Source organism: Psittacula echo (assembly GCF_963264785.1).
Source record: "Psittacula echo genome assembly, contig: SCAFFOLD_152, whole genome shotgun sequence".
NCBI lineage: Eukaryota > Metazoa > Chordata > Aves > Psittaciformes > Psittacidae > Psittacula > Psittacula echo.
In genome coordinates this window covers 1-55,806 of record NW_027664275.1, presented here as the reverse complement: position 1 = coordinate 55,806, position 55,806 = coordinate 1, and the positions used below count along the sequence as shown (strand labels likewise).

The 55,806-nt window shown below is 55.0% G+C and overlaps 1 protein-coding gene across 2 annotated transcripts; it reads right to left on the bottom strand.

Annotated features, from left to right (window-relative positions):
* Positions 1-15,084: 15,084 nt before the first annotated feature.
* Positions 15,085-54,033, bottom strand: ARHGEF1 (Rho guanine nucleotide exchange factor 1). Of its 2 annotated transcripts, XM_080639737.1 has the most exons (23): positions 53,901-54,033; positions 52,010-52,039; positions 50,955-51,057; positions 49,049-49,142; positions 48,068-48,106; positions 46,868-47,025; positions 46,013-46,116; positions 44,017-44,179; positions 41,859-42,005; positions 36,182-36,307; positions 33,196-33,310; positions 32,156-32,256; positions 29,688-29,765; positions 28,488-28,563; positions 26,537-26,704; positions 24,476-24,563; positions 23,048-23,149; positions 22,903-22,952; positions 20,655-20,726; positions 17,870-17,959; positions 17,693-17,772; positions 16,856-16,937; positions 15,085-15,258 (listed from the first exon to the last, which is right to left on the bottom strand). In XM_080639737.1, exons 1-22 carry the CDS (start codon positions 54,017-54,019, stop codon positions 16,863-16,865), a joined length of 2,178 nt encoding a protein of 725 aa, XP_080495863.1. In that variant the 5' UTR covers positions 54,020-54,033; the 3' UTR covers positions 15,085-15,258; positions 16,856-16,862. The 2 variants fall into 2 exon arrangements, with proteins under 2 accessions (XP_080495863.1, XP_080495864.1); XM_080639738.1 differs by lacking the exon at positions 17,870-17,959.
* Between the last annotated feature and the right edge of the window lie 1,773 nt (positions 54,034-55,806).

Genomic DNA, 55,806 nt, shown 5'->3' with positions numbered 1-55,806 from the left:
TCTCCATAGCTCTCTATAGGTGTCCATAGGCTCTCCATAGCTCTCCATAGGTGTCCACAGGCTCTCCATAGCTCTCTATAGGTGTCCATAGGCTCTCCATAGCTCTCTATAGGTGTCCATAGGCTCTCCATAGCTCTCTATAGGTGTCCATAGGCTCTCCATAGCTCTCCTATAGGTGTACATAGGCTCTCTATAGCTCTCTATAGGTGTCCATAGGCTCTCCATAGCTCTCTATAGGTGTCCATAGGCTCTCCATAGCTCTCTATAGGTGTCCATAGGCTCTCCATAGCTCTCTATAGGTGTCCGTAGGCTCTCTATAGCTCTCTATAGGTGTCCATAGGCTCTCCATAGCTCTCTATAGGTGTCCATAGGCTCTCCATAGCTCTCTATAGGTGTCCATAGGCTCTCCATAGCTCTCTATAGGTGTCCATAGGCTCTCCATAGCTCTCTATAGGTGTCCATAGGCTCTCCATAGCTCTCTATAGGTGTCCATAGGCTCTCCATAGCTCTCTATAGGTGTCCATAGCTCTCCATAGCTCTCTATAGGTGTCCATAGGCTCTCCATAGCTCTCTATAGGTGTCCATAGGCTCTCCATAGCTCTCTATAGGTGTCCATAGGCTCTCCATAGCTCTCTATAGGTGTCCATAGGCTCTCCATAGCTCTCTATAGGTGTCCACAGGCTCTCTATAGCTCTCTATAGGTGTCCATAGGCTCTCCATAGCTCTCTATAGGTGTCCATAGGCTCTCCATAGCTCTCTATAGGTGTCCATAGGCTCTCCATAGCTCTCTATAGGTGTCCATAGGCTCTCCATAGCTCTCTATAGGTGTCCATAGGCTCTCCATAGCTCTCCATAGGTGTCCATAGCTCTCTATAGGTGTCCATAGGCTCTCCATAGCTCTCTATAGGTGTCCATAGGCTCTCCATAGCTCTCTATAGGTGTCCATAGGCTCTCCATAGCTCTCTATAGGTGTCCACAGGCTCTCCATAGCTCTCTATAGGTGTCCATAGGCTCTCCATAGCTCTCTATAGGTGTCCATAGGCTCTCCGCTCTCTATAGGTGTCCATTGGCTCTCTATAGCTCTCTATAGGTGTCCACAGGCTCTCCATAGCTCTCTATAGGTGTCCATAGGCTCTCCATAGCTCTCTATAGGTGTCCATAGGCTCTCTATAGCTCTCTATAGGTGTCCATAGGCTCTCCATAGCTCTCTATAGGTGTCCATAGGCTCTCCATAGGTGTCCATAGGCTCTCTATAGCTCTCTATAGGTGTCCATAGGCTCTGCATAGCTCTCTATAGGTGTCCATAGGCTCTCTATAGGTGTCCATAGGCTCTCTATAGCTCTCTATAGGTGTCCATAGGCTCTCCATAGCTCTCTAAAGGTGTCCATAGGCTCTCCATAGGTGTCCATAGGCTCTCTATAGCTCTCTATAGGTGTCCATAGGCTCTCCATAGCTCTCTATAGGTGTCCATAGGCTCTCTATAGGTGTCCATAGGCTCTCCATAGCTCTCTATAGGTGTCCATAGCTCTCCATAGGTGTCCGCGGGCCGCCCAGGCTCCATTCGCTTCGCTCCGGGGCGCCCGCGGGGCCGCGGCTCCGCAATTCCCAGCGCTGCTCGTTAACGGCGCCAGATCCCGGCCGTAAACTGAACCGGGGGGGGGGGGGGATGGGGATGGGAATGGGGGGGGGATGGGGATGGGGGGGGGATGGGGGGGGGATGGGGGGGGATGGGGATGGGGGGGGGATGGGGGGGATGGGGATGGGAGGGGGATGGGGGGGGGATGGGGATGGGGGGGGGATGCTCCCCGTGCCTTACAGAGCCCCGAAATCACGCCAAGAGCGCCCCCAAATGCACCCCAACCACCCCCAAAGTCACCCCAATTTACCCCGGTCCCCCCCCCCAATCCCCAGCCCCCCAAATTGCCCCCTAAAATCACTCGAATTCACCCAAATTACCCCAAATGACCCCCAAATGACCCCAAATTCACCCAAATTCACCCAAATTCACCCAAATTACCCCAAATTCACCCAAATTCACCCAAATTACCCCCAAATTCACCCAAATTACCCCAAATTACCCCAAATTCACCCAAATTCAGCCAAATTCACCCAAATTACCCCAAATTCACCCAAATTACCCCAAATTACCCCAAATTCACCCAAATTCAACCAAATTACCCCAAATTCACCCAAAATTCAGCCAAATTCACCCAAATTACCCCAAATTCACCCAAATTCACCCAAATTACCCCAAATTACCCCAAATTCACCCAAATTACCCCAAATTCACCCAAATTACCCAAAATTACCCAAATTCACCCAAATTCACCCAAATTCACCCAAATTACCCCCAAATTCACCCAAATTCAGCCAAATTTCACCCAAATTCACCCAAATTCACCCAAATTACCCCAAATTCACCCAAATTCACCCAAATTACCCCAAATTCAGCCAAATTCACCCAAATTACCCCAAATTCACCCAAATTCACCCAAATTACCCCAAATTACCCCAAATTCACCCAAATTACCCCCAAATTCACCCAATTCACCCAAATTACCCCAAATTCACCCAAATTCACCCAAATTACCCCAAATGACCCCCAAATGACCCCAAATTCACCCAAATTCACCCAAATTCACCCAAATTCACCCAAATTACCCCCAAATTCAGCCAAAATTACCCCAAATTCACCCAAATTCACCCAAATTACCCCAATTCACCCAAATTACCCCAAATTCACCCAAATTCACCCAAATTACCCCAAATTCACCCAAATTACCCCAAATTCACCCAAATTCACCCAAATTACCCCAAATTCACCCAAATTACCCCCAAATTCACCCAAATTACCCCAAATTACCCAAATTCACCCAAATTACCCCAAATTCAGCCAAATTACCCCAAATCACCCCACTTTCCCCCCCAGCTCTGACCCATGGACTGCAGCTGCGCCTCCGACCTGCTCCTCACCGCCCCCGTGCCGGCGCTTTGGACCCCAGGTACCCCCCTCCTGCATCCCTGCATCCCTGCATCCCTGCATCCCTGCATCCCTGTATCCCTATCTCTGCATCCCTGCATCCCTGTATCCCTATCCCTGCATCCCTGTATCCCTGCATCCCTGCATCCCTGCATCCCTGTATCCCTATCCCTGCATCCCTGTATCCCTGCATCCCTGCATCCCTGCATCCCTGCATCCCTGCATCCCTGTATCCCTATCCCTGCATCCCTGCATCCCTGTATCCCTATCCCTGCATCACTGTATCCCTGCATCCCTGCATCCCTGCATCCCTGTATCCCTATCCCTGCATCCCTGTATCCCTGCATCCCTGCATCCTGCATCCCTGCATCCCTATCCCTGCATCCCTGCATCCCTGCATCCCTGCATCCCTGTATCCCTGCATCCCTGCATCCCTGCATCCCTGCATCCCTATCCCTGCATCCCTGTATCCCTGCATCCCTGCATCCCTGCATCCCTGCATCCCTGCATCCCTGCATCCCTATCCCTGCATCCCTGTATCCCTGCATCCCTGCATCCCTGCATCCCTGCATCCCTGTATCCCTGTATCCCTATCCCTGCATCCCTGTATCCCTGCATCCCTGCATCCCTGCATCCCTGCATCCCTGTATCCCTATCCCTGCATCCCTGCATCCCTGTATCCCTATCCCTGCATCCCTGTATCCCTGCATCCCTGCATCCCTGCACCCTGCATCCCTGTATCCCTATCCCTGCATCCCTGTATCCCTGCATCCCTGCATCCTGCATCCCTGTATCCCTATCCCTGCATCCCTGCATCCCTGCATCCCTGCATCCCTGCATCCCTATCCTGCATCCCTGTATCCCTGCATCCCTGCATCCCTGCATCCCTGTATCCCTATCCCTGCATCCCTGCATCCCTGCATCCCTATCCCTGCATCCCTGTATCCCTGTATCCCTGCATCCCTGCATCCCTGCATCCCTGCATCCCTATCCCTGCATCCCTGTATCCCTGCATCCCTGCATCCCTATCCCTGCATCTCTGCATCCCTGCATCCCTGCATCCCTGCATCCCTATCCCTGCATCCCTGTATCCCTGCATCCCTGCATCCCTGCATCCCTGCATCCCTGCATCCCTGCATCCCTGTATCCCTGCATCCCTGCATCCCTGCATCCCTGCATCCCTGCATCCCTGTATCCCTGCATCCCTGTATCCCTGCATCCCTCCATCCCTGCATCCCTGTATCCCTGCATCCCTGCATCCCTGCATCCCTGTATCACCTGCATCCCTGTATCCCTGCATCCCTGCATCCCTGTATCCCTGCATCCCTGTATCCCTGCATCCCTGCATCCCTGCATCCCTGTATCCCTGTATCCCTGCATCCCTGTATCCCTGTATCCCTGTATCCCTGCATCCCTGTATCCCTGCATCCCTGCATCCCTGCATCCCTGTATCCCTGTATCCCTGCATCCCTGTATCCCTGCATCCCTGTATCCCTGTATCCCTGCATCCCTGTATCCCTGCATCCCTGCATCCCTGCATCCTGTATCCCTGTATCCCTGCATCCCTGTATCCCTGTATCCCTGTATCCCTGCATCCCTGCATCCCTGCACCCCTATCCCTGTATCCCTGTATCCCTGTATCCCTGCATCCCTGCATCCCTGCACCCCTATCCCTGTATCCCTGCATCCCTGTATCCCTGCATCCCTGTATCCCTGCATCCCTGTATCCCTGTATCCCTGCATCCCTGTATCCCTGCATCCCTGCATCCCTGTATCCCTGTATCCCTGTATCCCTGCATCCCTGCATCCCTGCACCCCTATCCCTGTATCCCTGCATCCCTGTATCCCTGTATCCCTGTATCCCTGCATCCCTGCATCCCTGCATCCCTATCCCTGTATCCCTGTATCCTATCCCTGTATCCCTGTATCCCTGCATCCTGCATCCCTGTATCCCTGCATCCCTGTATCCCTGCATCCCTGCATCCCTATCCCTGTATCCCTGTATCCCTATCCTGTATCCCTGTATCCCTATCCCTGCATCCCTGCATCCCTGCATCCCTGCATCCCTATCCCTGTATCCCTGTATCCCTGCATCCCTGCATCCCCTGTATCCCTGCATCCCTGTATCCCTGCATCCCTGCATCCCTATCCCTGTATCCCTGTATCCCTATCCCTGTATCCCTGTATCCCTATCCCTGCATCCCTGTATCCCTGCATCCCTGCATCCCTATCCCTGTATCCCTGCATCCCTGCATCCCTGCATCCCTATCCCTGCATCCCTGCATCCCTGTATCCCTGTATCCCTGTATCCCTGCATCCCTGTATCCTGTATCCCTGCATCCCTGTATCCCTATCCCTGTATCCCTGCATCCCTGCATCTCTATCCCTGCATCCCTATCCCTGTATCCCTGTATCCCTGCATCCCTGTATCCCTGCATCCCTGTATCCCTATCCCTGTATCCCTGCATCCCTGCATCCCTATCCCTGCATCCCTATCCCTGTATCCCCGTATCCCTATCCCTGTATCCCTGTATCCCTGCATCCTATCCTTGTATCCCTGCATCCTGTATCCCTGCATCCCTGTATCCCTGCATCCCTGCATCCCTGTATCCCTGCATCCCTGTATCCCTATCCCTGTATCCCTGCATCCCTGCATCCCTATCCCTGTATCCCTGCATCCCTGCATCCCCATCCCTGTATCCCTGTATCCCTGTATCCCTGCATCCCTGCATCCCTGTATCCCTGCATCCCTGCATCCCTATCCCTGTATCCCTGTATCCCTGCATCCCTATCCCTGTATCCCTGTATCCTTACCCCTGCATCCCTGCATCCCTCCATCCTGTATCCCTGCATCCCTATCCCTGTATCCCTGTATCCTTATCCCTGCATCCCTGCATCCCTCCATCGCTGTATCCCTGCATCCTTATCCCTGTATCCCTGTATCCCTGAGCATCCCTGTCCATGTATCCCTGTATCACTTCACTCCACTGCATCCCAGTGTCCCTGCATCCCTGGACATGAGTCCCTGTATCCCTGTATCCCAGTGCCCCTGTACCCCTGTGCATCCCTCTCTATGCGTCCCTGTATCCCTGTATCCCTACATCCCTATATATCCCTATATCCCTATACACCCCTATATATCCCTATCCACCCGCATAAATCCCTATTAATCCCTATCCATCCCTATCCACCCCATCCATCCCTATCCATCCCTACCCATCCCTATCCATCCCTATCCACCCCTGTCCACCCCATGCATCCCATCCATCCCTATCCACCCCTATCCACCCCTATCCATCCCTATCCATCCCTATCCACCCCATCCATCCCTATCCATCCCTATCCATCCCTATCCATCCATCCATCCCTATCCATCCCTATCCATCCCATCCATCCCTATCCATCCCCATCCATCCCTATCCACCCCATCCATCCCTATCCATCCCTATCCATCCCTATCCACCCCTATCCACCCCATCCATCCCTATCCATCCCTATCCACCCCATCCATCCCTATCCATCCTATCCATCCCTATCCATCCCATCCATCCCTATCCATCCCTATCCATCCCTATCCATCCCTATCCACCCCATCCATCCCTATCCATCCCTATTCATCCCTATCCACCCCTATCCATCCCTATCCATCCCTACCCATCCCTATCCATCCCATCCATCCCTATCCACCCCATCCATCCCTATCCACCCCATCCATCCCTATCCATCCCTATCCATCCCTATCCATCCCATCCATCCCTATCCACCCCTATCCATCCCTATCCATCCCTATCCACCCCATCCATCCTTATCCATCCCATCCATCCCTATCCATCCCTATCCACCCCTATCCACTCCATCCATCCCTATTCATCCCTATCCATCCCTATCCACCCCTGTCCACCCCTATCCACCCATCCATCCCTATCCATCCCTATCCATCCCATCCATCCCTATCCACCCCTATCCATCCCATCCATCCCTATCCATCCCTATCCACCCCATCCATCCTTATCCATCCATCCATCCCTATCCATCCCTATCCACCCCTATCCACCCCATCCATCCCTATCCACCCCATCCATCCCTATCCATCCCTATCCATCCCATCCATCCCTATCCACCCCATCCATCCCTATCCACCCATCCATCCCTATCCATCCCTATCCATCCCTATCCATCCCATCCATCCCTATCCACCCCCATCCATCCCTATCCACCCCTATCCATCCCTATCCACCCCTATCCATCCCTATCCACCCCTATCCATCCCTATCCACCCCATCCATCCCTATCCATCCCTATCCACCCCTATCCATCCCTATCCACCCCTATCCATCCCTATCCATCCCTATCCATACCTATCCACCCCATCCATCCCTATCCATCCCTATCCATCCCTATCCATCCCATCCATCCCTATCCACCCCTATCCATCCCTATCCACTTCATCCATCCCTATCCATCCCTATCCACCCCTATCCACCCCTATCCACCCCATCCATCCCTATCCATCCCTATCCACCCATCCATCCCTATCCACCCCATCCATCCCTATCCACCCCATCCATCCCTATCCACCCCATCCATCCCTATCCACCCCATCCATCCCTATCCACCCCTATCCATCCCTATCCATCCATCCATCCCTATCCACCCCATCCATCCCTATCCACCCCATCCATCCCTATCCATCCCTTCATCCCTATCCACTCCATCCATCCCTATCCATCCCTATCCACCCCTATCCACCCCTATCCACCCCATCCATCCCTATCCATCCCTATCCACCCCATCCACCCCTATCCACCCCATCCATCCCTATCCACCCCATCCATCCCTATCCATCCCTATCCATCCCATCCATCCCTATCCACCCCATCCATCCCTATCCACCCCATCCATCCCTATCCATCCTATCCATCCCTATCATCCCATCCATCCCTATCCATCCCTATCCATCCCTATCCACCCCTATCCATCCCTATCCACCCCTATCCATCCCTATCCACCCCTATCCACCCCTATCCACCCCCATCCATCCCATCCATCCCTATCCATTCCTATCCATCCCTATCCATCCCTATCCACCGCTATCCATCCCTATCCATCCATCCATCCCTATCCATCCCTATCCATCCCTATCCATCCCTATCCACCCCATCCATCCCTATCCACCCCATCCATCCCTATCCATCCCTATCCACCCCTATCCATCCCATCCATCCCTATCCATCCCTATCCATCCCATCCATCCCTATCCATCCCTATCCATCCCTATCCATACCTATCCACCCCATCCATCCCTATCCATCCCTATCCATCCCATCCATCCCTATCCACCCCTATCCATCCCTATCCACTCCATCCATCCCTATCCAACCCTATCCACCCCTATCCACCCCTAACCACCCCATCCATCCCTATCCATCCCTATCCACCCCTATCCACCCCTATCCACCCCATCCATCCCTATCCATCCCTATCCATCCCATCCATCCCTATCCACCCCTATCCATCCCTATCCACTTCATCCATCCCTATCCATCCCTATCCACCCCTATCCACTTCCATTCATCCTTTATTTCACTTTCATTCATTTTATGCACTTTGCATTCATTTCATTCACTTTCAGTTTCACTTTTGCACCCACTCCCCCCCCGGCGTGCGGCGCCCCGAGCACCGCGCGACACCACACCATCCCACCCCTCCCACCACCCTCACCCCACCATCTCCACCATCATCCATCCAACCATCCATTCCCATCCACACCCCACCATCCCTATCCACCCCTATCCATCCCTATCCACCCCTATCCATCCCTATCCACCCCATCCATCCCTATCCACCCCATCCATCCCTATCCATCCCCATCCATCCCTATCCATCCCTATCCATCCCCATCCATCCCTATCCATCCCTATCCATCCCTATCCACCCCATCCATCCCTATCCATCCCTATCCATCCCTATCCACCCCTATCCACCCCATCCATCCCTATCCATCCCTATCCATCCCTATCCATCCCATCCATCCCTATCCACCCCTATCCACCCCATCCATCCCTATCCATCCCTATCCACCCCATCCATCCCTATCCATCCCTATCCACCCCATCCATCCCTATCCATCCCTATCCATCCCTATCCATCCCTATCCACCCCATCCATCCCTATCCATCCCTATCCATCCCTATCCACCCCTATCCATCCCTATCCATCCCTACCCATCCCTATCCATCCCATCCATCCCTATCCACCCCATCCATCCCTATCCACCCCATCCATCCCTATCCATCCCTATCCATCCCATCCATCCCTATCCACCCCTATCCATCCCTATCCATCCCTATCCATCCCTATCCACCCCATCCATCCTTATCCATCCCATCCATCCCTATCCATCCCTATCCATCCCATCCATCCCTATCCATCCCTATCCATCCCTATCCATCCCTATCCACCCCTATCCATCCCTATCCATCCCTATCCATCCCTATCCACCCCATCCATCCTTATCCATCCCATCCATCCCTATCCATCCCTATCCATCCCTATCCACCCCTATCCACCCCATCCACCCCTATCCATCCCTATCCATCCCTATCCACCCCTATCCACCCCTATCCACCCCTCTCCATCCCTGTCTCCCTGTGCAGGCTTCGCCTTCCCGGACTGGGCCTACAAGGCGGAGTCGAGCCCCGGCTCCCGGCAGATCCAGCTCTGGCACTTCATCCTGGAGCTGCTGCGGCAGGAGCGGTACCGGGAGCTCATCGCCTGGCAGGGCGAGTACGGCGAGTTCGTCATCAAGGACCCGGACGAGGTGGCGCGGCTCTGGGGGGTGCGCAAGTGCAAGCCCCACATGAACTACGACAAGCTGAGCCGGGCGCTCAGGTGGGCCGGGAATGCCGGGAATGCCGAGGGAAAGCCGTGGGATGCGGCCGGGATGCGGCCGGGATGCGGCCGGGAGGGGGCGCTCGCGGGTGGTACCCAGGGAGAGGCGAGCGGAAGCCGAGCGCATCCGGATGCAGCCGAGCGCACCCGAAGGCGTTCGGGTGCACCCGAAGCCATTGGGATGCATCCCAGTGTCCCGGAGTGCGGCCGAGGGGAGCCCCGCTGCGGGGATATGGAGGGAATGGGGGGATGGGGGGAATGGGGGGAATGGGGGAATGGAGGGAATGGGGGGAATGGGGGAATGGGGGGAATGGGGGAATGGGGGGAATGGAGGGAATGGGGGGAATGGGGGAATGGGGGGAATGGGGGCAATGGGGGGAATGGAGGGAATGGGGGAATGGGGGGAATGGGGGGAATGGGGGGAATGGGGGGAATGGGGGCAATGGGGGGGAATGGGGGCAATGGGGGGAATGGGGGGAATGGGGGAATGGGGGGAATGGGGGGAATGGGGGGATGGGGGAATGGGGGAATGGGGGGAATGGGGGGATGGGGGAATGGGGGAATGGGGGGAATGGAGGGAATGGGGGGAATGGGGGGAAAGGGGGGAATGGAGGAATGGGGTCAATGGGGGGCAGTAGGGTGCAATGGTGGTCAATGGAGTCAATGGTGATCAATGGGTGTCAGTGGGTGTCAATGGGTGTCAATGGAGTCAATGGTGGTCAATGGGTGTCAATGGGGTCAATGAGGGTCAATGGTGGCCAATGGGTGTCAATGGTGATCAATGGAGTCAATGGAGTCAATGGTGGTCAATGGGTGTCAGTGGGGTCAATGAGGGTCAATGGTGGTCAGTGGTGGCCAATGGGTGTCAATGGGGTCAATGGTGATCAATGGAGATCAATGGAGTCAATGGTGGCCAATGGGTGTCAATGGAGTCAATGGTGGCCAATGGGTGTCAATGGAGTCAATGGTGGTCAATGGGTGTCAGTGGGGTCAATGAGGGTCAATGGTGGTCAATGGTGGCCAATGGGTGTCAATGGGGTCAATGGTGATCAATGGAGGTCAATGGAGTCAATGGTGGCCAATGGGTGTCAATGGAGTCAATGGTGGTCAATGGGTGTCAGTGGGGTCAATGAGGGTCAATGGTGGTCAATGGTGGCCAATGGGTGTCAATGGGGTCAATGGTGATCAATGGAGATCAATGGAGTCAATGGTGGCCAATGGGTGTCAATGGGGTCAATGGTGATCAATGGAGATCAATGGAGTCAATGGTGGCCAATGGGTGTCAATGGAGTCAATGGAGTTCAGTCGTGGTCACTGGAGTCAAGGGGGTGCACTGGAGTCAACGGGTGTCAATGGGGCTCACTGGGGGGGCCCCCCCGCTGCCCCCCCCCCCCCATAGGTACTACTACAACAAGCGCATCCTGCACAAGACCAAGGGCAAACGCTTCACCTACAAGTTCAACTTCAGCAAAGTGGTGCTGGTCAATTACCCCCTGCTCGAGCTGGGGGGGGGGCCCCCCCTGCTGCTCAGCACCGCCCCCTTCCCCGGGGGGGGCCCCGCACCTGACTGCGCCCCATTGACCCCCGAGGTAACGGGGGACAATGGGGGGCAATGGGGGCAATGGGATCAATGAGATCAATGGAGTCAATGGGATCAATGGGGGCAATGGAGTCAATGGGATCAATGGGGGCAATGGGGGCAATGGGATCAATGGGGTCAATGGAGTCAATGGGATCAAGGGGGTCAATGGGATCAATGGGGGCAATGGAGTCAATGGGATCAATGGGGGCAATGGGGGCAATGGGATCAATGGGATCAATGGGGTCAATGGAGTCAATGGGATCAAGGGGGGCAATGGAGTCAATGGGATCAATGGGGGCAATGGGGGCAATGGGATCAAGGGGGGCAATGGAGTCAATGGGATCAATGGGATCAAGGGGGGCAATGGAGTCAATGGGATCAATGGGGGCAACGGGATCAATGGGATCAATGGGGGCAATGGAGTCAATGGGATCAAGGGGGGCAATGGAGTCAGTGGGATCAATGGGGGCAATGGGATCAATGGGGGCAATGGAGTCAGTGGGATCAATGGGGGCAATGGGGGCAATGGGATCAATGGGATCAATGGGATCAATGGGATCAATGGGATCAATGGGGTCAATGGAGTCAATGGGATCAATGGGGTCAATGGGGTCAATGGAGTCAATGGGATCAATGGGGGCAATGGGATCAATGGGATCAATGGGGTCAATGGAGTCAATGGGATCAAGGGGGGCAATGGAGTCAATGGGATCAATGGGGATCAATGGGATCAACAGGGATCAATGGGGGCAATGGGATCAATGGGATTAATGGGGTCAATGGAGTCAATGGGATCAATGGGGATCAGTGGGGGCAATGGAGTCAATGGGATCAATGGGATCAACAGGGATCAATGGGGGCAATGAGATCAACGGGGTCAATACAGTCAATGGCATCAATGGGATCAGTGGGGATCAATGGGGTCAATGGGGATCAGTGGGGGCAACGGGGATCAATGGGGATGAACGGAGGTGAATGGGGGGCAATGGGGGCCAATGGGGTCAATGGGGACACTCCAGCCCCCTCCCCCCATTGCCCCCCCCAAAGGCGCTCCAGTCGCTGCTGTGCAACCCCCGCCCCGCAGACCTCCCGCCCGCTGGGGGGCGCGCTCCCCTTTTCGAGCGGGACAAGCTGCGGCTGGAGGCGGCGCTGCCCGCGCTGGCACCCGGTAAGGGGCGGGGACGGGGAGGCACCCTGGCGCCCCCTGCTGCCTTGGAGGGGCATTAGGGGAGGGGGGGGGGGGTCGGGGGTGGTTTCAAGCTGGGTTTTGGGGCTATTTCTGTCTATTTTGGGGCTATTTTGGGGCTATTCCTGTCTATTTTGGGGCTATTTCGGTTTATTTCTGTCTATTTTGGGGCTATTTGGGGCTATTCCTGTCTATTTTGGGGCTATTTCGGTTTATTTCTGTCTATTTTGGGGCTATTTGGGGCTATTCCTGTCTATTTTGGGGCTATTTCGGTTTATTTCTGTCTATTTTGGGGCTATTTGGGGCTATTCCTGTCTATTTTGGGGCTATTTCGGTTTATTTCTGTCTATTTTGGGGCTATTTCAGTCTATTTCGGGGCTACCTCTGTCTATTTGTGTCTATTTTGGGGCTATTTTGGTCTATTTCTGTCTATTTTGGGGCTACTTTGGGGCTATTTCGGGCTATTTTGGGGCTACTTTGGGGCTATTTCTGTCTATTTTGGGGCTATTTTGGTCTATTTCTGTCTATTTTGGGGCTACTTTGGGGCTATTTCGGGCTATTTTGGGGCTACTTTGGGGCTATTTCTGTCTATTTTGGGGCTATTTTGGTCTATTTCTGTCTATTTTTGGGGCTATTTCTGTCTATTTTGGGGCTATTTTGGTCTATTTCTGTCTATTTTTGGGGCTATTTCTGTCTATTTTGGTCAATTTCCGTCTATTTCGGGCCATTTTGGGCTACTTTAGTCTATTTCGGGCTATTTCAGTTTATTTTTGGCTCTTTCGGGGTATTTCAGTCTATTTCGCGGCTATTCCTGTCTATTTTGGGCTATTTCTGTCTATTTTCGGCCTATTTCTGTCTATTTTGGGCTATTTCTGGGCTATTTCTGTCTATTTTGGGCTATTTCTGTCTATTTTCGGCCTATTTCTGTCTATTTTGGGCTATTTCTGTCTATTTCGGGGCTATTTCTGTCTATTTTGGGCTATTTCTGTCTATTTCGGGGCTATTTCTGTCTATTTGGGGGCTATTTCGGGCTATTTCTGTCTATTTTGGGCTATTTCTGTCTATTTTCGGCCTATTTCTGTCTATTTTGGGCTATTTCTGTCTATTTCGGGGCTATTTCTGTCTATTTCGGGGCTATTTCGGGCTATTTCTGTCTATTTTGGGCTATTTCTGTCGATTTTCGGCCTATTTCTGTCTATTTCGGGCTATTTCTGTCTATTTCGGGGCTATTTTGGGCTATGTCGGGCTATTTCTGTCTATTTGGGGCTACTTTGGGCTATTCCTGCCTATTTCGGGGCTATTTCTGTCTATTTTAATCTATCCCGGGTTGTTTTGGGGCTGTTTCGGGCACTTTCGGGGCTGCTTTGGGGCTATTCCCGCTCCCTTCGGCTCTTTCCGGACACTCTCGGGTCCTTCCGGCCCCGCGGCTGTTCCGGCTGTTCCAACAACCTCCCCCCCCCCCCCCCCCCCCAGGCCTTCCCAAGGCTCCGGCGCTGCTCGGGGGGGGCTTCGCCCGCTCCCCTCTGCCCGAGTACCCGTGGGGCTGGGCCGGACCATTCGTGCCGGGGGCGCTGGGGGTGCCCAAGCTGCCCCCTCCTCTTTACACCCCCCCTCCACCGCCTCCCCCCCCCCATTTCTTCCCCACTTTGGTCCCTCCCGGACCGCCCCCCCCACCCCCCCCGGACTCGGACTCGGAGCTGGAGGTCACGGACGGAACCGCGGGGGGGGGAGGAGGAGGGGACGACGCCGCCACCCCCCCCCCCGCGCCCTGACTTGGTGCGGTCCGAACGGGGCCGCGCAGCGGGGTTATGGCGCCCCCTGGCGCGTACCACTTTATACGGTGGGGGGGGGGGAAGGGGCGTCCACCCCATAACCCCCCCCCTTTTCCTCCCTCCTCCCCCCACCATTTTAACCCCCCCCAAGTGCAATATGGTTGGTGCCCCCCCCCCCCCCCGCTTCTGTGTTGGTGTGGTCCTGCCCCTCCCCCACTGTAAATACCCCCCCCTTTTGTGTGTCCCCCCCCCCTCCCCCCCCCCAAATGCGCCGCCCCCCCCCCCCCCGGCGGCTGCTGAAGCAATAAAGTGACCTCGTGTGACCCCGCGTGGGGGGGGTGGAATGGTCCAAGTGGGGGGGGGGGGGAAAGGGGGGACCCCAACGTATAGGGGGGTCCCATGAACGGGGACCCCAATATATGGGGGGGACCCCATTATAGAGGGGGTGGACCCCAATATATAGGGAGGAAACCCATTATATGGGGGGGGGACCCCATTATATGGGGGGGAGCCTCAATATATGGGGGGGATGGAATGGTCCAAGTATGGGGGGGGGATAGGGGGAGCCCATTATATAGGGGGGGGACCCCAATATAGGGGGGTCCCATAAATGGGGGCTCCGTGGGGCAAAAGCATCAATTTTTATTGGGGTTTTTCCCAATTCTTGGGGTTTTCCACCCAAACTCCTCCCCCCCATATGGGGGGGGTCCCTAAAGCTGCCCCATAGCTCTGGGGGGGGACCCCCCCCCAGCCCCATAGATTGGGGGGGTCCCTATATAAGGCACAAGCGTGGGGGGGGCTGAACCACTGCGATGGGGAGGGGGGGTCCGGGTGCACTGGAAAGGGCCTAGGGGAGAGAGGGGGTGATGGGACCCATAGAGCCCCATAGAGACCCCACAGAGCCCCATAGAGACCCATAGAGACCCCATAGAGACTCCATAGAGCCCCATAGAGACCCATAGAGACCCATAGAGACCCCATAGAGACTCCATAGAGCCCCATAGAGACCCATAGAGACCCATAGAGACCCCATAGAGACTCCATAGAGCCCCATAGAGACCCATAGAGCCCCATAGAGACCCCATAGAGACCCACAGAGACCCCATAGAGACCCCATAGACCCCATAGAGCCCCATAGAGACCCCATAGAGCCCCATAGAGACCCCATAGAGACCCCATAGAGACCCATAGAGACCCATAGAGCCCCATAGAGACCCCATAGAGACCCACAGAGACCCCATAGAGCCCCATAGAGCCCCATAGAGCCCCATAGAACCCATAGAGCCCCATAGAGCCCCATAGAGACCCATAGAGACCCCATAGAGACCCACAGAGACCCCATAGAGCCCCATAGAGACCCTATAGAGACCCCATAGAGCCCCACAGAGACCCCATAGAGTCCCCATAGAGCCTCATAGAGACCCCATAGAGCCCCATAGAGACCCCATAGAGCCCCATAGAGCCCCATAGAGACCCCATAGAGACCCATAGAGACCCCATAGACCCCATAGAGCCCCATAGAGACCCATAGAGCCCCATAGAGCCCCATAGAGACCCCATAGAGCCCCATAGAGCCCCATAGAGACCCCATAGGGACCCCATAGAGACCCCATAGAGACCCATAGAGACCCATAGGGACCCCATAGAGACCCCATAGAGGCCCACAGAGACCCCATAGAGCCCATAGAGCCCCATAGAGCCCCATAGAGACCCATAGAGACCTCATAGAGACCCATAGAGCCCCATAGAGCCCATAGAGCCCCATAGAGCCCCATAGAGACCCTATAGAGACCCCATAGAGCCCCACAGAGACCCCATAGAGCCCCCATGGAGCCCCATAGAGACCCATAGACCTCATAGAGACCCATAGAGACCCCATAGAGCCCCATAGAGACCCCATAGAGACCCCATAGAGCCCCATAGAGACCCCATAGGCCCCATAGAGCCCCATAGAGACCCCATAGACCCCATAGAGCCCCATAGAGACCCATAGAGCCCCATAGAGCCCCATAGAGACCCCATAGAGCCCCATAGAGCCCCATAGAGACCCCATAGGGACCCCATAGAGACCCCATAGAGACCCATAGAGACCCATAGGGACCCCATAGAGACCCCATAGAGACCCATAGAGCCCCATAGAGACCCATAGAGACCTCATAGAGACCCATAGAGCCCATAGAGCCCCATAGAGACCCATAGAGACCCATAGAGACCCATAGAGACCTCATAGAGACCCATAGAGCCCATAGAGACCCATAGAGCCCCATAGAGACCCATAGAGACCTCATAGAGACCCATAGAGCCCATAGAGCCCCATAGAGCCCCATAGAGACCCATAGAGACCCATAGAGCCCATAGAGCCCCATAGAGACCCATAGAGACCTCATAGAGACCCATAGAGCCCCATAGAGCCCCATAGAGACGAGCCCCACAGCGCCCCCTACCTGCCCCTCACGTGTACCCGGCTCCCGTGGGGCCGCGCTTGCCCAGCGCCTGTTGGAGCTGCCAGAAGCTCTCCTCCAGCTCCTGCAGCGCCCCATAGCGGGGGGGCGGACCCATAGCGGGTCATGGGCAGCCCCATAGCGGGTCCCAGCCTCACACTTATGGGTCCCAGCCCCACACTTATGGGTCCCAGCCCCTCTCTATGGCTCCCAGCCCCTCTCAATGGCTCCCAGCCCCACACTTATGGGTCCCAGCCCCTCTCTATGGCTCCCAGCCCCACACTTATGGGTCCCAGCCCCTCTCTATGGCTCCCAGCCCCACACTTATGGGTCCCAGCCCCACACTTATGGGTCCCGCCCCACACTTATGGCTCCCAGCCCCACACTTATGGGTCCCAGCCCCACACTTATGGGTCCCAGCCCCTCTCTATGGCTCCCAGCCCCACACTTATGGGTCCCAGCCCCACACTTATGGGTCCCGCCCCACACTTATGGCTCCCAGCCCCACACTTATGGCTCCCAGCCCCACACTTATGGGTCCCAGCCCCACACTTATGGGTCCCAGCCCCTCTCTATGGCTCCCAGCCCCACACTTATGGCTCCCAGCCCCACACTTATGGGTCCCAGCCCCACACTTATGGGTCCCAGCCCCTCTCTATGGGTCCCAGCCCCACACTTATGGGTCCCAGCCCCACACTTATGGCTCCCAGCCCCACACTTATGGGTCCCAGCCCCTCTCTATGGCTCCCAGCCCCACACTTATGGCTCCCAGCCCCTCTCTATGGCTCCCAGCCCCACACTTATGGCTCCCAGCCCCACACTTATGGGTCCCAGCCCCACCTTCAGCCTCAGCAGCGCCTCCTCCAGGCCCTGCAGCTCCTCCCCCACCCCGGCCGCATGGGGGGGGGCCTCCGTGACCCCTAAGTGGGGAGCGGGGGGGGGGGAGGGGGGAGGGGCAATGAGCGATGGGGGGAGGGGCCCCTCCCCCTTCCCGCCCCTCCCCCCCCCGCTCCGTACCTGCCCCTCCCCCATCGGGAGCCTCGCTCTGGTCCCGCGGCGGCGCCGGGGCGGGGAGGGGGGAGGGGAGGAGCCGCTTCAGAGCCGCCACTGGGGGGGGAGGGGTCATACAGGGGTCAAAGAGGGGTCAAACAGGGGTCATATAGGGGTCATACAGGGGTCAAACAGGGGTCATACAGGGGTCATATAGGGGTTATATAGGGGTCATGTAGGGGTTATATAGGGGTCATACAGGGGTCAAAGAGGGGTCAAACAGGGGTCATATAGGGGTCATACAGGGGTCAAACAGGGGTCATACAGGGGTCATATAGGGGTTATATAGGGGTCATGTAGGGGTTATATAGGGGTCATACAGGGGTCAAAGAGGGGTCAAACAGGGGTCATATAGGGGTCATACAGGGGTCAAACAGAGGTCATATAGGGGTTATATAGGGGTCATATAGGGGTCAAACGGGTCATATAGGGGTTATATAGGGGTCATACAGAGGTCATATAGGGGTCATATAGGGGTCATACAGGGGTCAAACAGGGGTCATATAGGGGTTATATAGGGGTCATACAGGGGTCAAACGGGTCATATAGGGGTTATATAGGGGTCATACAGAGGTCATATAGGGGTCATATAGGGGTCATACAGGGGTCAAACAGGGGTCATATAGGGGTTATATAGGGGTCATACAGGGGTCAAACAGGGGTCAAACAGAGGTCATATAGGGGTTATATAGGGGTCATACAGGGGTCAAACGGGTCAAACAGGGGTCATATAGGGGTCATTCAGGGGTTATATAGGGGTCATACAGGGGTCAAACAGGGGTCAAACAGGGGTCATATAGGGGTCATTTAGGGGTTATATAGGGGTCATACAGGGGTCAAACAAGGGTCAAACAGAGGTCATATAGGGGTTATATAGGGGTTATATAGGGGTCATACAGGGGTCAAACAGAGGTCATATAGGGGTTATACAGGGGTCATATAGGGGTCATACAGGGGTCAAACAGGGGTCAAACAGGGGTCATATAGGAGTCATTTAGGGGTTATATGGGGTCATATAGGGGTTATATAGGGGTCATACAGAGGTCATATAGGGATTATATAGGAGTTATATAGGGGTCATATAGGGGTCACATAGGGGTTCTATAGCGGTCATACGGGGTCATTTAGAGGTTATATAGGGGTCATATGGGGTCATATAACAGTTATATAAGGGTTATATAGGGGTCATATAGGGGTTATATAAGGGTCATATAGGGTTATATAGGGGTTATATAGGGGGGATATACAGGGTGAATAGGGGAGATATGGCAGGATATGGGGTCTATAGGGAGATACGGGAGTTTATGGGGGGATATGGAGAGTATATAGGGGGTATATAGGGATAAAGATGGGTTGCACAGGGGTCTAGAGGGGGGATATGGGGGTATATAGGGGTATATGGGGGTATATGTGGAGTATGTAGGGCGTATATGGGGGTATATAGGGGGATATAGGAGGAAAGGGGGGATATATCAGGTATATGGGGGCATATATAGTGGAGATATGGGGGAATATAAGGTGTATATAAGGGGTATATAGGGGTATATGGGGGTATATGGGAGTCCATAATGGTATATAGGGTGCATATAAAGGTATGTAAGAGTACGTAAAGGTCCTACACAAGTACATAGGAGTATATAGTGGGTATACAGCAGCTATATAGGGCTATATAAGGCTATACAGTGGGTATACAGGAGTACATATGGGTATATAAGGGTGTATAGTAGGTATATATGGGGTATAGAGCAGTATACAACGGTATATAAGGGTATATACGGGGTATATAGCAGTATACTAATATAGTATATAAGTATATAGTATATATACGTTATACTATATATTATACATATTATAGATTGTATATATTATACTATATATTATATATATTATACTATATATTATATATAGTATATATTATATATATTACACTATATATTATATATATTATATATTATATATTACACTATATATTATATATAGTATATATTATATATATTACACTATATATTATATATATTATATATTATATATATTACACTATATATTATATATAGTATATATTATATATATTACACTATATATTATATATAGTATATATTATATATATTACACTATATATTATATATAGTATATTTTATATATATTACACTATATATTATATATATTATATATTATATATATTACACTATATATTATATATAGTATATATTATATATATTACACTATATATTATATATATTATATATTATATATATTACACTATATATTATATATAGTATATATTATATATATTACACTATATATTATATATATTATATATTATATATATTACACTATATATTATATATAGTATATATTATTATATATTATATATACTATATTATATATAGTATATAAGGGTATACAGTGGGTATATACGGAGTATATAAGTGCATATAGAACAAAACATAGAGATACATAGGAGTATATAGACTGTATTTAGAGATCTATATAGGGATATAGGAGCTATATAGAGAATACAGAGGGTATATACTGATATATAAGGGATACAGTGGGTATAGAACTGTATGTATAGAGGGCGGATATGGGGCAATACAGGCACACATAGGGCTATATAGGGGCCGTATAGGGCACACATAGGGGATCCATAGGGGGATATGGGGTGTATGGGGTCTGCATAGGGAGCTCAGCCTGGGTCTGGGGGGGTCTGGGGCTGGTTTGGGGCAGTTCCAGGCGGTTTCGGGGCTCTCACCTCTCTGCAGCGCAGCAGCCGCCAGCCCCCCCTCCCCGGGCAAGGGGGGGGCTCTGCCCAGCACCGGCACCTCTGGGGGGGCAGAGACCCATAGGGACCCATAGGGACCCCATAGAGCCCCATAGAGACCCCATAGAGACCCATAGGGACCCCATAGAGACCCATAGGGACACCATAGAGACCCCATAGAGACCCATAGGGACCCATAGGGACCCCATAGAGACCCATAGGGACCCATAGGGACCTCATAGGGACCCATAGAGACCCCATAGAGACCCATAGAGACCCATAGAGACCCATAGGGACCCCATAGGGACCCATAGGGACCCATAGAGACCCCATAGAGACCCATAGAGACCCATAGAGACACCATAGGGACCCATAGAGACCCCATAGAGACCCATAGGGACCCATAGGAACCCAGAGAGACCCATAGGGAATCATAGAGACCCCAAAGGGACCCATAGGGACCCATAGAGACCCGATAGAGACACCATAGGGACCCATAGAGACCCATAGGGACCCATAGAGACCCATAGAGACACCATAGGGACCCATAGAGACCCCATAGAGACCCATAGGGACCCCATAGAGACCCATAGAGACCCCATACAGACCCATAGGGACCCCATAGAGACCCCATAGAGACACCATAGGGACCCATAGGGACCCATAGAGAACCATAGAGACCCCATAGAGACCCCATAGAGACACCATAGGGACCCATAAGGACCCATAGAGACCCCATAGAGACCCCATAGAGACCCCATAGAGACCCATAGAGACCCCATAGAGACCCATAGGGACCCACAGAGACCCATAGGGACCCCATAGAGACGCCATAGAGACCCATAGAGACCCCATAGAGACCCATAGAGACCCATAGGGACCCATAGAGCCCCATAGAGACACCATAGGGACCCCATAGAGAACCATAGAGACCCCATAGAGACCCATAGGGACCCATAGAGACCCATAGAGACCCATAGGGACCCCATAGGGACCCATAGAGACCCCATAGAGACACCATAGGGACCCATAGAGACCCATAGGGACCCCATAGGGACCCATAGAGACCCATAGAGACCCCATAGAGACCCATAGGGACCCATAGAGACCCATAGAGACCCGATAGAGACACCATAGGGACCCATAGAGACCCATAGACACACAATAGGGACCCATAGAGACCCCATAGAGACCCATAGAGACCCATAGAGACACCATAGAGACCCCATAGAGACCCATAGAGACACCATAGAGACCCATAGAGACCCCATACAGACCCATAGGGACCCCATAGAGACCCCATAGAGACACCATAGGGACCCATAGGGACCCATAGAGAACCATAGAGACACCATAGAGACCCATAGAGACACCATAGGGACCCATAAGGACCCATAGAGACCCCATAGAGACCCCATAGAGACCCATAGAGACCCCATAGAGACCCATAGGGACCCACAGAGACCCATAGGGACCCCATAGAGACGCCATAGAGACCCATAGAGACCCCATAGAGACCCATAGAGACCCATAGGGACCCATAGAGCCCCATAGAGACCCCATAGGGACCCATAGGGACCCATAGAGACCCCATAGAGACCCATAGGGACCCATAGAGACCCATAGGGACCCCATAGGGACCCAGAGGGACCCATAGAGACCCCATAGAGACCCATAGGGACATATAGAGACCCATAGAGACACCATAGGGACCCATAGAGACCCATAGAGACCCATAGAGACCCCATAGGGACCCATAGGGACCCATAGAGACCCCATAGAAACCCATAGAGACCCCATAGAGACCCATAGAGACCCATAGAGACCCCATAGGGACCCATAGGGACCCATAGAGACCCCATAGAGACCCATAGGGACCCATAGAGACCGATAGGGACCCCATAGGGACCCATAGGGACCCATAGAGACCCCATAGAGACCCATAGGGACACATAGAGACCCATAGAGACACCATAGGGACCCATAGAGACCCATAGAGACCCATAGAGACCCCATAGGGACCCATAGGGACCCATAGAGACCCCATAGAGACCCATAGAGACCCCATAGGGACCCATAGGGACCCATAGAGACCCCGTAGAGACCCATAGAGACCCCATAGAGACCCCATAGAGACCCATAGAGACCCCATAGAGACCCCATAGAGACCCCATAGAGACCCCATAGAGACCCATAGAGACCTCATAGAGCCCCATAGAGCCCCATAGACCCCACTCACCCTCCATTGCCTCCTTTGGGCTGCCCCCATTCTCTGCCTCCCTGTAACTGCTGGGCGGGGGGAGAAAGGGGGGGGTCAAAGAAGAAACCCCCCCCCCCGGACCCCAAAATCCCCCTTTTTTACCCCAAAATCCCCCCAGACTCACTCGAGCGGGGTGGGGGTGGGGCCCCCCCCCCTCCCCCCTTTCCCACGGTGGGTGCCGGGGAGGGGGAGGGCTCCGGCGGTCTCATTGATGAGGTCACACCAGCTGGGGGGGGGCAGAGGGTGAGACCCCCCCCCATAGGAGACAATGGAACAGCCCAACCCCCCCATAGGAGACAATGGAAAAGCCCAACCCCCCCATAGGAGACAATGGAAAAGCCCAACCCCCCCATAGGAGACAATGGAAAAGCCCAACCCCCCCATAGGAGACAATGGAACAGCCCAACCCCCCCATAGGAGACAATGGAAAAGCCCAACCCCCCCATAGGAGACAATGGAAAAGCCCAACCCCCCCATAGGAGACAATGGAACAGCCCAACCCCCCCCATAGGAGACAATGGAACAGCCCAACCCCCCCATAGGAGACAATGGAACAGCCCAACCCCCCCATAGGAGACAATGGAAAAGCCCAACCCCCCCATAGGAGACAATGGAACAGCCCAACCCCCCCCATAGGAGACAATGGAACAGCCAAACCCCCCATAGGAGACAATGGAACAGCCCAAACCCCCCATAGGAGACAATGGAACAGCCCAACCCCCCCATAGGAGACAATGGAAAAGCCCAACCCCCCCATAGGAGACAATGGAACAGCCCAACCCCCCCATAGGAGACAATGGAACAGCCCAACCCCCCCATAGGAGACAATGGAAAAGCCCAACCCCCCCATAGGAGACAATGGAACAGCCCAAACCCCCCATAGGAGACAATGGAACAGCCCAACCCCCCCATAGGAGACAATGGAAAAGCCCAACCCCCCCATAGGAGACAATGGAACAGCCCAACCCCCCCATAGGAGACAATGGAACAGCCCAGCCCCCCATAGGAGAAAATGGAACAGCCCAACCCCCCCCATAGGACACAATGGACCCTTCATAGACCACAATGGACCAGCCCAAACCCCCCCATAAACCACAATGGACCAGCCCAAACCCCCTCATAGGACACAATGGACCCCCCATAAACCACAATGGACCAGCCCAAACCCCCCCATAGACCACAATGGACCAGCCCAAACCCACTCATAGGACACAATGGACCCCCCATAGACCACAATGGACCAGCCCAAACCCCCCCATAGACCACAATGGACCAGCCCAAACCCACTCATAGGACACAATGGACCCCCCATAAACCACAATGGACCAGCCCAAACCCACTCATAGGACACAATGGACCCCCCATAGACCACAATGGACCAGCCCAAACCCACTCATAGGACACAATGGACCCCCCATAAACCACAATGGACCAGCCCAAACCCCCCATAGACCACAATGGACCAGCCCAAACCCCCCCATAGACCACAATGGACCAGCCCAAACCCCCCCATAGACTGCAATGGAGCCCCCCGGCCCCCCCCCAGCCCCACTTCTTCCTCTCGGCCACCGTCTGTGCCCCCAGCTCGTAGATCTGAGCCCCATTGTCCCAGCTGATGATGACGTAAAACGCCTTGGGGTCTGGGGGGGCAAAATCACCCTTTTTACCCCAAAATCGCCCCTTTTGACCCCCAAATCATCCCTTTGGACCCCCAAATAACCCTTTTTCCCCCCCAAATAACCGATTTTCACCCCGAAACCACCACTTTTACCCCAAAATCACCATTTTTTACCCCAAAATCACCCACTTTTACACCAAAATCACCCACTTTTACCCCAAAATCACCATTTTTACCCCAAAATCACCCACTTTTACCCCAAAATCTCCCACTTTTACCCCCAAATCACTATTTTTTACCCCAAAATCACCTTTTTTTACCCCAAAATCACCCACATTTACCCCAAATCACCATTTTTTACCCCAAAATCACCCACTTTTACCCCAAAATCACCATTTTTTACCCCAAAATCACCCACTTTTACCCCAAAATCACCCACTTTTACCCCAAAATCACCATTTTTTACCCCAAAATCACCCACTTTTACCCCAAAATCACCATTTTTTACCCCCAAATCACCCACTTTTACCCCAAAATCACCATTTTTTACCCCAAAATCACCCACTTTTACCCCAAAATCTCCCACTTTTACCCCCAAATCACTATTTTTACCCCCAAATCACCATTTTTTACCCCAAAATCACCTTTTACCCCCAAATCACCCACATTTACCCCCAAATCACCATTTTTTATCCCAAAATCACCCACTTTTACCCCAAAATCACCCACTTTTACCCCAAAATCACCATTTTTTACCCCAAAATCACCCACTTTTACACCAAAATCACCATTTTTTACCCCCAAATCACCCACTTTTACCCCAAAACCACCATTTTTTACCCCAAAATCACCCACTTTTACCCCCAAATCACCATTTTTTACCCCAAAATCACCCACTTTTACCCCAAAATCTCCCACTTTTACCCCCAAATCACTATTTTTTACCCCAAAATCACCTTTTTTTACCCCAAAATCACCCACATTTACCCCCAAATCCCCATTTTTTAACCCCAAATCACCCACTTTTACACCAAAATCACCATTTTTTACCCCAAAATCACAATTTTTTACCCCAAAATCACCCACTTTTACCCCAAAAACACCATTTTTTACCCCAAAATCACCCACTTTTACCCCAAAATCACCATTTTTTACCCCAAAATCACCCACTTTTACCCCAAAAACACCATTTTTTACCCCAAAATCACCCACTTTTACCCCCAAAGCACCATTTTTTACCCCCAAATCACCCACTTTTACCCCAAAATCACAATTTTTTACCCCCAAATCACCTACTTTTACCCCCAAATCACCATTTTTTACCCCAAAATCACCATTTTTTACCCCAAAATCACCCACTTTTACCCCAAAATCACCATTTTTTACCCCAAAATCACCCACTTTTACCCCAAAATCACCATTTTTTACCCCCAAATCACCTACTTTTACCCCAAAATCACCATTTTTTACCCCAAAATCACCATTTTTTACCCCAAAATCACCCACTTTTACCCCAAAATCACCATTTTTTACCCCAAAATCACCCACTTTTACCCCAAAATCACCATTTTTTACCCCAAAATCACCCACTTTTACCCCAAAATCACCATTTTTTACCCCAAAATCACCCACTTTTACACCAAAATCACCATTTTTTACCCTCAAATCACCCACTTTTACCCCAAAATCCCCATTTTTTGCCCCAAAAATCACCATTTTTTACCCCAAAATCACCCACGTTTACCCCAAAATCACCATTTTCTACCCCAAAATCCCCATTTTTTACCCCAAAATCACCCACGTTTACCCCAAAATCACCCACTTTTACCCCAAAATCACCATTTTTTACCCCCAAATCACCCACTTTTACCCCAAAATCCCCATTTTTTACCCCAAAATCACCCACGTTTACCCCAAACCCCCCCCTTTCCACCCCACCCCGTCCCCGCTCGCCCCTATTGGCCCCGCCGCAGCCGCTGCTTTACCGCCCCCTACCGGTGGCCACGAGCCGCGTCATGGCCGCGCGCAGCCGGATCACGGGGCTCAGGAGCCGCTTCCCGTCGGGGGCCGGCGCCAGGCTCCGGCTGTGGCAGCGCAGGAGGAAGCGCTCGTCCTGGCGCTGGAGCAGCACCAGGAGGTCATCGAGCAGCAGCACCTGCACCTCTGGGCGGGGACGGGGCAGGAAATGGGTAAAAACACCCCGGAAATGGGTAAAAACACCCCGGAAATGGGTAAAAACACCCCGGAAATGGGTAAAAACACCCCAAAAATGGGTAAAAACACCCCGGAAATGGGCGAAAACACCCCGGAAATGGGTAAAAACACCCCAAAAATGGGCGAAAACACCCCGGAAATGGGTAAAAACACCCCAAAAATGGGTAAAAACACCTCGGAAATGGGTAAAAACACCCCGGAAATGGGTAAAAACAACCCAAAAATGGGCGAAAACACCCCGGAAATGGGTAAAAACACCTCGGAAATGGGTAAAAACACCCCGGAAATGGGTAAAAACAACCCAAAAATGGGCGAAAACACCCCGGAAATGGGTAAAAACACCCCAAAAATGGGCGAAAACACCCCGGAAATGGGTAAAAACACCCCGGAAATGGGCGAAAACACCTCGGAAATGGGTAAAAACACCCCAAAAATGGGCGAAAACACCCCAAAAACGGGTAAAAACACCCCCAAAACCGGCGAAAACACCCCGGAAATGGGTAAAAACACCTCGGAAATGGGTAAAAACACCCCAAAAATGGCGAAAACACCCCGGAAATGGGCGAAAACACTCCAAAAATGGGCGAAAACACCCCGGAAATGGGCGAAAACACTCCAAAAATGGGCGAAAACACCCCGGAAATGGGTAAAAACACCTCGGAAATGGGTAAAAACACCCCAAAAATGGCGAAAACACCCCGGAAATGGGTAAAAACACCCCCAAAATGGGCGAAAACACCCCAAAAATGGGCGAAAACACCCCAAAAATGGGTAAAAACACCCCCAAAAACGGCGAAAACACCCCGGAAATGGGTTAAAACACCCCAAAAATGGGTGAAAACACCCCGGAAATGGGCGAAAACACCCCAAAAATGGGCGAAAACACCGCGGAAATGGGTAAAAACACCTCGGAAATGGGCGAAAACACCCCGGAAATGGGTAAAAACACCCCAAAAATGGGCGAAAACACCCCGGAAATGGGTAAAAACACCCCGGAAATGGGTAAAAACACCTCGGAAATGGGTAAAAACACCTCGGAAATGGGCGAAAACACCCCGGAAATGGGTAAAAACACCCCAAAAATGGGCGAAAACACCCCGGAAATGGGTAAAAACACCCCGGAAATGGGTAAAAACACCTCGGAAATGGGTAAAAACACCCGGAAATGGGTAAAAACACCCCGGAAATGGGTAAAAACACCCCAAAAATGGGCGAAAACACCCCGGAAATGGGTAAAAACACCTCGGAAATGGGTAAAAACACCCCAAAAATGGGCGAAAACACCCCAAAAATGGGTAAAAACACCCCCAAAAACGGCGAAAACACCCCGGAAATGGGTTAAAACACCCCGGAAATGGGCGAAAACACCGCGGAAATGGGTAAAAACACCCCGGAAATGGGCGAAAACACCGCGGAAATGGGTAAAAACACCTCGGAAATGGGCGGAAACACCCCGGAAATGGGCGGAAACACACCAGAAATAGGCGGAAACACCCCAAAACTGACCCAGAAACGCCCCCAAACCCCCCCAAAAGTGCCCCAAAATGCCCCAACCCCCCCCAAATGACCCAAACCACCCTGACAATGACCCAGAAACAGCCTCACAACACCCCTAAACCACCCAAAAACCGCCCCCCAAACGCCCCTAAACCCCCCCAAAACGCCCCTAAAACCCCCCAAAATGCCCCAAACCCCCCAAAATGCCCCAAACCCCCCCAAAACCCCCCCTTACCCACGGCCTTGTCCCTGCTCAGGCGCCAGCTCAGGGGCCCCTCGTGCACCAGGTTCCGCTTGGTGAGGTCGGTGCCCTGGGGGGGGCTCACGTTGGGGGGGTTTGGGGGGCGTTTGGGGGGCGTTTGGGGGCGTTTGGGGGCGTTTGGGGGCGTTTGGGGGCATTTGGGGGCGTTTGGGGGCGTTCGGGGGGCGTTTGGGGGCGTTTGGGGGCGTTTGGGGGGGTTTGGGGTTGTTTGGGGGGCATTTGGGGGCGTTTGGGGGGGTTTGGGGGGCGTTTGGGGGCGTTTGGGGGGCGTTTGGGGGGCGTTTGGGGGCATTTGGGGGGCGTTTGGGGGGCATTTGGGGGCGTTTGGGGGCGTTTGGCGGGCGTTTGGGGGCGTTTGGGGGGCGTTTGGGGGGCATTTTGGGGGCATTTGGGGGGCGTTTGGCGGCGTTTGGGGGGGTTTGGGGGGCGTTTGGGGGGGCGTTTGGGGGCATTTGGGGGGCGTTTGGGGGGCGTTTGGGGGCGTTTGGGGGGCGTTTGGGGGCATTTGGGGGGCGTTTGGGGGGCGTTTGGGGGCGTTTGGGGGCGTTTGGGGGGGTTTGGGGGGCGTTTGGGGGGCGTTTGGGGGGCGTTTGGGGTGGGTTTGGGAGGCGTTTGGGGGGCGTTTGGGGGGCGTTTGGGGGGCGTTTGGCGGCATTTGGGGGGCGTTTGGCGGCGTTTGGGGGGGTTTGGGGGGCGTTTGGGGGGCGTTTGGGGGGGTTTGGGGGGCGTTTGGGGGGCGTTTGGGGGGGTTTGGGGAGCGTTTGGGGGCGTTTGGGGGGGTTTGGGGAGCGTTTGGGGGGCGTTTGGGGGGGTTTGGGGGGCGTTTGGGGGGCGTTTGGGGGGGTTTGGGGGGCGTTTGGGGGCGTTTGGGGGGGTTTGGGGAGCGTTTGGGGGGCGTTTGGGGGGCGTTTGGGCTGGTTTGGGGGCGTTTGGGGGCGTTCGGGGGGCGTTTGGGGGGCGTTTGGGGGGCGTTTGGGGGGCGTTTGGGGGGCGTTTGGCGGCGTTTGGGGGGCGTTTGGGGGGTGTTTGGGGGGGTTTGGGGGAGTTTGGGTGGGTTTGGGCTGGTTTGGGCTGGGTTTGGGCTGGTTTGGGCTGGTTTGGGCTGGTTTGGGGTGATTTTGGGCTGGTTTGGGCTGGTTTGGGCTGGTTTGGGCTGGTTTGGGCTGTTCTTACCTTGAACTCGCTCAGCAATGGGTCCGAGCTCTGCTTGAGGCCGGAGAGATCGAGGCGGCGCTGGTAATCCTTGAGCTTCTGATGGGGCAATGGGATGGGATTGGGATGGATTGGGATGGATGGGATGGATAGGGATGGATGGGGATGGATGGGATGGATGGGGATGGATGGGGATGGATGGGATGGATGGGATGGATGGGATGGATGGGATGGATGGGGATGGATGGGGATGGATGGGATGGGATGGATGGGGATGGATGGGGATGGATGGGGATGGATGGGATGGATGGGGATGGATGGGATGGATGGGGATGGATGGGATGGATGGGGATGGATGGGGATGGATGGGGATGGATGGGATGGATGGGGATGGATGGGATGGATGGGATGGGATTGGGATGGATTGGGATGGATTGGGATGGATGGGGATGGATGGGATGGATGGGATGGATGGGATGGATTGGGATGGATGGGATGGATGGGGATGGATGGGATGGATGGGGATGGATGGGGATGGATGGGGATGGATGGGATGGATGGGGATGGATGGGATGGGATTGGGATGGATTGGGATGGATGGGATGGATGGGGATGGATGGGGATGGATTGGGATGGATGGGGATGGATGGGATGGGATTGGGATGGATTGGGATGGATGGGATGGATGGGGATGGATGGGATGGATGGGATGGATGGGATGGATGGGGATGGATGGGATGGATGGGATGGATGGGGATGGATGGGGATGGATGGGGATGGATTGGGATGGATGGGGATGGATGGGATGGATGGGGATGGATGGGATGGATGGGATGGATGGGATGGATGGGGATGGATGGGGATGGATGGGGATGGATTGGGATGGATGGGGATGGATGGGATGGATGGGATGGATGGGATGGATGGGGATGGATGGGGATGGATGGGGATGGATGGGGATGGATTGGGATGGATGGGGATGGATGGGATGGATGGGATGGATGGGGATGGATGGGGATGGATTGGGATGGATGGGGATGGATGGGATGGATAGGGATGGATGGGGATGGATGGGGATGGATTGGGATGGATGGGGATGGATGGGATGGATGGGGATGGATGGGATGGATGGGGATGGATGGGGATGGATGGGGATGGATGGGATGGATGGGGATGGATGGGGATGGATGGGGATGGATGGGGATGGATTGGGATGGATGGGGATGGATGGGATGGATGGGATGGATGGGGATGGATGGGGATGGATTGGGATGGATGGGGATGGATGGGATGGATAGGGATGGATGGGGATGGATGGGGATGGATTGGGATGGATGGGGATGGATGGGATGGATGGGGATGGATGGGATGGATGGGGATGGATGGGGATGGATGGGGATGGATGGGATGGATGGGGATGGATGGGGATGGATGGGGATGGATGGGGATGGATTGGGATGGATTGGGATGGATGGGGATGGATGGGATGGATGGGGATGGATTGGGATGGATGGGATGGATGGGGATGGATGGGGATGGATTGGGATGGATGGGGATGGATTAGGATGGATGGGATGGATGGGGATGGATGGGGATGGATGGGGATGGATGGGGGATGGATGGGATGGATGGGGATGGATGAGGATGGATTGGGATGGATTGGGATGGATTGGGATGGATGGGGATGGATTGGGATGGATTGGGATGGATTGGGATGGATGGGGATGGATGGGATGGATTGGGATGGATGGGGATGGATGGCATGGATGGGGATGGATGGGGATGGATTGAGATGGATGGGATGGATGGGGATGGATGGGATGGATGGGGATGGATGGGGATGGATGGGGATGGATGGGATGGATTGGGATGGATTGGGATGGATGGGGATGGATGGGGATGGATGGGATGGATTGGGATGGATGGGGATGGATGGGATGGATGGGATGGATGGGGATGGATGGGGATGGATGGGATGGATGGGGATGGATTGGGATGGATTGGGATGGGATTGGGATGGGATTGGGATGGATGGGGATGGATGGGGATGGATGGGATGGATGGGGATGGATGGGGATGGATGGGGATGGATGGGGATGGATTGGGATGGATTGGGAATGGATGGGGATGGATGGGGATGGATTGGGATGGATTGGGATGGATTGGGATGGATTGGGATGGATGGGGATGGATGGGGATGGATTGGGATGGATGGGGATGGATGGGGATGGATGGGATGGATTGGGATGGATTGGGATGGATTGGGATGGACAGGGATGCACTGGGGTGCACTGGGATGCACTGGCAGTATACTGGGGGTAACAGGGAGCACTAGGGATGCACTGGACCCATACTGGGATGCACTGGGGGTCACTACAGGGATACTGAGGCCCACAAGGGATGCACTAGGAAGGTGCTAGGAAATAAAGGGGGACATTAGGGATGCACTGGGCCCATACTGGTCCATACTGGTCCATACTGGTCCATACCATGAAGTTCTCCATGTCCCGCACCTCCCGGTTCACGTGGTCGAGGATGCGGCGGCAGCACTCGGCCGCCTGCTCCACGCGGGCCCGATCCTGGGGCTCCTCTGGGGGGCAATGGGGGCAATGGGGGCAATGGGGGAATGGGGGCAATGGGGGCAATGGGGGGCAATGGGGCAATGGGGGGCAATGGGGGCAATGGGGGGTAATGGGGTAATGGGGGCAATGGGGGCAATGGGGGTAATGGGGGGCAATGGGAGGCAATGGGGGCAATGGGGGCAATGGGAGCAATGGGGGCAATGGGGGCAATGGGGGTAATGGGGTCAATGGGGGCAATGGGGAGCAATGGGGGCAATGGGGGCAATGGGGGGCAATGGGGAGCAATGGGGGCAATGGGGGAATGGGAGCAATGGGGGCAATGGGGGTAATGGGGGCAATGGGGGCAATGGGGGCAATGGGAGCAATGGGGGCAATGGGGGCAATGGGGGTAATGGGGTCAATGGGGGCAATGGGGAGCAATGGGGGCAATGGGGGCAATGGGGGGCAATGGGGAGCAATGGGGGCAATGGGGGGAATGGGAGCAATGGGGGCAATGGGGGTAATGGGGGCAATGGGGGCAATGGGGGCAATGGGAGCAATGGGGGCAATGGGGGGAATGGGGGAATGGGGGCAATGGGGGGAATGGGAGCAATGGGGGCAATGGGGGGAATGGGAGCAATGGGGGCAATGGGGGGAATGGGGGTCAATGGGGGGCAATGGGGGGCAATGGGGGGCAATGGGGTTGCAGAGGGGGGTTTGGGCTGCTTTTGGGCTGAATAGGGGCCGGTTTGGGTCAGTCGGGGCTGGATCTCAGCGGTACAAGCACCGATGCTCTGCAGGAGCAGGGGATTGGGGGGGGGGGGGGGGTGCGGTTTGAGGCTCCGTTTCGGGTTGAATTCTGCCCGGTTTGGGTCATTTTGGGGGGCCGGATGTCAGCGGTGGGGCTGGGGGCTTCGGTTTGGGGGCCGAATGGGGGCCGGTTTGGGTCAGTCGGGGCTGGATCGCACCGGTACAAGCACTGATGCTCTGCAGGAGCAGCGGGTACTTGGTCAGCCGCTGCATCTCGCTGGGGATGATGTCCCGGAGCTGCAGGCGCCGGCAGCGGGGATGGCTCTCGGCCTCCTGCAAAAGGGGGGCAGATTCGGGTGAATTGGGGCCGGTTGGGGGTCATTTCGGGTGAATTTGGGTCATTTTGGGTCATTTTGGGTCATTTTGGGGGATTTTGGGTTATTTTGGGGTGATTTGGGGGGGGGGGTTTGGGGGTTTTGGGGGGATTTTGGTACCCGGATGATGGGGCTGAAGCGCGCATCCCTGGGATGCTTTGGGGGTCCCAGGCTGGGTTTGGGGTTGGGTTTGGGCCATTTTGGGTCGTTTTGGGCCATTTTGGGTCATTTTTGGGTGATTTGGGTCATTTTGGGTGATTTTGGGTTATTTTGGGTGATTTGGGGGGGATTTTGGGTGTTTGGGGGGGATTTTGGTACCCGGATGATGGGGCTGAAGCGCGCATCCCTGGGATGCTTTGGGGGACCCAGGCTGGGTTTGGGGTTGGGTTTGGGGCCATTTTGGGTCATTTTTGGGTGATTTGGGGTCATTTTGGGTGATTTTGGGTTATTTTGGGTGATTTGGGGGGGATTTTGGGTGGTTTGGGGGGATTTTGGTACCCGGATGATGGGGCTGAAGCGCGCATCCCTGGGATGCTTTGGGGGACCCAGGCTGGGTTTGGGGCTGGGTTTGGGCCATTTTGGGTCGTTTTGGGCCATTTTGGGTCATTTTTGGGTGATTTGGGGTCATTTTGGGTCATTTTGGGTGATTTTGGGTTATTTTGGGGGATTTGGGGGGGGGGGTTTGGGGTTTTGGGGGGATTTTGGTACCCGGATGATGGGGCTGAAGCGCGCATCCCTGGGATGCTTTGGGGGACCCAGGCTGGGTTTGGGGTTGGGTTTGGGCCATTTTGGGTCGTTTTGGGCCATTTTGGGTCATTTTTGGGTGATTTGGGGTCATTTTGGGTTATTTTGGGTGATTTTGGGTCATTTTGGGGGATTTGGGGGGATTTTGGGTGGTTTTGGGGGATTTTGGTACCCGGATGATGGGGCTGAAGCGCGCATCCCTGGGATGCTTTGGGCGTCCCAGGCTGGGTTTGGGGCTGTTTTGGGTCATTTTTGGGCCATTTTGGGTCATTTTTGGGTGATTTGGGGTCATTTTGGTGTATTTTGGGTTATTTTGGGTGGTTATTTTGGGTGATTTGGGGGGGATTTTGGGTGGTTTTGGGGGGATTTTGGTACCCGGATGATGGGGCTGAAGCGCGCATCCCTGGGATGCTTTGGGGGACCCAGGCTGGGTTTGGGGCTGGGTTTGGGCCATTTTGGGTCGTTTTGGGCCATTTTGGGTCATTTTTGGGTGATTTGGGGTCATTTTGGGTCATTTTGGGTGATTTTGGGTTATTTTGGGGGATTTGGGGGGGATTTTGGGTGGTTTTGGGGGGATTTTGGTACCCGGATGATGGGGCTGAAGCGCGCATCCCTGGGATGCTTTGGGGGTCCCAGGCTGGGTTTGGGGCTGGTTTGGGCCATTTTGGGTCATTTTTGGGTGATTTGGGGTCATTTTGGTGTATTTTGGGTGATTTTGGGTGATTTTGGGTTTATTTTGGGTGATTTGGGGTCATTTTGGTGTATTTTGGGTCATTTTGGGTGATTTTGGGTTATTTTGGGTGATTTGGGGGGGGGTTTGGGGGTTTTGGGGGGATTTTGGCACCCGGATGATGGGGCTGAAGCGCGCATCCCTGGGATGCTTTGGGGGACCCAGGCTGGGTTTGGGGTTGGGTTTGGGCCATTTTGGGTCATTTTTGGGTGATTTGGGGTCATTTTGGGGGGATTTTGGGTTATTTTGGGTCATTTTGGGTTATTTTGGGGTGATTTGGGGGGATTTTGGGTGTTTTGGGGGGATTCTGGTACCCGGATGATGGGGCTGAAGCGCGCATCCCTGGGATGCTTTGGGGGTCCCAGGCTGGGTTTGGGGTTGGGTTTGGGCCATTTTGGGTCGTTCTGGGCCATTTTGGGTCATTTTTGGGTGATTTGGGGTCATTTTGGGTCATTTTGGGTCATTTTTGGGTGATTTTGGGTTATTTTGGGTGATTTGGGGTCATTTTGGGGGATTTTGGGTGGTTTTGGGGGGATTTTGGTACCCGGATGATGGGGCTGAAGCGCGCATCCCTGGGATGCTTTGGGGGACCCAGGCTGGGTTTGGGGTTGGGTTTGGGCCATTTTGGGTCATTTTTGGGTGATTTGGGGTCATTTTGGGGGGATTTTGGGTCATTTTGGGGGGATTTTGGGTTATTTTGGGTGATTTTGGGTTATTTTGGGGGATTTGGGGGGGATTTTGGGTGGTTTGGGGGGATTCTGGTACCCGGATGATGGGGCTGAAGCGCGCATCCCTGGGATGCTTTGAGCGTCCCAGGCTGGGTTTGGGGCTGGTTTGGGCCATTTTGGGTCATTTTTGAGTGATTTGGGGTCATTTTGGGTTATTTTGGGTGATTTTGGGTCATTTTGGGGGATTTGGGGGGGATTTTGGGTGGTTTTGGGGGGATTCTGGTACCTGGATGATGGGGCTGAAACGCGCATCCCTGGGATGCTTTGGGGGACCCAGGCTGGGTTTGGGGCTGGTTTGGGCCATTTTGGGTCCTTTTTGGTGTATTTTGGGCCTTTTTGGGGTGATTTTTGGGGAGATTTTGGACGATATTTTGGCCATTTTGGGCCATTTTGGGGTGATTTTTGGGGAGATTTTGGACGATTTTGGCCATTTTGGGCGGTTTTGGGGTGATTGCGGTACCTACATGAGGTGGTTGAAGAGCGCATCCTTGCGCTGCTTTGGGGGTCAGGGGCTGTTTAGGGCTCTTTTGGGCCATTTGGGGTCATTTTTGGGCCGTTTGGGGTCATTTTTGGGCGGTTTGGGGGTGATTTGGGGCCGTTTTGGGGTGATTTTGGGGGTTTTGGGTACCTGGATGAGGTGGTTGAAGCGCGCGTCCTTGCGCTGCTTGGCCTTGAGCTGCTCGAGGGCAAAGGGCTGGCGGCTGCAGAACCGCGCCGAGATCTTCTGGAACCAGTGGCCCTCGGCGCCCTCGAACTGAGCACGGAACACGCTAAGCACACGCTAAGGACACGCTAAGGACATGTGACAACACAGCATGCGATAACCTGCTTAAAACATGCTTAGAACACGCGATAACCCGCTTAGGACAGGTGGCAACACGCTTGGAACATGTGACAACACCCTTGGGACACATCCCAACATGCTTGGAACATACGATAACCCACTTAGAACACGGGATAACACGTGATCACGTGCTTAGGACACATAGTAACGCACTTGGACCATGTGATAACACATGGTAACACACTTAGAACATGCGTACAACATGCTTAGGACATGCTTAGGAGACAACATAACGCACTTGGAACGTGTGATAACACTTGATAACACATGATAACATGCTTAGAACCGCGAGAACAGGCTTGAAACGTGTGAAACACGCTTAGAACAGATACAAAAGCATAGTAACATGCTTGGAACATGGGATAACACGCTTGGAATATGGGATAACATGCTTCGTGCACGTGACAGCACTTAGAACACGCGATAACATGCTTGGAACATGTTTAGGACACACTTAAGACATGCTTATGACACACTTAGGACACGTTTCAAACATGCTTAGAACACGGTAAGGACACACAACACTCTACTGACACAGAACACGCTAAGGACAGGCTTAGAACATGCTAAGAAGAAGCTAAGGACATTCTAAGAACACATTTAGGACACAGAACATGCTAAGGGCACACTAACGGAACCCTAAGGCCAGGCGAAGGACACGCTAAGCACACGCTAAGCACACGCTAAGCACACGCTAAGGGCGGGCTCTGACCCGCGCCAGCAGCAGGTCCCCGATGGCCCCGATGACGAAGCCGCTTTCCTCCTGCCGCCGCCTGAGGCTGCCCAGGAACAGAGCTGGGGGGGGCAATGGGTGAGCCCCATCCCCATCATCCTCATCTTCATCCCCATTGACCCCATCCCCATCATCCTCATCTTCATCCCCATTGACCCCATCCCCTTCATCCTCATCTTCATCCCCATTGACCCCATCCCCATCATCCTCATCTTCATCCCCATTGAGCCCATCCTCATCATCCTCATCTTCATCCCCATTGACCCCATCCCCTTCATCCCCATCCCCATCATCCTCATCTTCATCCCCATTGACCCCATCCCCTTCATCCCCATCCCCATCATCCTCATCTTCATCCCCATTGACCCCATCCCCTTCATCCCCATCCCCATCATCCTCATCTTCATCCTCATTGACCCCATCCCCTTCATCCCCATCCCCATCATCCTCATCTTCATCCCCATTGACCCCATCCCCTTCATCCTCATCTTCATCCCCATTGACCCCATCCCCTTCATCCCCATCCCCATCATCCTCATCTTCATCCCCATTGACCCCATCCCCTTCATCCCCATCCCCATCATCCTCATCTTCATCCCCATTGACCCCATCCCCTTCATCCCCATCCCCATCATCCTCATCTTCATCCTCATTGACCCCATCCCCTTCATCCCCATCCCCATCATCCTCATCTTCATCCCCATTGACCCCATCCCCATCATCCTCATCTTCATCCCCATTGACCCCATCCCCATCATCCTCATCTTCATCCCCATTGACCCCATCCCCTTCATCCCCATCCCCATCATCCTCATCTTCATCCCCATTGACCCCATCCCCTTCATCCCCATCCCCTTCATCCTCATCTTCATCCCCATTGACCCCATCCCCTTCATCCTCATCTTCATCCCCATTGACCCCATCCCCATCATCCTCATCTTCATCCCCATTGACCCCATCCCCTTCATCCCCATCCCCATCATCCTCATCTTCATCCCCATTGACCCCATCCCCTTCATCCCCATCCCCATCATCCTCATCTTCATCCCCATTGACCCCATCCCCATCATCCCCATCCCCTTCATCCTCATCTTCATCCCCATTGACCCCATCCCCTTCATCCCCATCCCCTTCATCCTCATCTTCATCCCCATTGACCCCATCCCCTTCATCCCCATCCCCTTCATCCTCATCTTCATCCCCATTGACCCCATCCCCATCATCCCCATCCCCTTCATCCTCATCTTCATCCCCATTGACCCCATCCCCTTCATCCCCATCCCCTTCATCCTCATCCCCATTGACCCCATCCTCATCCCCTTCATCCCCATCCCCTTCATCCTCATCTTCATCCCCATTGACCCCATCCCCATCATCCCCATCCCCTTCATCCTCATCTTCATCCCCATTGACCCCATCCCCTTCATCCCCATCCCCTTCATCCTCATCTTCATCCCCATTGACCCCATCCCCTTCATCCCCATCCCCTTCATCCTCATCTTCATCCCCATTGACCCCATCCCCTTCATCCCCATCATCTTCATCCCCATTGACCCCATCCCCTTCATCCCCATCCCCTTCATCCTCATCCCCATTGACCCCATCCTCATCCCCTTCATCCCCATCCCCTTCATCCTCATCTTCATCTCCATTGACCCCATCCCCTTCATCCCCATCCCCATCATCCTCATCTTCATCCCCATTGACCCCATCCCCTTCATCCTCATCTTCATCCCCATTGACCCCATCCCCATCATCCTCATCTTCATCCCCATTGACCCCATCCCCTTCATCCCCATCCCCATCATCCTCATCTTCATCCCCATTGACCCCATCCCCTTCATCCCCATCCCCATCATCCTCATCTTCATCCCCATTGACCCCATCCCCATCATCCCCATCCCCTTCATCCTCATCTTCATCCCCATTGACCCCATCCCCTTCATCCCCATCCCCTTCATCCTCATCTTCATCCCCATTGACCCCATCCCCTTCATCCCCATCCCCTTCATCCTCATCTTCATCCCCATTGACCCCATCCCCATCATCCCCATCCCCTTCATCCTCATCTTCATCCCCATTGACCCCATCCCCTTCATCCCCATCCCCTTCATCCTCATCCCCATTGACCCCATCCTCATCCCCTTCATCCCCATCCCCTTCATCCTCATCTTCATCCCCATTGACCCCATCCCCATCATCCCCATCCCCTTCATCCTCATCTTCATCCCCATTGACCCCATCCCCTTCATCCCCATCCCCTTCATCCTCATCTTCATCCCCATTGACCCCATCCCCTTCATCCCCATCCCCTTCATCCTCATCTTCATCCCCATTGACCCCATCCCCTTCATCCCCATCATCTTCATCCCCATTGACCCCATTCCCTTCATCCCCATCCCCTTCATCCTCATCCCCATTGACCCCATCCTCATCCCCTTCATCCCCATCCCCTTCATCCTCATCTTCATCCCCATTGACCCCATCCCCATCATCCCCATCCCCATCATCCTCATCTCCATTGACCCCATCCCCATCATCCCCATCCCCATCATCCCCATCTCCATTGACCCCATCCTCATCCCCTTCATCCCCATCCCCTTCATCCTCATCCCCATTGACCCCATCCTCATCCCCTTCATCCCCATCCCCTTCATCCTCATCTTCATCTCCATTGACCCCATCCCCTTCATCCCCATCCCCATCATCCTCATCTCCATTGACCCCATCCCCATCATCCCCATCCCCATCATCCTCATCCCCATTGACCCCATCCCCATCATCCCCATCCCCATCCCCATCATCCCCATCTCCATTGACCCCATCCTCATCCTCTTCATCCCCATCCCCATCATCCTCATCTTCATTCCCTTCATCCTCATCCCCATTGACCCCATCCTCATCCCCTTCATCCTCATCTCCATTGACCCCATCCCCATCCCCTTCATCCTCATCTTCATCCCCATCCCCTTCATCCCCATCCTCATCCTCTTCATCCCCATCCCCATCCCCTTCATCCCCATCCTCATCCTCTTCATCCCCACCTTCATCATCCTCAGCCCCATCAACCCCATCCCCTTCATCCCCATCCTCACCCCGGTCCCCATGCACTGGGGGTGCATTTGGGTGCATTTTGGCTGATTTTGGGTGTATTTCTGCTGATTTTGGGTGTGTTTTGGCTGATTTTGGCTGATTTTGAGTGATTTTGGGTGTATTTCTGCTGACTTTGGGTGTGTTTTGGTTGATTTTGGGTGTATTTTGGTTGATTTTGGCTGATTTTGAGTGATTTTGGGTGTGTTTTGGCTGATTTTGGGTGTATTTCTGCTGATTTTGGGTGTATTTTGGTTGATTTTGGGTGTATTTTGGCTGATTTTGGGGTGTTTTAGGCTGGTTTGGGTGTATTTCTGCTGATTTTGGGTGTGTTTTGGTTGATTTTGGGTGTATGTTGGTTGATTTTGGCTGATTTTGAGTGATTTTGGGTGTATTTCTGCTGATTTTGGGTGTATTTTGGTTGATTTTGGCTGATTTTGAGTGATTTTGGGTGTATTTCTGCTGATTTTGGGTGTATTTTGGTTGATTTTGGGTGTATTTTGGCTGATTTTGGGGTGTTTTAGGCTGGTTTGGGTGTATTTCGGGTGTATTTGGGGTGTTTCGGCTGGTTTGGGTGTATTTTGGCTGATTTTGGCTGGATTTGGGTCTATTTTGAGTGTTTAGATGTTCCCGTGTATTTTGGCCATTTTTGGGGCTATTTTGGCCATTTTTGGGGCCACTTTTGGCCATTTTTGGGCCGTTTTTGGGCTGGGTTTGGCCGGTTTGGGGCCAATTTTGGCCATTTTTGGGCCGTTTTTGGCTGTTTTGGGGCCATTTTTGGCAGGTTTTGGGCCGGTTTTGGCCATTTTTGGGCCGGTTTTGGGCCGGTTTTGGCCATTTTTGGGCCATTTTTGGCCGGTTTTGGCCATTTTTGGGCCATTTTTGGCCGGTTTTGGCCATTTTGGGGCCGTTTTTGGCCAGTTTTGGCCGGTTTTGGGCCGGTTTTGGCCGGTTTTGGGCTATTTTGGCCATTTTTGGGCCGTTTTTGGCCGTTTTGGGGCCGGTTTTGGCCGGTTTTGGGCTATTTTGGCCATTTTTGGGCCGTTTTTGGGCCGCTTTGGGGCCGGTTTTGGCCGGTTTTGGGCTATTTTGGCCATTTTTGGGCCGTTTTTGGCCGTTTTGGGGCCAGTTTTGGCCGGTTTGGGGCCGGTTTTGGCCATTTTTGGGCTATTTTGGCCATTTTTGGGCCATTTTTGGCCATTTTGGGGCCGGTTTTGGCCAGTTTTGGCCGGTTTTGGGCCGGTTTTGGCCATTTTTGGGCCATTTTTGGCCGGTTTTGGCCATTTTTGGGCCGGTTTTGGGCTATTTTGGCCATTTTGGGGCCGTTTTTGGCCAGTTTTGGCCGGTTTTGGGCCGGTTTTGGCCGGTTTTGGGCTATTTTGGCCATTTTTGGGCCGTTTTTGGCCGTTTTGGGGCCATTTTTGGCCGGTTTTGGCCAGTTTTGGCCGGTTTTGGGCCGGTTTTGGCCATTTTTGGGCCGTTTTTGGCCGGTTTTGGGGCCGTTTTTGGCCATTTTGGGGCCGTTTTTGGCCGGTTTTGGGGCCGTTTTGGGGCCGTTTTGGGCCGTTTTTGGGGCCGTTTTTGGGCCGTTTTTGGGGCCGTTTTGGGGCCGTTTTGGGGGTCTTTTGGGTCTCTCACCGTGCGCCTCCACCAGGTCCTCGAGGCTGGGGAAGATGTTGTGCAGGTCGGGGGGGGGGAAGAAGCCCCCCCGCAGCGTGGGGCCGTAGAAGAGCTCCAGCAGCACCCGCAGCACCCGCACGTGCGCCCGCTCCGTCTGCACCAGCTCTGCGGCCACACGGGGGCGCCATAGTGCCGGGCCCGGGGGGGGCTATGGGGGGTAATGGGGGGCTATGGGGGGGGTAATGGGGGGGTTAGGGGGGTAATGGGGGGGCTATGGGGGACTATGGGGGGTAATGGAGGGGTTAGGGGGGTAATGGGGGGCTATGAGGGGTATTGGGGGGGAATGGGGGGTGTATGGGGGGGGCTATGGGGGGGTAATGGGGGGGTTAGGGGGTGTATGGGGGGGCTATGGGGGGGTAATGGGGGGCTATGGGGGGGTAATGGGGGGGTTAGGGGGGTAATGGGGGGGCTATGGGGGACTATGGGGGGTAATGGAGGGGTTAGGGGGGTAATGGGGGGGCTGGGGGGGGCTATGGAGGGTAATGGAGGGGTTAGGGGGGTAATGAGGGGGCTATGGGGGGGGTATGGGGGGGGTAATGGGGGGGTTAGGGGGGTAATGGGGGGGCTATGGGGGGTTATGGGGGGCTATGAGGGGTATTGGGGGGGAATGGGGGGCAATGGGGGGTGTATGGGGGGGCTATGGGGGGTAATGAGGGGGAATGGGGGGTTAGGGGGTGTATGGGGGGGCTATGGGGGGGGTAATGGGGGGGTTAGGGGGTGTATGGGAGGGGCTATGGGGGGTTATGGGGGGGCTATGGGGGGTATTGGGGGGGTAATGGGGGGGAATGGGGGGTTAGGGGGTGTATGGGGGGCTATGGGGGGGCTATGGGGGGTTATGGGGGGGCTATGGGAGGTTATGGGGGGGCTATGGGGGGCTATGGGGGGTATTGGGGGGGGCTATGGGTGGGTCTATGGGGGGTCTATTAGGGGTAATGGGGGGGCTATGGGGGGCTATGGGGGGAATGGGGGGTTTAGGGGTGTATGGGGGGTTATGGGGGGGCTATGGGGGGTAATGGGGAGCTATGGGGAGGGTCCATAGGGGGTTATGGGGGCCACGGGGGGTAATGGGGGGCCATGGGGGGCTATGGGGGGCTATGGGGGGTCTATGGGGGTAATAGGAGGGCTATGGGGGTGTATGGGGGGTAATGGGGGGTTATAAGGAGTTTATAGGAGGATGTATGGGGTGCCTATGGGGGGTAATGGGGGGGCTATGGGGGTCTATGGGGGGTAATGGGGGGCTATAGGGGGTGAATGGGGGGATATGGCAGACTCTATGTGGGGCCTATAGGTGGCATCCAGGAGATCTATGGGGGGTAATGGGGGGCTATGGGGGGGCTATAGGAGGTTTATGGCGGTGTATGGGGGGGTCCATAGGGATGAATGGGGGTCTATTGGGGGATCTATGGGGTACCTATAGGGATCTATGGGAGGGTCTAGGCGGGTCCATAGGGGTCTATGAGAAGCTCTATGGGGACCTATGGGAGGCATAGGAGTCTATGGGCGGCCTATGGGGGGCTATGGGGGGCCTGGAGAGCATTTGGGGGTCCCAGGGGGTGATTTGGGGCTGGTTTGGGGTGATTTGGGGTGGTTTTGGGGTGATTTGGGGCAGTTTGGGGTGATTTGGGGCTGTTTTGGGGTGATTTGGGGCGGTTTTGGGGTGATTTGGGGCAGTTTGGGGTGATTTGGGGCGGTTTTGGGGTGATTTGGGGCAGGTTTGGGGTGATTTGGGGCAGGTTTGGGGTGATTTGGGGCTGGTTTGGGGTGATTTGGGGCTGTTTTGGGGCGATTTGGGGCAGTTTGGGGTGATTTGGGGCTGTTTTGGGGTGATTTGGGGCTGTTTTGGGGTGATTTGGGGCTGTTTTGGGGCGATTTGGGGCAGTTTGGGGTGATTTGGGGCTGTTTTGGGGTGATTTGGGCTGTTTTGGGGTGTTTTGGGGTGATTTGGGGCTGTTTTGGGGCGATTTTGGGGCTGTTTTGGGGTGATTTGGGGCTGTTTTGGGGTGTTTTGGGGTGATTTGGGGCTGTTTTGGGGTGATTTGGGGCTGTTTTGGGGTGTTTTGGGGTGATTTGGGGCTGTTTTGGGGCGATTTGGGGTGGTTTTGGGTCGGGTGCTCACCATTGATGACCTCCTGGCGCCGCAGCTCGCTCTTGCTGAGCCCCTGCAGCACGGGGGGGGGGACCAGGTCCCGCCACGGCTCCGGCTCCGGCTCCGCCTCCTCCTCATCCCATGCCGGGGGGGGCAGGAAGGAGCCGGGGGGGGGCTCCCCCCTGCATCCAGGCTGGGGTGGGGGGGGTGTTAAAAGCGGGGGGGGGGGGGTCACAAAGCAGCACCCCCAGAGACCCAACCCCCACCAACCCCCCATTGAGAACTATAGGGGGGACATGGGGTTGGGGTGATCGGGGGGGGGGGGTGATTTGCAGTGATTTGGGGTGGTTCTGGAGTGATTTGCAGTGATTTGGGGTGGATTTGGAGTGATTTGCAGTGATTTGGGGTGGTTCTGGAGTGATTTGCAGTGATTTGGGGTGGTTCTGGAGTGATTTGCAGTGATTTGGGATGGTTCTGGAGTGATTTGCAGTGATTTGGGGTGGTTCTGGAGTGATTTGCAGTGATTTGGGGTGGATTTGGAGTGATTTGCAGTGATTTGGGGTGGTTCTGGAGTGATTTGCAGTGATTTGGGGTGGATTTGGACTGATTTGCAGTGATTTGGGGTGGTTCTGGAGTGATTTGCAGTGATTTTGGGGTGGTTTGGAGTGATTTGCAGTGATTTGGGATGGTTCTGGAGTGATTTGCAGTGATTTGGGATGGTTCTGGAGTGATTTGCAGTGATTTGGGGTGGATTTGGAGTGATTTGCAGTGATTTGGGATGGTTCTGGAGTGATTTGCAGTGATTTGGGTGGATTTGGAGCGATTTGCAGTGATTTGGGATGGTTCTGGAGTGATTTGCAGTGATTTGGGGTGGATTTGGAGTGATTTGCAGTGATTTGGGATGGTTCTGGAGTGATTTGCAGTGATTTGGGGATGGTTCTGGAGTGATTTGCAGTGATTTGGGGTGGATTTGGAGTGATTTGCAGTGATTTGGGGTGGATTTGGAGTGATTTGCAGTGATTTGGGATAGTTCTGGAGTGATTTGCAGTGATTTGGGGTGGATTTGGACTGATTTGCAGTGATTTGGGATGGTTCTGGAGTGATTTGCAGTGATTTGGGGTGGTTCTGGAGTGATTTGCAGTGATTTGGGGTGGATTTGGAGTGATTTGCAGTGATTTGGGATGGTTCTGGAGTGATTTGCAGTGATTTGGGATGGTTCTGGAGTGATTTGCAGTGATTTGGGGTGGTTCTGGAGTGATTTGCAGTGATTTGGGGTGGTTCTGGAGTGATTTGCAGTGATTTGGGATGGTTCTGGAGTGATTTGCAGTGATTTGGGGTGGATTTGGACTGATTTGCAGTGATTTGGGATGGTTCTGGAGTGATTTGCAGTGATTTGGTGTGGATTTGGAGTGATTTGCAGTGATTTGGGATGGTTCTGGAGTGATTTGCAGTGATTTGGGATGGTTCTGGAGTGATTTGCAGTGATTTGGGGTGGTTCTGGAGTGATTTGCAGTGATTTGGGATGGTTCTGGAGTGATTTGCAGTGATTTGGGGTGGTTCTGGAGTGATTTGCAGTGATTTGGGATGGTTCTGGAGTGATTTGCAGTGATTTGGGGTGGTTCTGGAGTGATTTCCAGTGATTTGGGATGGTTCTGGAGTGATTTGCAGTGATTTGGGATGGTTCTGGAGTGATTTGCAGTGATTTGGGGTGGTTCTGGAGTGATTTGCAGTGATTTGGGATGGTTCTGGAGTGATTTGCAGTGATTTGGGGTGGTTCTGGAGTGATTTCCAGTGATTTGGGATGGTTCTGGAGTGATTTGCAGTGATTTGGGGTGGATTTGGAGTGATTTGCAGTGATTTGGGATGGTTCTGGAGTGATTTGCAGTGATTTGGGGTGGATTCGGAGTGATTTGCAGTGATTTGGGAGTGGTTTTGGGGTGATTTAGGGGGGATTTGGGTCAATGTGGGGTGGACTGGGATAGGGTTAAGGTAGATTGGGACTGATCTGGGGGGGTCCCGCTCTCACCTCTCATTCCCAGCCCCCTCCTCAGGGTGCTGCTCGCTGGGGGGGGTCGGAGGGGCCGAGGCCTTGTGGGGTCGGGGGGTCTCCTGGCTCCTGGGGGTCCGAGGCTGGGGGGGAGGGGGGCGTTAAAATGGGAGTCAATGGGGGTGAACGGGGTCAATGGGGCTCAATGGCGTTCAATGGGGCTCAATGGAGGTCAATGGGGTTCAATGGGGTTGAACGGGATTCAATGGGGTTCAATGGGTCTCAATGGAGGTCAATGGGGTTCAATGGCGTTCAATGGGCCTCAATAGGGTTCAATGGGGCTCAATGGAGGTCAATGGGGTTCAATGGGGGTCAATGGGGTTCAATGGGGATCAATGGGGTTCAATGGGGCTCAATGGGGTTCAATGGGGTTCAATGGGGCTCAATGGGGCTCAATGGAGGTCAATGGGGTTCAATGGCGTTCAATGGGGCTCAATGGGGTTCAATGGGGTTCAATGGGGTTCAATGGGGCTCAATGGAGGTCAAAGGGGCTCAATGGCGTTCAATGGGGCTCAATGGCGTTCAATGGGGCTCAATGGATCTCAATGGGGTTCAATGGGGCTCAATGGAGGTCAATGGGGTTCAATGGGATTCAATGGGGTTGAACGGGGTTCAATGGGGCTCAATGGGGCTCAATGGGACTCAATGGAGGTCAATGGGGCTCAATGGGGCTCAATGGGGCTCAATGGAGGTCAATGGGGCTCAATGGGGCTCAATGGGGCTCAATGGAGGTCAATGGGGCTCAATGGGGCTCAATGGGGCTCAATGGAGGTCAATGGGGCTCAATGGGGCTCAATGGGGCTCAATGGAGGTCAATGGGGTGCCCCCCCTTACCTGTGTCCCCCTCGGAGCCATCCCCCGGGGGGGGGCTGACGCTGACGTTGGGGGGGACTCAGGGGGCGCTGCCCCCCCCCTCGCCCGGGCCCCCCCCCCCGGCTCCGGCCTCTCCGTCCCCTTTGGGCCCTTCTTCTCCTGGGGGGGGCCCTTGTCCGCTAGGGGGGGGATAAAGGGGGGGGGGGGTCAGAACCGGCCCCTGGGGCCCCCATTGGGGGCAATGGGGGACAATGGGGAGCAATGGGGGTCAATGGGGGCAATGGGGGTCAATGGGGAGCAATGGGGGTCAATGGGGGTCAATGGGGGCAATGGGGGCAATGGGGGGCAATGGGGGTCAATGGGGAGCAATGGGGAGCAATGGGGGTCAATGGGGGCAATGGGGGCAATGGGGGGCAATGGGGGCAATGGGGGCAATGGGGGTCAATGGGAGGCAATGGGGGCAATGGGGGTCAATGGGGTCAATGGGAGCAATGGGGGTCAATGGGGGGCAATGGGGGCAATGGGGATCAATGGGGGTCAATGGGGGCAATGGGGGCAATGGGGGGCAATGGGGGTCAATGGGGGCAATGGGGGTCAATGGGGAGCAATGGGGGTCAATGGGGGGCAATGGGGGGCAATGGGGGTCAATGGGGGCAATGGGGAGCAATGGGGGTCAATGGGGGCAATGGGGGTCAATGGGGAGCAATGGGGGTCAATGGGGGCAATGGGGGGCAATGGGGGCAATGGGGGTCAATGGGGGGCAATGGGGGTCAATGGGGGCAATGGGGGTCAATGGGGAGCAATGGGGATCAATGGGGGTCAATGGGGGCAATGGGGGCAATGGGGGGCAATGGGGGTCAATGGGGGCAATGGGGGCAATGGGGGTCAATGGGGGCAATGGGGGCAATGGGGGGCAATGGGGGTCAATGGGGAGCAATGGGGGTCAATGGGGGTCAATGGGGGGCAATGGGGGTCAATGGGGGCAATGGGGGTCAATGGGGAGCAATGGGGAGCAATGGGGGTCAATGGGGGCAATGGGGGTCAATGGGGAGCAATGGGGGTCAATGGGGGTCAATGGGGGCAATGGGGGTCAATGGGGAGCAATGGGGGTCAATGGGGGCAATGGGGGTCAATGGGGAGCAATGGGGATCAATGGGGGTCAATGGGGGCAATGGGGGCAATGGGGGCAATGGGGGGGGGCCATGGGGGGGGGGGCTTTACCTTCGCTCTCGCTGCCTTTGCCTTGCCTGCCCTCGGGGTCTGCAAAGCGAATGGGGGGGGGGGGTTATGGGGGGCAGATTGGGGGGATTTGGGGGGATTTTGGGGGATTTTGGGGGATTTGGGGGATTTTGCGGGATTTGGGGGGATTTTGGGGGGATTTTGGGGGATTTGGGGGGATTTTTGCGGGATTTGGGGGGATTTTGGGGGATTTTGGGGGGATTTTGGGGATTTTGGGGGATTTTGGGGGGATTTTGTGGGATTTTGGGGGGATTTTGTGGGATTTTGGGGGATTTGGGGGATTTTGGGGGATTTGGGGGGATTTGGGGGGATTTTGGGGGATTTTGGGGGATTTTGGGGGATTTTGGGGGATTTGGGGGGATTTTGGGGGGATTTTGGGGGATTTGGGGGGATTTTGGGGGATTTTGGGGGATTTGGGGGGATTTGGGGGGATTTTGGGGGATTTTGGGGGGATTTTGGGGGATTTTGGGGGATTTTGGGGGATTTTGGGGGATTTTGGGGGGTTTGGGGGGATTTTGGGGGATTTTGGGGGATTTTGGGGGATTTTGGGGGATTTTGGGGGGATTTTGTGGGATTTTGGGGGATTTGGGGGGATTTTGGGGGATTTGGGGGGATTTGGGGGGATTTTGGGGGATTTTGGGGGGATTTTGGGGGATTTTGGGGGATTTGGGGGGATTTTGGGGGGATTTTGGGGGATTTGGGGGGATTGTGGGATTTGGGGGATTTTGGGGGATTTGGGGGATTTTGGGGGATTTTGGGGGATTTTGGGGGGATTTTGGGGGATTTTGGGGGTTTTGGGGGTTTGGGGGGATTTTGGGGGTTTGGGGGGATTTTGGGGGGATTTTGGGGGATTTTGGGGGATTTTGGGGGATTTTGGGGGATTTTGGGGTGTTGTTGGTGGGGTTTTGGGGGCTTTAAAGGGATTTGGGGGGTGATGAAGGGGCCCCCCCCCCCCATACTCACACTGGGGGTCCCGGCCCCACAGCGCCCCCCCCGGCAGGAGGAAGCCCCTGCGGGGTCTGCCCTGAGCCTCCTCCGGCTTCTTGGGTCCGGAATGCTGCGGGAATGGGGTCAATGGGGGTCAATGGGGGCAATGGGGGTAATGGGGGTCAATGGGGTCAATGGGGTCAATGGGGATCAATGGGGTCAATGGGGTCAATGGGGGGCAATGGGGGCAATGGGGGTCAATGGGGGTAATGGGGATCAATGGGGTCAATGGGGTCAATGGGGGGCAATGGGGTCAATGGGGATCAATGGGGTCAATGGGGTCAATGGGGGGCAATGGGGAGCAATGGGGGTAATGGGGATCAATGGGGTCAATGGGGTCAATGGGGGGCAATGGGGTCAATGGGGATCAATGGGGTCAATGGGGTCAATGGGGGGCAATGGGGAGCAATGGGGGCAATGGGGGCAATGGGGGCAATGGGCGGCAATGGGGGCAATGGGGGCAATGGGGGTCAATGGGGGCAATGGGGTTCAATGGGGATCAATGGGATCAATGGGGGGAAATGGGGTTAAATGGGGGGAAATGGGGGTAATGGGGGTAATGGGGCGCAATGAAGGGCAATGGGGTCAATGGGGGTCAATGGGGGTAATGGGGGTCAATGGGGGGCAATGGGGTCAATTGGGGGCAATGGGGGTCAATGGGGGTCAATGGGGCTCAATGGGGGTCAATGGGGTTCAATGGGGATCAATGGGGTTCAATGGGGTTCAGTGGGGTTCAATGGGGGGGTCAATGGGGTTCAATGGGGGTCAATGGGGGTCAATGGGGTTCAATGGGGGTCAATGGTGTTCAATGGGGATCAATGGGGTTCAATGGGGTTCAATGGGGGTCAATGGGGGGGTCAATGGTGTTCAATGGGGATCAATGGGGTTCAGTGGGGTTCAATGGGGATCAATGGGGGTCAATGGGGGTCAATGGGGATCAATGGGGGTCAATGGGGGTCAATGGGGTTCAATGGGGGTCAATGGTGTTCAATGGGGATCAATGGGGTTTAATGGGGGTCAATGGTGTTCAATGGGGATCAATGGGGTTCAATGGGGTTCAGTGGGGTTCAATGGGGGGGTCAATGGGGTTCAATGGGGGTCAATGGGGGTCAATGGGGTTCAATGGGGGTCAATGGTGTTCAATGGGGATCAATGGGGTTCAATGGGGTTCAATGGGGGTCAATGGGGGGGTCAATGGTGTTCAATGGGGATCAATGGGGTTCAGTGGGGTTCAATGGGGATCAATGGGGGTCAATGGGGGTCAATGGGGATCAATGGGGGTCAATGGGGGTCAATGGGGTTCAATGGGGGTCAATGGTGTTCAATGGGGATCAATGGGGTTTAATGGGGGTCAATGGTGTTCAATGGGGATCAATGGGGTTCAATGGGGATCAATGGGGTTCAATGGGGTTCAGTGGGGTTCAATGGGGTTCAATGGGGGTCAATGGGGTTCAATGGGGTTCAATGGGGTTCAATGGGGGTTCAGTGGGGTTCAATGGGGTTCAATGGGGGTCAATGGGGTTCAATGGGGTTCAATGGGGTTCAGTGGGGTTCAATGGGGTTCAATGGGGTTCAATGGGGTTCAATGGGGGTCAATGGGGGTCAATGGGGTTCAATGGGGATCAATGGGGGTCAATGGGGTTCAATGGGGGTCAATGGTGTTCAATGGGGATCAATGGGGATCAATGGGGTTCAATGGGGTTCAATGGGGGGGTCAATGGGGGTTTAATGGGGTTCAATGGGGGTCAATGGGGTTCAATGGGGGTCAATGGTGTTCAATGGGGGTCAATGGGTTCAATGGGGGTCAATGGGGTTCAATGGGGTCAATGGTGTTCAATGGGGTTCAATGGGGTTCAATGGGGTTCAATGGGGGGGTCCCCACCTTCTTGCGGAAGAAGTGGCTCCGGGATTTCTTCCCCTCGTTCCCTTTGGCTCTGACCCCCAAGTGCCTCAGGTAGGTGAGGATGGCACCAAAGATGGCGGAGCTGGGGGGGGGGGGTGAGCCCGACCCATAGAGACCCCACAGAGACCCATAGAGACCCGTAGAGACCCCATAGAGACCCGTAGAGACCCCAAAGAGACCCATAGAGACCCATAGAGACCCATAGAGACCCGTAGAGACCCCATAGAGCCCCATAGAGACCCCAAAGAGACCCATAGAGACCCGTAGAGACCCCATAGAGACCCCATAGAGACCCCACAGAGACCCATAGAGACCCATAGAGACCCCATAGAGACCCATAGAGACCCCATAGAGACCCCATAGAGACCCCACAGAGACCCATAGAGACCCGTAGAGACCTCATAGAGACCCCATAGAGACCCCATAGAGACCCATAGAGACCCCATAGAGACCCCATAGAGACCCATAGAGACCCCATAGAGACCCATAGAGACCCCATAGAGACCCCATAGAGACCCATAGAGACCCCATAGAGACCCCATAGAGACCCCACAGAGACCCGTAGAGACCTCATAGAGACCCCATAGAGACCCCATAGAGACCCATAGAGACCCATAGAGACCCCATAGAGACCTCATAGAGACCCCATAGAGCCCCATAGAGACCCCATAGAGACCCATAGAGACCCCACAGAGACCCCATAGAGACCCATAGAGACCCCATAGAGACCCATAGAGACCCCATAGAGACCCCACAGAGACCCGTAGAGACCTCATAGAGACCCCATAGAGACCCATAGAGACCCATAGAGACCCCATAGAGACCCATAGAGACCCATAGAGACCCCATAGAGACCCCACAGAGACCCATAGAGACCCATAGAGACCCCATAGAGACCCTCATAGAGACCCATAGAGACCCCATAGAGCCCCATAGAGCCCCATAGAGCCCCATAGAGCCCCATAGAGACCCATAGAGACCCCATAGAGACCCATAGAGCCCCATAGTCCCCACAGCTCCCCCCATTCTCTCACCTCTTCTCTTCGTCAGAGGAAATGGTCAGGCTGGCAGAGGAAGGGGACGGTCACTGGGGCAACTGGGAACCCCCATTGACCCATAGACCCCATTGACCCCCACAGAGCCCCATTGACCCCATAGACCCCATTGACCCCCACAGACCCCATTGACCCCATAGACCCCATTGACCCCCACAGAGCCCCATTGACCCCCACAGAGCCCCATTGACCCCCACAGAGCCCCATTGACCCCATAGACCCCATTGACCCCCACAGAGCCCCATTGACCCCATAGACCCCATTGACCCCCACAGAGCCCCATTGACCCCATAGACCCCATTGACCCCCACAGAGCCCCATTGACCCCATAGACCCCATTGACCCCCACAGAGCCCCATTGACCCCATAGACTCCATTGACCCCCACAGAGCCCCATTGACCCCATAGACCCCATTGACCCCCACAGAGCCCCATTGACCCCATAGACCCCATTGACCCCCACAGAGCCCCATTGACCCCATAGACCCCATTGACCCCCACAGACCCCATTGACCCCACAGACCCCCATTGACCCCATTGACCCCCACAGACCCCCATTGACCCCATTGACCCCATTGACCCCCACAGACCCCCATTGACCCCATAGACCCCATTGACCCCCACAGACCCCCATTGACCCCATTGACCCCCACAGACCCCATTGACCCCATAGACCCCATTGACCCCCACAGACCCCCGTTGACCCCATAGACCCCCACTGACCCCATGGAGCCCACAGACCCCCGAGAGCCCCCTTGACCCCCATAAAGCCCCATATACCCCATTGACGCCCATTGACCCCATTGACCCCATTGACCCCCACAGACCCCATTGACCCCATAGACCCCATTGACCCCATTGACCTCATAGACCCCATTGACCCCCACAGACCCCACTGACCCCATAGACCCCACTGACCCCACAGACCCCATTGACCCCATAGACCCCCACAGACCCCATTGACCCCATGGAGCCCATAGGCCTCATTGAGCTCATAGACCTAACAGACCTTCATTGACCCCATTGAGCCCATAGACCCCACAGAGCCTCCTTGACCCCCATAAAGCCCCATAGACCCCATTGACGCCCATTGGCCCCATAGACCCCATTGTCCCCGCCAGAGCCCCATTGAACCCATAGACCTCATTGACCCCTCCAGACCCCCATAGACCCCATAGACCCCCACTGACCCCATAAACCCCATTGACCCCATAGACCCCATTGACCCCCCCAGACCCCCATAGACCCCATAGACCCCCACTGACCCCATGGAGCCCATTGACCCCATAGACCCCATTGTCCCCCCCCAGAGCCCCATTGACCCCATAGACCCCATTGACCCCCACTGACCCCATAGACCCCATTGACGCCCATTGGCCCCATAGACCCCATTGACGCCCATTGGCCCCATAGACCCCATTGTCCCCCCCAGAGCCCCATAGACCCCATAGACCCCCACTGACCCCATGGAGCCCATTGACCCCATAGACCCCATTGTCCCCCCCAGAGCCCCATTGACCCCATAGACCCCATTGACCCCCACTGACCCCATAGACCCCATTGACGCCCATTGACCCCATAGACTCCATTGACCCCCCCAGACCCCCATAGACCCCATAGACCCCCACTGACCCCATGGAGCCCATTGACCCCATAGACCCCATTGTCCCCCCCAGAGCCCCATTGACCCCATAGACCCCATTGACCCCCACTGACCCCATAGACCCCATTGACGCCCATTGGCCCCATAGACCCCATTGACGCCCATTGGCCCCATAGACCCCATTGTCCCCCTCAGAGCCCCATTGAATCCATAGACCCCATTGTCCCCCCCAGAGCCCCATTGACCCCTATGGGCCCCCCCGCTCACTGCACATCCTCGAGCCGCTCCAGCATCGCCTCGGCCAGATCCCGTTCCCGCTGCATCCGGATGTCGGGATCCAATGGGAGCGATTCCAGGGCCGCCAGCTCCGGCTCCCCCGGGGTCATTCCCAGCAGGCGCTTGGCCCTATGGGAATGGGGGATGGGATGGGATGGGGATGGGCTGGGGATGGGATGGGGATGGGGATGGGGATGGGGATGGGATGGGATGGGGATGGGATGGGGATGGGATGGGGATGGGGATGGGGATGGGGATGGGATGGGATGGGATGGGGATGGGATGGGATGGGATGGGATGGGGATGGGATGGGATGGGATGGGATGGGGATGGGATGGGGATGGGATGGGATGGGATGGGGATGGGATGGGGATGGGGATGGGATGGGGATGGGGATGGGATGGGGATGGGAAGGGGATGGGGATGGGATGGGGATGGGGATGGGATGGGGATGGGATGGGGATGGGATGGGGGATGGGGATGGGATGGGGATGGGATGGGGATGGGGATGGGATGGGGATGGAGGATGGGGATGGGGATGGGATGGGATGGGGATGGGGATGGGATGGGGATGGGATGGGATGGGGATGGGGATGGGGATGGGGATGGGGATGGGGGATGGGGATGGGATGGGATGGGATGGGGATGGGGATGGGATGGGATGGGATGGGGATGGGGATGGGGATGGGATGGGATGGGATGGGGATGGGATGGGGATGGGATGGGATGGGATGGGGATGGGATGGGATGGGATGGGGATGGGGATGGGGATGGGGATGGGGATGGGATGGGGATGGGATGGGATGGGGATGGGGATGGGATGGGGATGGGGATGGGATGGGATGGGATGGGATGGGATGGGGATGGGATGGGGATGGGGATGGGATGGGGATGGGATGGGGGATGGGATGGGGATGGGATGGGGGATGGGGATGGGGATGGGATGGGGATGGGGATGGGGATGGGGAGGGATGGGGATGGGATGGGGATGGGGATGGGGATGGGATGGGGATGGGATGGGGATGGGGATGGGGATGGGATGGGATGGGATGGGGATGGGGATGGGATGGGGTGGGATGGGATGGGATGGGATGGGATGGGGATGGTGGGATGGGATGGGGATGGGATGGGATGGGGATGGGGGATGGGGATGGGATGGGGATGGGATGGGGATGGGGATGGGGATGGGGTTGGGGATGGGGATGGGGATGGGATGGGGATGGGGATGGGGATGGGGATGGGGATGGGGATGGGATGGGGGATGGGATGGGGATGGGATGGGGATGGGGATGGGATGGGGATGGGATGGGGATGGGATGGGGATGGGATGGGGATGGGGATGGGGATGGGGATGGGATGGGATGGGGATGGGATGGGGGATGGGGATGGGGATGGGGATGGGATGGGGATGGGGGATGGGGATGGGGGAATGGGATGGGGATGGGATGGGGATGAGGGGATGGGGATGGGGATGGGGATGGGGGGGTGGGATGGACGGGGATGGGGATGGGATGGGGATGGGGATGGGGATGGGATGGGGATGGGATGGGGATGGGGATGGGATGGATGGGACGGGGGATGGGATGGGGATGGGGATGGGATGGGGATGGGATGGGGATGGGGATGGGGATGGGATGGGGATGGGGATGGGGGGGATGGGATGGGGATGGGGATGGGGATGGGGATGGGATGGGGGATGGGATGGGGATGGGATGGGGATGGGGATGGGATGGGGATGGGGATGGGATGGGGATGGGGAGGGGGATGGGGATGGGGATGGGGATGGGATGGGGGATGGGGATGGGGATGGGGATGGGGATGGATGGTGGGGTGGGGATGGGTGGGGGGTGGGGTGGGGATGGGGATGGGATGGGGGATGGGAGTGGGATGGGGATGG

Coding starts and splice junctions, on each gene's coding strand:
- ARHGEF1 (XM_080639737.1), bottom strand. CDS start 54,019: ATGACCCCGGGGGAGCCGGAGCTGGCGGCCCTGGAATCGCTCCCATTG. Junction 48,107..49,048: donor GTGGGGCCGGGACCCCCAGT/GTGAGTATGGGG, acceptor TTCGCTTTGCAG/ACCCCGAGGGCAGGCAAGGC. Junction 24,564..26,536: donor GACGCGGCTCGTGGCCACCG/GTAGGGGGCGGT, acceptor TTGCCCCCCCAG/ACCCCAAGGCGTTTTACGTC.